We start from the raw sequence: 71,695 nt of genomic DNA, 5'->3' as shown, positions 1-71,695 counted from the left end.
GGGGATTTAGCTCAGTGGTAGGGCGCTTGCCTAGCATGCGCAAGGCCCTGGGTTCGGTCCCCAGCTCCAAAAAAAGAAAAGAAAAGAAAAAAAAAAAAAACGTATTCTTTGAACGTTGTATAGATGTATACAATGTATTTTGATCATATCCACCCCTCATTCTTCTCCCCTCTAACCCCTCCCAGATCCACCAATCAACCCCTTCACATTTTATTTTATCCACTGCATCCAATTAGTCCCGCCTCCATGGGCATGGGTGTGAGGAGTTCACTGGAGTTGTGCTACATCACCAGAAGAACTCTCCTTCCCTAGAACACATCAGCTGCCCATAGCTCTCCAACTAGGGGTGGAGCCTTGAGTGCCTACACACACACACACACACACACACACACACACACACACACACACACACACACACATTGGAGAATGTTGCGTGGCTTGATCCTGAGCCTCCATTCTCTTCCCTTTCCTTTAACTTGATGTATCCTCTGGTGTGTCAGTCCTTCACTGTTGTGTTTTTTATTGTTATCTGGGGCTTGAACCAGATAACATAACCATGCTTGGCAAATGTCTACCACTGAGCTAGATCCCCAGCTCCTGTCACCCCTTTGATGATGCCAAAGGGGTGATGATGTCACCCCCTTTCATGGTGGAGAAGTTAGCCAGCATTCTCTGTACCCTAGGCTGCAGTGAGACAGGGTCTCACCTCTCAGACCAGAAGGAGTCCACTGTCTGCAGAAGTAGATCCAAGTTCCCACTCTTCCATTCCCCAACTGCTTATTTCTTGTGCTTAGGCGTAGAAAACCAAGAAGGGCTTCCTTGTGGATCCAGTGAACTCAGGAGCCTTCTTCCACCAGGTTCTTTTCTTCAACTTCTATAAAAGTAACTTTCATTCTTCTCTGATGTCGTTTCCAAGGCTTGCCGCCTCTGTCTGCTAACCTAGGCCTGGTCACGGAAGGCTTCTAGCCTCTGTACAATCTTATCTAGGCCTAGAATGCTTTCAGCCTCTGAGACTTGCTGCTGAAGAAGCTCACCTTTTCTAGCTCTTTCTGAACTCTGGCTCGCTGGCCCTCTAAGCTGTTCTAGCTCAGACTCCTCTCCACACCCATCCAAACTAGCTTCTTTCAGCTTCTCCTGAATGCTCCACTTCGCCTCATACTACCCTTGACAATCCGTTCCAATCTTCTGGCCCCTTCTGATTCTCTGGCTTGTTCTGCCTTTACCTGTGTCTAGCTTGTTCTCTCTCTGCAACCTGTTTCTGTAAGATCATCCTGGTAAAACTACGCTCCCTCCTCCTCTCTCTTCAGTAGCCTCTCTTTTCTGTTCTCGTGAGAGTTGGGCTTATCCTCTTCAGTCAAATCTTTCTCTGACTCATCACTTTGTGTTCCTTTCAATTAGACATCACTTCCAAACATGGGTGCTTCCTTTTACAAACTAACTTTACCTTCATTGTTTGGGTTTAAAGGTGAGAGTACTGAGCGTGTGTCTATATTCCAGCCAGAGGAATTAAAGGCGTGTGTTTGGAGTGTGTCTGTATTCCAGCCAGAGTAGCCATGTTGCTGGATTAAAATCTTCTACAATCTCCCATTTTCTTTTGATCCTTCTGAAAGCCACCCTGCCCTCTGATACTAAGTGGTAAGTCCAGGTTTTCAACTATCCTCTAGCCCCACTCCCAGACACACATGCTACCACTATTGAACTTCATGAGCACACAAATAAGGGCTTCGTGATTCCCATGGTTGGACTCCACCATCTTGCATGACCTCACCCCCTCCCTCCAATGGAACAGTAAATAGAGTTCCCTACCTTCAAGCCTCCTTTGATGTCTGCTCCCAGCCTGCCCTCTAGTCCTCTCCACAGAGGGTTTTACGAGATCTAATTTCTAAACCTCATTCCCCGGAGCTCATCTGTCAGATAAGGTACCTCTCTGTCTAACTTCATCAGCAGGGCCACAAACACTCCACCTCTCTACACATAGCCTCCTTCCCTCCATATCTCTGTCCCCACAATCTCTCCCCCTTGACCTCTGAGGCCCTCCCTGTGCCCCATGCATGCCCCATGACCAAATGCTGACTAATCAATCCCTTTTCCTGTGCCACAAAAGGCGCCCCTGAGATCTGAAACTTATCCCCTCCTGGGCAACCTGCCACAACATGGTCTCTGATAGGGCAGGACCAGCCAGAGGCTCGAGGAGCATGCTGAAGTAGAAACGGAGAAGGCAGGAGCAGAACATAGGTTCTGTTAGCAAACTGTGAGTACAGCTCATGCAGAAGCCGGCCCTGAAAATGGGATTTGGCCCTCCCATTCGAAACTCAAACATGGCTATCTCAAAATATCCTCCAAACCCTGGTCCTGATCAAGCTAGCCATTGAACCTGTGACAAGAAAAGGAGAGAAAGGACAGCCCAATAGTAAAGTAAAGGCATTTCTCTCTTAAGGACAGCTAATGTGAAAACGATTTTCAGCACAGGTTACATGGAGACATCTGTAGTAAAGGCATCTAATGGGTTCTGGAGAGGACAGGGAGGACTTCCTTTCTATCAATAACTCCAATATGGGAGTTCTGGTGGGGCTTCCTTAGCTGCTTTCTAGAGGAGATTGTAAGCACGTCACTACATACATGGCTATCTTTATGATATTATTAGCCAAATGGGTGCTGCTTTGTATCTGATACATACAGTAGTTCAAAAGCATACTTATGACAGATGTGCTATACAAAGACTGCCTTGTGTTTCCTATAAGGCTGAACGGGGTACTTACGAAGCCTCATGCTTTAACAGCATGCACACAGATTAGGCTAGTGTTAAGTTATCTTAGGTGTGTAGTTTGGATTCGCTTCTGTTAAGGAGGTAGTGCACAGCACTGCCCTCTATCTAGGTCAGACGGCCATCATCACAAGACCAGCTGTGCCTGCTTATAAAAAGGTCATGACTGGTGGGTTTCTTGAGTGTAGGTGTTCCTTCAGAAAAGGAGGGAATGAAAAGGTCACTGGATCCTCATCTGAATAAGCAGCCTCTCTTTCCAGACAGTTGTATCTAATTCTGCCCATGTCGCACATTGCCTCACCATTTTCAGAAGAATATAAAATGGAAAAAAAAATATAGGGGCAGGGCACTCCACCTCTACAGCTGTGGACAGCCCTCATGCATACAGCGTGAAGACTTATAGGAAGACTTTCCAATGGAACTACTTTTGGGCCACCAAGGTCCCTGTCCGTTACCCTCATCCATGTCCCTGCAAGTAAACACAGAAAACTCGTTGCTTCTTAGGGTGAACTTCGAAAAACAAAGAGAGTGGCCATCTGTATTGAATCAGGGAGATGTGGGGATCCCGTGCGGACCCATGATAAGGGTGGTTTCACTTTACCATGAAGCTGAGCTCACCATGAACAGAGAGCAACCATGGATGTAGTTTGCCAGCATTTTGACTGGTGACCTCATTAAGGTGGAAGTAACTATGTGACTTGCCGCCATTTTGGCTAATAATACCACAGGGCTGTCCATTGGGGGAAAGGCTTTTAACTGCTGAGCCATCTCTCCAGCCCATGTTTTGTTTTAATTCTGCACAGATTTTGCATACTTACTGGCTCATAAGGGGAACCTGAGAGCTTCCCCAGACATATGATTCAGACACTGACTGAATAACAAAGGGAACGGACACTTGGAGATTTGTGGTGGCCTGGGGATGAATATTGTCGAAGTACAGATCCTAACAGATTCAGAAATAAACTACCAGGTGCCAGACAAGCAGCTGCCAGTGGGCATTTGCTTCAGCCAACACGGGAGCAGCTTGCCTGGACCAGAGGCTGGAGGGGTGGCCTTGCTGACTCTTTCTGCTGATGTCCCCAGGCCTTTGTTCCACACTCGTGTGTTTTGGTTCTTGCTCATGGCACCTTGGTATCCTGGCTTTTGAACTTACCTTTCAGTTACACCAGAGAGAGATTGAAGAAAAGAATAGCTCAATGCTATTCACCCTCTGATGCCTTTCTCTTTCTCTTTTTTATGTTTGGGGCTCTCTGGACTTTAAAGACTTAAGTCCTATTCACATGTGGTGAATTTCAAATAAGTCACCATAAGTATAATCTAGATCTGATTATATATATGCATATATTATATAATATATACCATATGCATGTATTATTATATATAATATGAACATTCATGAGATCATGAAGATGCTGAGGCAGAGGAATTGCCCTTTCTGTGTCTCCTGGAACAGGTTGTACCTTCCTCTCCCCTTCCATCTGTAGAAACTTGCAAAGCTTCTGCCTGGCCAAGGGCTCTCTACTTTCTTACTAGCTGAGATGCACGGGGTCCTACTCCCCTCTACATGACAGGACAGCTAACTCTAGTTTATATCAATGCATACAGCATGACCCAAAGTCGTTATTTAGGTTTTGGGAAAAGAGAAAAGGTTCTCTTTCTTCTGTTACAGGTGCCTTTCACCTGGATCTGCCCGTAGAACAGAACAGGGGCCACCCCTTCGAAGGTGGAGATTCTCACCTTGACCTGTCCTCCAACTAGGGTTAAAAGGATACTAAACATAGTCCCCACTGGCTTAGTCCCAGGATAACTGGCACAAATAAGGCCCCCAAAAGGAAACTTTAGTCCTTTTTTCTCAACCACAAAACTATTCTGTAAATAAGAGGGAAAGTCCAGTCAGATTCCTTTTGTAGTTTTTAAAGTCAAAGGTCAACAACCAGAAGAACTGGCTAAAATGTATGTCTAATCAAAGTTTATTTAAAAGTGCCTTGGTTTTGAAATACTACACAGTAGTTAAAAGAATCAGGGTGGTATCTTCTTTATGGTGCTTAATAACCATATTCAGACACCTGTTCTGATGTGATCAGAAGAATTAAAAGGAAAGACTTTTCCCCCCTTGCCTTCCCAAGTCATTTTTTAAAAGATTTATTTTATGTATTAAGTACTCAGTTGCTCTCTTCAGACATACCAGAAGAAGGCCTCAGATTCCATTACAGATAGTTGTGAGCCACCATGTTTTTTTCTGAGAATTGATCTCAGGACCTCTGGAAGACCAGTCATTGCGCTTAACCGCTGAGCCATCTCTCCAACCCTTCCAAAGTCATTTAAATCCCAGAAGATTGTAGAATATCTGTCAAAGTGTCCTGTAACTGTGGAGCGTCTTGTTCAGGGAGATCATGCGGACGTCACTGTGTGGTCCCTAACTAGCTTAATTAAGGTTTCTAATGCTATGGAAAGATGCCATAGCCATGGACCTCTGATAAAGGAAAACATTTCATTGGGGTTGACTTACAGTTCAGAGGTTCAGTCCATTATCATCATGGCAGGAATCATGAAAGCATGCAGGCAGACAAGGTGCTGGAGAGGTCCCTGGGAATTCTACATCTAGACAGACAGCAGGCAGCAGGAAGAGAAATTACACTATTCCTGACTTGAGCACTTGAAACCTTAAAGCCCGCCCTCAGTGAGACACTTCCTCCAACCAAGCCACACCCACTCCAACAAGACCACACCTGTCAATAGAGCCTCTGGGGGCCATTTTCATTCAAACCACCACACAACCATCTCCAGTCAACAAAGAGGAAGGTCAACACCGAGGGAAAATGCCATCCACATTTCCAACTGAAGCCATGGTCAAGCAAGGCGTTTGACTTAGCATCATCACGTCGATGGACAACTGATGGAAGAAAGACTAGTAGAACAGCAGCTCCTCCCAAGCCCAGGTGACCCTTGGGGAGCAGATCTTCAACTGCCCTTCACAGGAAAGCAAAGGTGATTAATTCTGGCCACGTACATGGTCTTAACCACCCCACGGAAAACTATAAGCAGAAGTGAAATGAGTAGTGTGTGTCTGTAATAGCTCAAAGGACTGCATTACTATCACTGTATCTCACTAAAGATTCTGTACTTGAAAAAAATAATTGCCCAAGTCTCAGACATGACCTTGGCTCATTTCAACACTGCAAAAGATGTCACCAATTATAACACACACTTCCCCTCTGGAAAGGTGTCCTTCTGCACATAACCACTCTATTCCCTAAGTAAATAAGATTACCAGATACCCTACCATCAAAATCACAGGATACCCAGAGGTATCCACGAACATTGCTGGACAATCCTGTAAAAAAAAAAGGTGACCAGTAGGATTGGATTTCTCCTCTAAACTGTCCATTAGATGCTGACTTCCGTTGACTTCTCTTACAAAGTTCCCGGGTCCTTGCTGCTTATTCAAGAGCCTAGTGTGACAAACAGCTGATTGCACAGTTACTTTATCCCCCTGCAGGCTCTGCTACATAGTCCTGCCATCTGTATGATTACATTTCACCTCACTAAACAAAACTTGGCCTAACCATGATGTTGAGAAACCTTCCTCATTAACTTCGTCTGTTAATGCTCCCCAGGGGTTGGAATAGAGGACAGCCCAATGCTGACCTCAAAATTGAAGCTGGCTGATAAAACACTTCTCAAACTCTCAAGCCAAACAAGCGGCCTCCCCCATGGTTCACATCTTACAGTGCACAAGGTGACAAGGGGAGGGGGGATCTTCAGACCTGCTCTTTCCTTTAACAAGGGCAATGCTGCCCTGACTATCACCTATCCTATCAATAGGAATTACAGCAGTACAAATTATCTCTTTTTTTGCACGTTACAGGTGCCACCTCATTCACATAACATGCTCCTAGTATGTCACTACAGGACGGCTTTATGGGTCTCTGTCATCTGTAAAGTTTTATCACGGTCTTTATACCAACCTTCCTCTGGTGGCTCTAACGGATTCCCCTTTTCCATCAACCCCTTTTCCAGGTTGGAAGCCGCTGGAAAGGTCTGTGCTTCCAAAACCCTTAACAGTAGTTAGGGTGACCTCTGAGAAGGGGGAACAAAGTAAGTAATAGACAGAGCCTCGATGAACATACAGATAGGGAGAGGGGCTACAACTAGGTAACAAGCATGGCAAACTTCCAAGATGGCCGGCTTCTTTCTCACCTAAGACAAAAGTCTGCAGCTAACAGCAAAGGCCCAGCAGGCCCCTCCCTGCCACCCCCCTCCCCCCACCCTCCTCCACCCCGCCTCCCTCCTCTGGCCAGTAGGTCTCCCTGCTGATGCCCATCACAATTGTGGGCCAATCGGCTCTCTTATCCTTGTTCAAACTGACCAATCCTAAACTAGGAGAAAAAGACCCTGTTCCCCTTTGGACCCATGGTGATAAGAGCTACAGTGTTCTTCATTGCACTGCCCACAACTTTCCCAGGATTGAAGCCTGGCACAAAGAATTATGTTAGCCCTGCTGTACCAAAGAAATTTAAGATCAGAGCAACACAATTCAAGATCCGCTTGACTCTTTAGCTGTCACACAGAACCAAACCTCCTGATCACTACCAACCGAGGGACTCGTGCCCTCCCCTAGCGAAAAACACTGCTTCCACACCTATAGTTCAAAACCGGTTTGCAATAGGATCCAAAGACCTAGAGGAGGAAAACCCTTCTCTTCTGCTGGGCTCTTGGTCCCCTCCTTCCGGCTCTTCCTCTCACTTACTTCCTTTCTCCTTACTGTGCACAAACTTACGTTTTTATCCCGTGTTTTGAACTTTTTACAGACATTCCCGCTGGACCACATCACCACGACCACCTGGTACACACACAAAATGGACTATAAAACTCGTAGAGTCTCTAGGCCCAAGAATCCCCAAAGGACATTGTCTCCCTGCCACCAGAAAGTAGCCAGACAGAAAACCAACACCCCCACTGCTTATTTGTAAAGGATCTGAAATAAAGAAAAATGCCCCCCCCCAAAAAAAACCCATTAAAACAAAACAAAACAGAAAAACAAGACCCAAAAACAAGACCAGGAAACCTGCCATCCACAGAACTCTGGGAAAGGAGCTGACCCCTACCGTATACCCAGAGCCCAGAAGCTGTAAAACCATGCAGTTTATCTTGTCTCCCACCCCCCAGGTTTGAAAAGCAGTTTGTCCAGAAGAACCCCTGGGTCTGGGGAAGTCATAGCCTCTCCTCTCCCAATTTAGGGTTATAAAAGCTGAACTCAGACTCTGAGCCATGCTTGGGGCAGGGGCTTGATACCTACCTCCCAGACCAATCAGCTCTCTCCATACAGGTAGATCTGAGTTCTCTCTCTCTCTCTCTCTCTCTCTCTCTCTCTCTCTCTCTCTCTCTCTCTCTCTCTCTCTCTCTCTCAACCTTGTTTGCTTGCTGCCTTTGCTATCTGCCAAGGTGAGCCCGAGAGAGCCAAGGGCTCATGATGCAGGTTTAGAGCAGCTGCTGAATTCCTCTCCTTGGGCAGGAGAGGCCAAGACATGGTCTTCCATGGCTAGTTCTTGTTTCTCCTTGTGTGCCTGTTTATTCATCTATAGGGCAGGAGGCTATGGGGGGGCGGGGGACCTGCATGCACAGACCTGGAACTGTTCCTAGCAGACCTTGAGCATAGTAATTTCCGCAGGAGTGCTGCCTATCACCACCCTCAGGGCCACACCACCAGCTGGAGTCGCCCGTGCCTGCCTCTGCTTCCCAGTTTCCACTTCTGTCCAGGAGGCGGACGCAGCTGTTGTGCAAACCCCAAAACTCAATGGGGTTGGCTCTGGGGGACAAGGATAAGCAGACTAATAGTCAAGGCAGAGTGTGGAAGAAGGCTGAACAGCCAAGTCACCCATCCAAGAGGCTGGGGTGACAACTCCGTACTAGGGATTCACGAAAGCTGAGCCTGCAGGAAGTGGGGAGCACCACGCCAACGTCCACGTCAGAACGTGCTCATCAAGCTCCCAGTCCCAACAAACGAGTGACTCTTTCTATACCAAATACTGTGGGATTGGGGATTTAGCTCAGCGGTAGAGCACTTGCCTAGCAAGCGCAAGGCCCCGGGTTCGGTCCCCAGCTCCGAAAAAACAAAAAAAAAAAAACAAATACTGTGGGTTCTCGTTAGAAAAGAACTGTTGGGCAAGATGGCTCGGAGGATAAAAGTGTTCCTGCCAAGCCCGACTAGGTGAGTTTGATCGAGACCCGCATGGAGGAGAAATAGCTCCTAAAAGCTGTTGCCAGGCCTCCACAGGAGCACACAAGAGAAAGGGGGTGGGGGGAGGAAGGCATTTTTAAAAGAAAGAACCCATGGACCAGTTTCTAGCCATTTCAAGCTGTCCAAGGCCCCAGGCAGAGACAGAGGCTGTGGTCTTGCTCCAGCCAGAGTTGCGGCCAGAGTGGCAGCCATGAGGTGGTCTGGCTTCCCCTCAGTGAGATCGAGGGGGTAATTTATACCTGTCCCTCCCAGTGTGTAACAAGGCCTTGCTGGACGTTGCTGGACACACACACAGGCACACACATACACGCACAAAACACACACTCAGAGCTCTCAGGAACAGGCCACCTCTGCTTCGGGAAACAGACCTTCTGAGAGTATCTAGTAGGAAAGGGACCTCTGAGGGAATCAGCATAAGTCTTCACCACACCTATATCAAGGTCCTGTAGTCCCCGATGCTGAAACAAGGGTAGACCTCAGAGTTTCTGAAAAGTCATCTACTGGGATCACTCCACTTTGAGGCCCTGAAACGGATCATCCTCCTAAACGTGTTCTGGGAGAGAAGACAGAGCAGCAGTAGCCTCGGGAAAGCCTGAAACACAGGAAAAGACTCATTACAGGTCACTTGCAGATGGAGGACAGAGGGATGTGTGGCCAGGAAGCAGAGGACCCTGGGGGTAATGGTTACAAGGACTGGTAGGGTCAGAGACAGGCTAGCCTAGTCATGGGGAGTGGGGCAGTTAAGACAAGCCAGAGGGAGGGAGGACAGAGAGAGAGAGAGGGGAGGGGAGGGAGGGAGGAGGGAGAGAGAGAGGGAGAGAGAGAGAGAGAGAGAGAGAGAGTCAGTACTCAGTCCTCTACCTAAAGATGAGAATGGTGTGTCTCCAGTCCCTCTCTCTGATGGTCTTAAACATCCACCAGAGATGACTCACCAGCGGAAAAGCTCCTGCTTCTAAGACTTCTGAGTTGCCCTCCTCTGACCAACCTCTCTCCCCTCAGAGTAACAATGTAACTTAAAACAGCAACAGAAACAACTGTGAGTTTACAAAGGATGCTGCCAGCGATTATAATTACCCAAACAACATCCTCTTAATCTAGAGTGGCTCTTGAGCAGGGTGGTAGTTCCCCAGATGGATCAAATGGGAAGATGGAGACAGTGACATTCCCATCTCTAATCCCAGGAGGGGCTTTGGGAACCAAGTGAGAGGGGGAGAGGGGACCCAAAGTACTCAGAGGATGGTCTGAGCCAAGTTCAGGATCTCCAGGGACTACTGCCCTAGGGAACCTGTCACTGTCCTGGGAGTAGGGTCTACCCATGAGAAAGCTAGCTTGGGGCCCAAGGCACTGCAGGCAGTTTTTGGGGAGTGGCAGGCCTTGAGCACCCCTCTTCCCATGAGTCTGGGTCTCCCAGCCCAACAGGCACCACCAGCCCAGACATGAATCACAGCCTTCCCCGTTTCCACAGAAAACACCAGAGGGCAAGCAGTTCAGAATTCCAGGAATTTATGAGAGCCTTGGGAAGTTCTGGGAGGGCTTTCTGAACTGGTCCCTCTGACCTTCCTTTGACTCTGACTGTCCCTGGGAGCCCCTGTAAGACTGAAGAGGGAAATATCCTCACTGGCTCCAAAAACTGACATATGCAGCATCCTCTGTCTCCTATGGCCCCCTCCCAATTCACAGACCCCTCCCAATTCACAGACCCCTCCCAATTCACAGACCCCTCCCAATTCACAGACCCCTCCCAATTCACCCTTATATTCAGCCCTTCATAGCCCCCCAAAGACTGCTCTACAACCCTCCATAAATTCCTCCACAGACTCTAACCCCATCTTCCTCACAACCAACTACATCCCCATAGTTCCCACAGCTAGGGAAGCTTCCTCAGCCTCCTGCTCCAGAGAAGGGCTCTGCCTTACCTGTATCAGCGGCCCAGTAAGAACTGAACAGGGGTAGGGTACTACACAGAGGCAGCCATGGTACTTCTTGGGGACAGAGGAAAGGATGGAAAAGAACCTGACAGACCGACATACCATACAGGTGGTCTAGGTTTCAGAAGATGAATGAGACTTGAAAGCACATGGTTATTTCAGCTTCAGGAAAACAGGAAAAGGGGGAAGTAAACACAAGTGAATACTGAGCGAAGACATGGAGAATGGATTCAGTAAGTCCACTGTCCACTAAGGAGTTCCTCAGGGAGATGGTGAAGGGACAGCAGTCAGCAATGGGAAAATAGAAAACACTCAGGACGGGTTGGAGATTTAGCTCAGTGGTAGAGCACTTGCCTAGCAAATGCAAGGCCCTGGGTTCCGTCCCCAGCTCCGAAAAAAAGAAAAAGAAGAAAAAGAAAAGAAAGAAACACTCAGGACTGCAGAGAGTCCTCAGATGGAGTTGCCCAAGGAATGCAGGTGAAGGAAGGACCATAGAGAGATATGTGTGCGAGCACAAAGCAACAGGAAGTGACTTCGTGACAGGTTTCAGAGATGGTGTGAATGTGCATTTGTTACACAGGCTGAGGACTCCCGGGCATCTGACTTCCGGTCTGTCGCAATGGATGTGCAAACACTGTCAAACCTCATTTTCTATCCTGGGCCAAGCTATCAGTTACGTATGAGACAGAATAAAGATAAACTAAAACAAATCATACCTCCTATGTATCCTTCTGACTACTGAAGAATGTAGTCTAGTGAAGTAAGAAAGAAAATGAAGAAAAAGGCATGGATTTGGGACTACTCACTTGGTGACCCACCAAAGCAGAGGGAGTCCCAGGCCCGCAGGGAGTAGTCAGATTAGGGTAGAAGGGGGAGGAAGGAGTAGGGCAGAAAAATGGTGGCGAGGGGGTACTGTCATGCTACTGACAAGAATGGGGGGTGGGATTCAAAGCTATGGAGACAAAAATATACGTAAGAAAATCATGCTTCAACTTGAAAGTAAAGAAAACGCCATTGCTTTTAGCTACTAGGTGGAAAGGTAGCCATCCAATCTTTTTAGAACAGATTGAGTGTGTGCGCGTGTGCGTGTGTATGTGCGTGCGTGCATGCGTGTGTGTGTGTGTGTGTGTGTGTGTGTGTGTGCACGCATGCATGTGTACACTGGCCCAAAAAGACCAGAAAATGACGTTGCATTCATTAGAGCTGTTACAGGAGGTTGTGAGGTGCTGAGAACTGACCTCTGGTCCTCTGAGGAAGCAAGTGTTCATCATAGCTAACTCATCTCTCCAGCCTCCGTTTTGTTTGTGTGTTTATTCTTCAGGGACAGGTATTTCCCACTGCATTTCCGAAGTCAGCAGAGAAGTCCCGAGTAGCTTGGACATCACACTTGGCTTTCGATTTTCTCTTGATGTCAGAAATATCTTCCTTGCATAGTATTAGGTAGTGCCACATTAGGCTCACAAAGAAGGGAATGTCCCTGGAACCTTTAGCTGCATAGTCTGTCCATTATTGTATGTAACATGGTTACCCTGAGTCCCTTCTGAACCATTGAAGTCCATCTTTATGAGAGCTAGGGGAAGAGTGAGAATGGTAGCTCACCTCTAATGCCAGGGCTGGAGCTAATACTAAGTGGCTAGGGGGCGTGGCTAAGGGGCGTGGTAAGGGGCGGGGTTAAGGGGTGGAGATAAGCAGATCCCTGGGGATCAGTGGCCAGACCCAGGCCAGTGAGTGAGGCCCTGTCTCAAAAACCAAGGTACATAAGGGTATACCCACAAATCTGCCTTTAGTTTACAAAAAGCAAACGACTGAGGAGGGCAGGTAAGAAAAGTAGAAAGGGCGATCAGCAAACGGGCGGGTTGGGGAGGGCACTGTATAACTTCAGAATGTCTGTCATGGAACAGTGAACCCCAGTGAACCCCAGGTCCAGGACTGGGAAGCTGAGAGGGAGAGTTAATTACCATATTCATTCTTTGAATCAGGAAGGAAAATCATTTTGTTTAAGAGAATGATTTGGGACTGGAGAGATGGCTCAGCAGCTAAGAGCATTTGTTGTAGACGACCCAATGTAGCTTTCCAGCCCCCACATAGTAGTTCACTGCAATCCTGCACCAGGGGGATGCAATACCTCTGGCCTCCATGGGTACCTGCACTTACATGCATACTCCCACACAGACACATATAATTAAAAATAATAAAAGCAAGCCTTTATTTATAAAGAAGGACAAACAAAATACTTAAGTGCTATAAAGATGTGGAATGCATTTTGGGGTCCAGCTATGGTTCTTCATCCTCCAATTCCCTTCTCTCTGGGTGCCCAGACGTCCACTACACACCAGGCTGGAAGGATGAAGTAGAGCCCGGTGGGGCCGGTGGGGTTCTGCAGGAACTCCCAGCCCCTGTCCAGCTAGGAATGAATACCGGGGGCAAGGCAGAGGAGGACTTCTCAAGGATCTTGAAGGCCTTCTCCAATGATCTTCAACAAAACAGCTCTCTGAGACAATCTTAGCTTGTTTATATTTCTTTATTTGGGTGGGATTGTATGCATAGGCTTTATCTGGGGTGAACCAAGGGTTGTACAGTTGTGGGGAAGGGGATGAGAATATTCAGGGTGGCAAAGGTACTGAGAAGCCTCATTAGCATGGGGAGGCATTCCAGGAATCTCCAGTGCAGGGCCAGTTGACATTCCTCACGTAGGTGGAGGGGTTTGAGATCCCCCAGGTAGAGAGAGGCCCTGCTGACAAAGGGAGTCTGACATTTTGTAGAGAGCTCAGGGCTTTTCGGTAATATCAGACTTGCACCTTAGCAGCTAGGTTTCAAAACAGTAAGAGACTCATCTTACTGGTATGTAGGGAGGCAAGAAGGAGAGAATCTTTACTATAAGATTTGGGGAGGGGCTCTTTTTAAAGTTTTGTTCCAATGTGTATCTCACACTAGCTTTAAAAACTGGAGCCCATGGGCTGGAGAGACGGCTCAGCAGTTAAGAGGTCCTTCCAGAGGTCCTGAGCTCAATTCCCAGCAACCACATGATGGCTCATAACCATCTCTCATGGGATCCAAGGCCCTCTTCTGGTTGGTCTGAAGACAGCTATCGTGTACTATTATACATAAAAGAAATCTTTAAAAAGTTTTCATTTAAAAAAAAAAAAAACTGGATCCCATGAACAAATTACTTCAAGACTCTAAATGCCTTGACTTAGCATGCTAAAATAAAACATTTGCTGCTTGGGCATTTTAAAGCATTTCCACTGGCATTTTCTCAATCAATTTTACAACCATTACCAAATGTAGATGGTACACTTGATCTTTTTCTCAAGTACATACATACAGGAAAACAAACTGTCTCCAATGGTTACCCAAGGACTGGATGCTAGCCTGGAAGAGCAGACAGCACCCATCACCCACCTTCAGATACCCGTGACCCCACCCACACCACAGCATCCTTCTCTGGGCTCAGATCAATGAAACCTGCTCTCCTTGAAGAAGCTTCCCACCAAGCCGCAGGCCTCTTCTCCCTACTGGAGACAGCTCATTCTATTTTTACTCTGTGTCACCGAATGGCTTGAGTCCAAGATGAGCAGTGATCTGGATGCCAGACTCCCTGGCAACATCCCGAGCACTGCTCTGCTCTGTGCAGAGAACAGACTGGTCACGGCCACCCCCATGCCCCGTGGTCCTCACACTGCAGGGATGGTGCGATGGTTTGTAAAGGCCTGGCCCAGGGAGTGGCACTATTAGAAGGTGTGACCCTGTTGGAGTAGGTGTGTCACTATGAGTGTGGGCTTTAAGACCCTCATCCTAACTGCCTGGAGGTCAGTCTTCCACTAGCAGCCTTCAGACGAAGATGTAGAACTCTCAGCTCTGCCTGCACCATGCCTACCTGGATGCTGCCCTGCTCCCACCTTGATGATAATGGACTGAACCTCTGAACCTGTGGGCCAGCCCCAATGAAATGTTGTCCTTTATAAGACTTGCTTTGGTCATGGTGTCTGTTCACAGCAGTAAAACCCTAACTAAGACAGATGGTCTTAGACCATGTTAGACATGCCCAGAATGCACACAAGAACTTGTACCCTATAAATTCAAACACATAAGGCACAAACAGTAGAGGGAGCATATGCCCCTCTAATAAACCTTAAATGTAACATGTGAGCATTGATGAACCCCTGGACCTTTGGAGTCATCTGATAGTGACTCTTTACCATGTGGTTTCATAGTCACAGTTTAGACTCAAGAGTCAGTTTAGGTTGCTAAAACAAACCGCCACATACCAGTAATATTTATTGCTCACAGACCTAGTGCCCCAGAAGATCAGGGTGGCCCCGATCCAGTGTCTGGAGAGGGCAGGCAGAGCGCCAACTTCTTCCCTGTGTCTTCAAATGTCCAGGAGAGATCATCTCTCTTGTCTTCTTATGAATGTACCAATCTCGGCATGAACATTGTGCAAACATGAGCACCTCCTGGGGTCTTAATTCCTTCTCTAGGGACTCAGCTGCAACATATGAAGGGGGGCAGGTGACATTCAGCCCACAGCAGGCAGTGTTGTGTGGGAGGCTGGCATGGCTGGGTGGTTCCCATTATTCTATAGCTCGATTTCTTGGGACAGCCAATTTGAGGTGTGACTCCAATGATCGGATATTCAGGGTATTTTTGTCCTTTCTTCATGCTGCTGTGCTGGGGGACAGGAAAAAGAGGCCTGGAGCACATCTGTCCTCCTATGGACTCCTGTTGGGGACATCTAAGGTGAGTCCCATCCTGTTCTAAGGGTAGGCCACGGTAGCTGGTGGGGTCCTTGGAAGTGTGGTGGTGGGGCTCATGTCATCAGCTGGCCTTTGGCAAGCCTTTACCTGAGAGAAGTATCCTTGTAGGTTTTCCTGACATAAACTCTACCTGAGCAGTTTCGAAATTTTAGAGAATAAAAGCAAGTAGACAAATGCCTTCTGTGTCTTTGGGTACCAAAGTTCGTGTCCCATGTATCTTTTGTCTATAAATGCATAATACAAACATCGAATAACTGGAGATAAAGTGTGTGTGTGTGTGTGTGTGTCTGTGTGTCTGTGTGTCTGTGTGTGTGTGTGCACATGTGCACATGGAGCAAGATATTGATGCTGAGCGTCTGCCTCACTCCCCACCTTATGATTTAAGGCAGGGTTTCTAGATGAATCTAGAACTCGCTGATTTTGCCAATCTGGTTGGTTATCAAGCCCCAGAAATCTTCCTGCTTGCTTCTCACAAAGACGGGATTGTTGACACATCCACACCCTCTTTTTTACAGGGGTGTTGGGGATCCAAGCCCAGGCCTATGTGCTCACACAGACAGTTCTCTGTAGCCATCTCCTGAGCACCTCCCCCGCCCCACACGCACACACAGAAATCCTGTTCTTACAGGATTTGTTTCCCTTAGAAATAAGCTTGGTGCCGTGTGATTCAGAGCTAACTCCTCATCTTGGATGTTAAGAATGTTTTAAATATTTTTGGCTTTCATATTTCATAATTTAATATCTGCTACATTTACAAAACCGTATGTGAGGGAAGTGTGAGTTCAGACGGACTCCTCCCACCAGCACCAGCCTGCTGGCAATTGCTGTGTGTGCCTCCCCTGGCCCTTCATCCCCACTGCAGAGGCGTTACCCGCCTGGATCTGGGGTTTGTAAGTCCATTGTTACACAGCTTCTGTGAACTGCCACCTGCTCCTGTCACAGTGAAGGTCTTCATAGGTAGGAAGCTCACTGGCCCACGATGGGAAAGACATTGCTGGGCTAAGGAACAAGGCCATCTTCTCACTCGGACAGTGTTAGGGCTACAGTGCAGGGACTGGTCTTGTAGACCTCTGTGACTAAAAGAGCAGGACACAGACGAGAGGTGGGGGTGGTCTGTTTGCTGTAAGCACGTGCTAACCTGTTTGCCAAGCACCGACAGCAGTCAATCAACAGCCTTGCCTCCACGGTGTCTGTGTCCAGAGGACTCAAGGGGGAAGCTAATCGCGAAAGCTTCGTTAACAAATAATACCGATTCTCTCTCTGCCTGGTGCTTCTGGAGAGCACACATAGAAATCATGCCCTGACTAGTAAGGTTGAAAATGGAGGACAGTAAGACTCAGACAGTCATAAAGAATGACTCTGGCATTATTAAAAAAAAAAACCCAAGCCAGCTGGGCATGGTGCTACACGCCGCATCCGCACTCCCGACACTCTAAAGGCTGAGACAGGAGGATTGAGAATTGTCTAGGCCAGCCGGAGCTAACCAGAAATTCAACAACAAAAACCAGACAAAACTACTACTGGCGAGGACGCTGTGAAAAGGGACCCCTTCTCACTCTGTATAATCAACGGGGATGAAAGTGACCCAGCACAGGAATTACGGAAACAGCAGCGAGGAGCCCGTACACACTAAGGAGTAGGACTCCCCTGTGAGCTGGTAATCTCACTGCTGGGTGTTTGTGCAAATGAAGTGAACCCAGTGTGTTGGAGAGATTCATGCATAACTGAAATTACTGGGGCACTACCTTTATGGCATCAACAACTGGGCAGAAGTACCCCCAGTTAGGTCATAATAACTTTTTACTTAACCCAAAGCTGTGCAAGCCTGGGAAGGCCACTTTACCTCTCTAACCTCATCCTCTCTGTGTTATAAATCAGAACGACTCATGCCTTGTGCAGACGGTGCTGACCAAGCAGCAGCTGCCCCTCGGTGTACAGTGATGTATCAGGCCGCAGTGGCAGTGGAGAAGCTGAGCTGGCTGCTGGTCCAGGCATCCAGGCAGGTGTGTCAGTGTGATCCAGACAACCCACACCCCAGGCTGGCCTTGGTCTCCATCCACAACAATCCTGCAGGGCCGCACGCCATTTCCCACAAGTGTCTGGGAATATAGGCCAGACCCTGGTTGGCCCGAAGGCTTGGCAGGGCTCCTGATCTGCTGCTGCAGCGCCTGGCCTCGGCTGCCTCACTGCGAACGTCACCCTCCATACGCCATGGCCAGGCCTACTTCCCAGGAGAGAACAAAAGCCTGAGCAGGCTCACTGTGGCTGCACAAGTCGTGCTCAGTGTGTTCAAGATGGAAGCTCATACGGGTATCAGTGGAGACCCAAGCCCTGTCCGGGACTGCAACGGTCACCACTGCGATGAAGGCTGAATCTGCTTGCAGGGCATGATGGTGTCCGTGTCCCAACGATCTGGAATCTTAGGTGAAGGAAAGGCTATGAAGGACCACATGAGCCCACAGCAATACTCAGATCTGGGAGACCTGGGGCCTTCCTTCCCAGCCCTTCTGTTCTTTAAGAGCAGCCCGGTGGGCCTGCATTACTAGATAGGTCGGATGCAATCACAGAGGCAGAGACACTAGAGAAGGTTCCCCTGACGGTTTGGAAGAATGATGGGGACACATGCCAAGGAACGTACACGGACTCTGAAAACGTTCAGAAGGAAGCAGTCATACTGACACCTTGACTACAACCCAGGAAAATTCAGTTTAGACTTTTTGACCTTCAGAGCTTTGACGAGAAAAAACAATATTAAATGCGTGTTGCCCTAAGTTGCTGTCTAGGGAAGTTTGTTAAAGCAGTGACATGAATGAGTCCAGGAGAGCCCTTGCAGTACTGCTAAAGCCTGCTGACCCCTCCTCCTATTGTCATGGAGTCAGTCACCCTTGTTGGTGCAGGACAGACAGACAAGGTGGCTGACAGTTTTACCCGATCACGCTGCTTTGCATGTAATACCTGAGGAGTGTTGCTCACAGTAAGTTTTCTATCACGGCACGTGTGAGATTTGACTGGGGAGATTGAGCCCACTGTGTCCTCAGCACAAATCACGCGCCTAACTTGTCATTTAAGGTCCTCCGAATGGCCGGCAGGCTACAAGGAGTGTTCCCTCCAAGGGTCTCCATGATCATGCCCTGTGAATCACCTACAGCAGACAGCCCACCCTGTGCATGGCGAGTGACTCTCCTAGGACACAGCTTTCTTCACCGTGCTCCTGCCAAGCAATGTTTACCATCTGCTTGAATGTCTCGTGCAGTGGGGGTGCTCAGAGTCTGCAAGCTGGTTCCAAGGGTGGTGCTGTGGTTTGGTTTTGGTTCCTTCCCAACAGGAAGGCACGCTGGAGTTAAACCATGGCGAGGGGTAAAAGAGGCACAAGCTTAACCCAACTGTGACGTTTAGAGCGAGAGACTTGGTCAGGAGCGAAGCCCCCGTGACTGACTGTTCCTGAGAATCCTGACGTGATACTTGCAGTGCACACATGCCCCTCTCTATGTGCTGCCTTGGGACTGTGATGGGGGGAAGGCTATCAGGTGTGGGCAACAGACCTTGCGTCTGTAGTTAAGACTGAGTCAAAACAAACCTTTTGTTTAATAGCTAACCCTGTGACACCACATTCCCAAAAGCAGAAGACAGACAAGGACACGTGGTAAGTCTACCCTTAGGAGAGGCAGATGTGGCTTGTGAACCTTGGCCACTCTGCTCTCTGGGATGATGGACGCCTGACACACTCCCATCGGCAGGCCTGGACTCGGACAGATATGGTACTCCACCAAATCGCCACCAACTGCAGAGGGGCCTTTCTCCGCCTTGTCCCAGGATGACACAAAGATGTGCTGCTTGGATGTCACGTGGACTAATGAATTCCACTTCCAAGTATCAGTAAAAGCTGACGCTGGCTTCTTACAGGATGTGTTTTGTTTCTTTTCCACGACTGGGGCCCCTTCAAGGTCTCTGGGGCAATCAACGCTGCTTCCCTCTTAGAGCTCTCAGCGGTGACGTCACGAGCGACGGGCATTTTCTTTTTCCTGTCAAGTATTTTTAAAGCCTCCAAGACCCTTTCCTTACACAACTGTTTATGGAAGCAGACCCACCCTACGGTTGCTGCTCTCTTCAGAAGTTCCTACACAATAAGGGAACACTGCCGAGGAGGTGAACTACACTGTCCTGGGGCAAGACTCCAACTGAGAACCGGCTACAAGGACCACGTGCCAACACATGCTTCAGGATGACGTGTTTATGGTTGTTAACATGTCTGGGTGCTTTCAACACACATGCCTCTCCTAATCTTAGTAAAGTGTCTACAGGGTATGTAGCTTCAGGAAAACCCATCATCAACTGCAATGCCTTATTTTTCAGTATTTAGAATCTCTTAGGGGGTTCTACTTACAGATACAGATTAAAACGGCTCACAGCATGGGTGCCACTGCATCCTCTTGGATCAAAAGGTGGATATGGGCCTCAACCGGTCTTCTCCCCACCACCCCCAACTCTGTCCATATGCTACTGTTGATACAGACCATGGGGGACAGACCCAGTCACATCCTGACCCTCCTGGCTGTTAGTTTCCACTGCTGGCATCCAGGAGCAGCCACAGACAATTAGATTTGGCCTCTGGTGTTGACAAATACCAGATCTCTTGCCTCTCCCCTAGGCGGTGAATTTTGGCCTGTAACCAGCCGGAGAACTTCTGTGGCTAGAAACAGACATTTTCTAGAATCCTAGACAAAGGGTGGCTGTATCCAAGGAGAGTGTAGGTGCTTATGGGAGTGCTGTCCCTTGGGTCGGAAGCATCCTCCAGGTGTCCATGTGGCAGTATTCATAGATGGCAGAGCCTAAGTCTTCAGGTCCTGGTGCTGTGCCCATCAAGGGCACAGTGGAAACCTGGCGTGCGCCCCCTCCCCTCCCACCCCCCTACCCCCTTCCTCCCTAGTTTATGAAAGAGGTGAATGGCAATGCTCCCCCCACTCCCTCTTGGTATGACATAGGCTTACAGCGAAGGAACTAACTGGCTATGGTTGACCCTATGAAACCATGAGCCAAGACCCCTTCTCTGAGCTGACTATTCTATTTGTTACAGTGACAGGTAAAATAAAGGAAGGCTGAAGGAAGCTTGTAACGCTCCAGAGACACAGGCATCACATCTGTGCACTGACCTTTAGTTAATGAGCTCAATGAAGCCACACAAGACAGGATAGAACACCCAGAAGAGAATCCACCCTTGTTCAAAGCCCCCAAGCTGAGATTCTGCCTCTCCCAATCAGTGGCTGCAGTTTCTCCAGATTTTAGCTTCTGCCCCTTTAACAGAACCTCTGCAGACCATGCCCCTCAATTGAATCACCTAGGCAAATAAAATAATGAATCATAAATTTTATTTCAAAATGTAAACGTCACTAAACATGCATACATGTTAAAACAATAAAATTTACAATTTCATTAATTTTTTCTTTTGCATAGGACATTACAATATAGAATCTATGCCTTACAAAATACATAACAAAGTTTTATCCGAGCAAGCCAAGGCCAGATTGGGAACTGTACAACTGTAATACTTCACTGTAGTGATCCAGGAAAGACGGAACATGGCCTTTGGAAGCATGTTGGGAGCTAGGTTTAAAAAAAAAAAAAGTTCCTATGGAAAAGGAAACTGGGAACTGGATGGAAATGGCCTTGGACCCTTGGATTTTGCCTTGGGATTTTGGCAAAGGATCCCACAGAAGTTCCACCGATGGCTTCGGGTGGGAAGCAGTCACCTGGGCCTGTCCAACAAAACCACAGCAAGGATTTCCAGTCACCAAGGAAGGACAGGAGCTCTGACCCCACAATGCATAGTGGCTCAGCAGGGAGCCTTGTGGTACTGTCCATGGGGTCCCCACACTGGGCACCCGGGGCCTCTCCAGTGTGCAATGGGGCAAGAGAAAGATCCTTTCACCCACGTACTAGGGTAGACATTGTGAGTCAGGTATGCCACTGGAGCAGATGACCAGGCAGTGTCTGAGTCACAAAGATGTAGCTACTCCTGGGGGAGGAATTCTCCTAAGTCTAGGCTCTCGGTCCTGAGCCGGGCAACCCGGCCCACAAGCATTTGGAATGAGCACAGGCAGCTGATCTGCAGTAAGTACTCTAGGGAAACGGTGGGGAGAAAACCCCGCCCTCACGCCTGACCTACGTTTCCTGCCCACCCCCAGGAATGCGGGGGAGGTGTCTTCTCTGCCATCCTGTTTGTTTCTAAATAAAAGTAGTGAAGTTTTAAAGCTGTGTGAGATGGGGGAGAGGGGGGGAGGGGAACGACACTATGACTGGACTGGGCTAAAGAGTTCCAGAGCAAGTCCACTAACCCTGTAGGGGTCAAGGAAACCAAGCAAGCTTCCCTTCCCTGGTGGTCTGGGGCCTCTCCCTCAGCAGTGCTCCGGCTTGTATCAGCAGTGCACTGGACTGTGCATCCATGGTCCGGTTCAAAATTCTCTGCACAGTGTCCAGGACAAACCTTCGAAGACTCGGAATCAGGAGAATTAGTCATAGGACCTGGCTTTTCCTAGTGCCATCCTGATTTCAAAACAGTGAGTCAAACATCTGGATTTTAGCTTTGAAAGATGCAGCCACCAGGACAGACAGACGGAAACTTTGGGCAGGAAAAAAAAAATGGGTGACCTACAAAGCATTTCTTACTGATCACAACATGGCTACACATAAACCTTCCAGCACTGTCTCTGACCAAATGACCTTCTGTGAAGGGGGAGGGGTGGGGGACAATCGGTAACACCTGTCAGAAGTCAAAATAGGTAGCCTTGTAAACAAAGCCACAGTCAGGAGCTGAGACGTGAGGCCAAGCTGCTGCTCAGTTTAGCCTCACAGGACGGTGCCCCTGCTTGGTGGAGATCCCAGACGAAGCCTCTAGGAAATGCCGTGACCCTGTGCAGTCCATCATAGCACCTGCTTCTGGCAAGAAAAGGGCCAGTCTTCTGGACGGAGCAGGCGGGGCGGGGAGGCATTAGTCTTGAAAGGTAGCCCCTCTGTTCTGCCACATTTCTCTTGGGACCACAGAATATCACCTTCCCTCATCCACCCCCCACATCTAACATCCTCACTGGGGTGGCCAGGGTGCAAGATTTTGCACCTCGAGGCTGCACTCTGGTGAATCCTTCCCTTGCCCCAATGCTGGCCTTGGAACAAGGTTGTGATGGTGTGGGTTGGAGGTGGGGAGCCTTTGCATCTCAGGTCCTGTGAGTGGGGGGCCGTGGCAGGACACAGGTAGGGCACCTCCAGGACCACACTCCCACAGAGGGCATCACTGTCCATCCCTACGTAGCACCCATCAAGAGAGAACCGAAGGCCCTCTTTGGAAAGGGCTATTTTCTGTATGGCTGTAGGATTCAGTAGGCATCTGGGGAACAGACAGTGGCCCCGTGATATGGCTGATACAAAGAGGGACTTTCTCATTTGGGACATGAGCTAAACTCCAGCCCCTTGATGGCTGAAGTCCAGAGCTCCTCTTAGACGCTGCTGTAGGGAACTCTCCCTTCACTCAGGCACTTTCATTGTGGGATCTCATCTTCCCATCCCGAAAATAAAGATTTGACTTTTCAGTATTATTCCTGGGCACCCTATGGGTTCCTCAAGTCAAATTGAAACCAGGAAATATGGCCATAAACCGCAAAAACTCAAAGATCCTGCAACAGACCCGGGCTGGGAAGACAGTGCATCTTATGACAAGATGGGAACCTAACGAGAAGCCACTGGAACTGAATCTAGTCACGTTCCTTCCTCCCTCCCACCCCTTGAGATGAGATGAACCGAAGCCCCAGATGATATAGGGGGGTCCACGAGGGGTGTCCTGGCCCCATGAAGGACCACACCCTGCCATTAAAGGAGAACCACTTTGGGAATGAAGACACGTTCATTTGCCAAAAATAGCCAACGCCTGCATATTTCTGTTTTAAGGCAACGTTACCCTTCCATCTATCAGATGGAACAGCCCTGGGTCATTCAGAGGAAAAATTAAATTAAGTGCTCTCTTTGGAAACAGCCTACGCCCACTTTCCCTCCCCCTCCCCCCAACCCGCTCTAAAACAAACCAGCTCTTTCTTTTATTCCAAGATGGTGGGGCTTAGAGTCCTTTTACCCTTCCTCTGGGCAGACAGTGGTGGAGTTAGAAAGTCTCCTGCGGTGACTCTGTGGGTAGGTTGGTCACAAGGAGACACCCGGCTCCTTCCAAGGAGACACCTTGGCTAGCCTTTGGGGCACACTGCTGCCTCTGTCTTCAGAACTGTGGATGTAGGTGCACCAAAGGACTTTGGAATAAAATTCCTGAATCTGGAATGTGAATTCCTGAGACATGAAATGTGTTCAGAGTGTGGCTTTCTCTGCCTCACACAAATGACTTTGGGAGGGACTACACTTTGGAACTCAGCATGAAGATCGCCACATCCCAAGCACCCAGGGTTCCCTTCAGTCAAGGCCCCACCACATACCCCATTCTCTTCCCCCAGATGAAATGCAAACATAGCTGTTACCAGCTTTGCACTGGACCAGGGCAGGGACCATCCCCACCCACTGTGCCTGCTTTGGGCAGCAACAATGCCACAGCCTAACTCAGCACCTACTGTGCCACCAGAAGCCACCATATGCCATTAGCCTCTCACAGCTGACACAGGTAGTTAAAAAGGGGTGCCCAAGATCCACATGGGAGCCATATGACAACAGCCACAGACTGCAGACTTGGCTGGGCATGGTCTCTGGGTTTTCCCTGTGCTGAACCCCACAACTGTGAGGGTTGGGGTGGAGGCAGAATGGCCACAACCAAGGCACACTGGGCCCAGGAAGCCCATCTCGACCCTCTGAGTCACAGGGCCGATCCTCCACATCAGAATGAAGAGAGGTCTCTGTAAGATAACACAAGTCCATCCCAAACCCACCCACCACCCAATACATACTCGAGCTACGCTCGCTCTCTCTCTCTCTCTCTCTCTCTCTCTCTCTCTCTCTCTCTCTCTCACACACACACACACACACACACACACACACACACACACACACACACACACACACACACACACACACACACACACACACACACAGAGTCCTGGGGCCTTGTGTTCCTAGGCCCCAGTTCTTGGGAGAAGGGAAGAAATGCCTGGGCCTCTGCTTGGGTGGGAGTAGATGACACTCAAGTATCTGCAAAGGAGCAACCAGAACATGGTCTTGCTGATGAGGCCCAGCACCTGAAGCCAATGCAGCCCAGGTCTGGACTCCAGAAGAAACAGGACAGGCTTCGACTCCTGCTGTCCTACCAGCAGGCCACCCACCCCTGCCCTAACCCACACTGCAGCCTGGGTGTGGTTTCGGTGCTCCCAGGCAGGGCAGGCAGAAGCAGGAGAGGAAAGTGGGTAATGCAACAGTGTGGAACTGTGGGTTTGCTAAGTCTGTACCCAAGGTTCAGAGAAAGCGGTTCCCGCAATTTTCATACGGCGCCTCCCAGAGCAGCAGAATCCTTGTCTCTCCAATAGCAACTCCTGCCGTGCTGCTCAGAGGAGGAGTCGGCTGGCGATGCCTTTGCCACCGCCAGTCCTGTGGGATATGTGAGTGCTGCCACACACACAGACGAAGAGGCAGAGGGGTCGTGGTGGTCCTGTCCAGGTGGCCCGGGGCACGAGAGCTTAGGGAGCTGATTAAACAACAGCGATTTGGGGGTGGGGGGAGCAGTTTCAGTACAATGTGCCCAGGGCACTGTTTCCCAGTCTGAGAACATGGCGTGATAGTGAAGGGTCCCAGGTGCCTTCGTGTAGGGCAGGCAGGGCCCAGCTGCCTCCGTGGGTTGTTGGCAACAATGATGTGCCAATCCAGGCAGGGTTTGCATCTGGCCTCCATTTCCCCAAGGGCTTCTGGAGGCAGGTAGGCAGGCAGACAGGCAGGACCAGCCTTAGAAGGCAGATGTCCTCCAGAGTTCCACAGGCAAAGGCTCCCATGGTCTGTCCTGGCTTACCACATCCCTGTGAGGTGGCCAGTCCCTCGGGCCCACCTGTGCTCTAAGCCAGGCCAAGGGGGCAGAGGACCACAACTGAGTGGTAGGCAGGAGAGGGTCACAGGCCTCTGGGGGTCTGCTTCACAAACACAATATCAGTGACCACATCTGTTTCCAGCTGTCCTGTTCTGCCCCAATGTAATCCTAAACCTCACAGAAAACTCCAGAGTGCAAATCTATGTACAAAGTAAGGCGGCAGAAAGGCATGCATGCCCTCACTGACCTCGTGGACCGCGTTCATCCCTGAGAAAGGGGGGAGGGGTTTCTAACACCACTGAATCTCAACTTCGTGGATAGCTGTATTGTGCAATTTGTGGGTGGTGTTTTTGTTTTGTTTTGTTTTGTTTTGAGAAAATTTTTTTTCCTTTTTTGTTAAAAATTGACACCTGAGGTGAAGAAAACTGTTTTGCTGTGGACTTCTCAAGTTCGCTCAGCTTTCCTATTACCAAAGGGGCGAGGAGGCGCGGTCCGGGTGCGGGTGCTCAGGGTGAGCTGGCCGGGCTGATGGTGGGGCTGCTGGCATCCGAGCGGCTGTAGTCGCTGAGCGAGCCGGTCCGCGAGCCCCCGCCACGCCGCTGCAGCATGCCCGGGTGGAAGTTGGTGTGGCGGCGTGCGTGCTTCGTCAGGTGGTCGCTCCGCATGAAGCGCTTCTCGCAGATGGGGCAGCTGAACTTCTTCTCGCCCGTGTGCGTGCGATAGTGTCGGGCCAGCTCGTCCGAGCGCGCGAACTTCTTGTTGCACTCCTGCCAGCTGCAGGCGAAGGGCCTCTCACCTGCGGGTGACAGAACAGAGGTAAGTCTGGGCCATGCCCCACCGCCTACAGGCCTATCTTCCCATCCTGCACCAAGCCCTCCGCCCACACCCGAGATGGAAGCAGATGATGTGTCTGAGGAAGGAAGGACGACACGGCCAAGTCTGGCCGCGGATCCCAGACGACGCATGGCGTGCCAACCAAAGCTCTCAGGGAGCCAGTGGTGCTCAGGCCTGGGCGAGGAGTAGGAAGGGTGCAAGCTCATGGGATACTCTTCCTCATCTTGTCTAGGAAGAAAGGGTCAAACACAGCCTGCTGCTTTTGCTCCAGAGACCCTATGATGGGCCAGGGATGTATCAAACTTCCGACAGGCTCTAGGAAACTCAAAGCAGGATGGTAGACAACGATGACGCAGAAAAGCCCAGGAGAGGCCTACACCGGTGTGAAAGAGGCAAACCAGTGTAGGACACGTAAAGATACTTGCTTCATCAAGCCCGATAACCTGAGTTCCAGCCCCAGAACCACATGGCAGAGGGAACCAATTCCCAAAAATCACCTTCTGGTCTTTACACGTGCCATGCCGTTCAGATGCATCACCATATCCCAATTTTTTTTTTTTCAAAAAAGAAAGGATGTTTAAATACAATTTTAAAAATACTTAACCCAACCACAGTCAAAGAAATGGGAATGTTGGATACACTGCTAACTGGTCCCAGAGGAGGGGTCTTGTCAACAGAAGAGTGAAAAATGTTACAAGCTGACTTCATCCTCAGACATTAACAAGGCCTATCAATCTCTGGCATTACACGGGTCAGGTTAGACCCAGTCTACACCAGGCAAGTTCCCAACTGCTTGCAGCAGGATGAGCAATGAAAAGATACAGTCAAACCCTAACTACCACCACCCCCACCCCCAACCTGTGAGGTGGCCTAATTAAGGAGGAGAAAAAAAAACAAAACAAACAAAAAAAAAACCTCTTTGTAGATATATTAGGGAAAGATCTTGAGATGAAACTACAAGTTACACAAGAGGGAAGCTAAGTGAAAGGGACATGGCAGTAGGAGACTGGACCATCTATAAGCTCTGGGTTGCTGGATCCAGCACTGGAAATGAGGAGAGAGGAGCAGGAAAGTGGATTCTCCATTGGAGCCTCCAGAAAGAACCACTCCTGCCAGTCAGTGTCTTGCTCTTAGATTTCTGGTTTCATTCAAGAAATCTGAAAAGTAAATTTCAGCTGCTTTTAGCTATCCACTTTGTGGTCACATGTTACAGCAGCTACAGGGAACGGCTATGCCAGCTCTCACAGAAAGGCCCCCGTGGTGATGCTGTACAGTCAGCTCTGGCACCAGGCCTGGCATGTCCCAAATGTCTTATTCTTACTTGTTATCCCACGCTTAGATTGGGGTGGGGATGGGAGTTGGGTTCAGGGTGAAGTCAGAAACCGCCGAGCTCAGATAGCCCTGGATCCCTATTCTTCTTGGGGTCTTTCTGCTTGCACCCCTGGAAGCCTGTGAAATGGTTACACATGGTCCAAGTGATGTAAGGGCTTCGAGTAAGGGAAGCCTCTAAGGAGACAGCTTGCTTACAGAGAGGAAGGCAGGAAGGTCTTTCCCCACTCTCACTGAGTACACGCTCAAGATAGGACCCTCAGGACATAGTCCTCACCCCAAGAGATGATTGGCTTCCACCTGCTCCACTCTCTCTTCCTGCATCAGACCCCCCCCCCCCCAAAAAAAAAAAAAAAACCCCTTAGGTCTGAACAGAAATTACAGGAGCTCAAGCTGGACGCTCACCCACAGTGGTAATATCCAAGGCTAGGAGACTGGCAGACACTACTATAAACAATGGAGAATGGAGGGGGGGGAGGCCAGGAGGGAGGGGGGAGGGAAGGAGAGGGGGGGCCATAACACTCCACACTTCAGAGCTTCTAGTACTGTAACAGCCCCTGATAGGAATTGTATTTGAGAAAAACACAACACAAAACAAAAGCCAAGCACACATTCCAGTAGCTGTCCAGAAGTGAGGCCATCAAATTATCCCACGGCCTCTGGAATTTTCCACTGAACTCTTTATGAAGGGCAAAGGTAGCAGAGGTTACTGTAGTTAACACAATTGTATCTCATGGCCCCATGAAAGGGTCTCAGGTGCCTACAGGAGGTAAAGCCCAGCATCACTCTGAAAGTGCTGTTCTGGAGACAGGCCTCAGGGTGGGGTGCCTGAATTGAAACAACACAGGACACACCACAGAGGCAAGGGCAGGTAGCCCAGCACCATAGCCGGTGACCTACCTCTTGTGGGGTGGGCTCATCAACAGCCCCAATATCCCCCACTGCGGGCTGGAATCCTGTATCTGCCCTCCAGTACAGCGCAGCTAGCTGGCAAGGTTACGAAGGCACTGGCCCTCCCAAGTAAGGTAGCTGGATTAGAGAAAATAGATCCCCATAGAAGTCTGGCCTTTTTGACGAATCCCAAAGCTCGCCTCCTCCACCCCAGGAGCACCCCATTCTCAGAAGCTACAAGGGACCAGGGGACAGGGTGTTGAGTGACCAATACAGGTGGATATATGTGCCTGGGAGTGGGGGAGGTGACTGGAGGCACAGGGCTAGATGGGGATTAGGCTTTGAAAAGGGAATCTCATGGGAAGAAAGGGGAGCTGAGGACTGAATTTGAGCTGGTGGGCAGGGAAGTAAAGGAAGGGAGACTGAAAGCCAACTGCTATAGGGATGCTGGGTCAAGGCTAGGCAGTGCTGGTGGCACAGGGTGGGGGAAGTGCCTACACTGGCACAAGGGGCAGAAGCTATAGGCCAAGGGAAGGCTGGGAGGGAGCTACCACAGAGAGACCCTATATGCAGGGTGCGGGGGAGGGGCGGGGAGGGACTTAAGCCTTGAGGGAGGAGAGGAGGTACAAGTGCCCTGGGGTTTAGTGGGAGGTGGGAATGGCCATGGGCATTTGGCGCACCAGAGACACGGTTACATAAATGTTCCTTGGCGCCGCCGCGAGGCCGCTGGTAGCAGCAAGCAGTGCATGGCGCGGGCTGAGCGTGATTGCCTCATCTTATCAGGGAACACAACGTCCCCATATGCTCTTGCCCAAGCCACAGGCTTGGGCGGGAACAGCATGTTCTCCGTGAGGCCAGCCAGAGGAGGGGAAGCGACCGCGGAGGCTCTCCTCCCGCCAAAGCCCTCACTGGGATTGGGCGCGCACTGTCACGCAGCAGAAGGGCACAAGTGCTGCTGGCTTCCCAGAGCCTTCTAGCTCAGAGCCTGGAGCTGGGTCCTTCGGTCCAAAGGGCATAGCTCCCATTACCTAGCACCAGCCAGAGAGCTAAGCCTTACTGCCACTCACTCCTTGCCACCACGTGGGTGGGCGTCTTCCTCGCTCCAGCAGCACCTGCACAAACCATACTGCCTTTCTGCTTTGTGTGGACCTCTCCAGAGTAGCATGTGTTTTTAGAGAGACTTTTCTGCTGTCCCACCCCTGCCTCATGTATGCAGTGATAGTTGTGGAGACGGGGTAGAGCAATCTCCTGTTTGATCTTGGTTTTTGGTTTACTGCCCAAGCCCCAGCATCCAACTGGAGCCTACCTTGCTCTCTTACTGTGGAGGAAGAAGAGGGGGCCTGCAGATGATGCTCCACTGACCTGAAACTGCAGCTAAGATCCACTGACCTTATGCAGTATTCCCAAATTATAAGATCCGCTCTCAGGAGGCATAAGGAATCTATGTGGGAGTCGGGAGGCAAATGGTCAGAGGCCTTTAAGAGACCCTACACCTTGCAGGCTCTCAGTCTTGGCTACTCCATACCAGAATGGGCTGCCATTCCTTAGTAAAGAGATTTGGTCTGTAGTCACTGGCCTGGGGCCACTTTAGCTTCAACCTCAAGAATGCCTTGAAGTAGTCTTCACTCCAGGAAGGCTTGCTTGCCCTCCTAACATAGCTTAGCCAACAGCAAAGCATTTGGGTTGATCAACTGGAGACCTCCAAGAATTTCAGGTATATGGCCCCAGTGGGCTAGAAAGAATTGTTTCTGAATGGTGCATGGACTTACCCATCCCTCCAGGCTACATTTGGTTGGTGTCTTGGTCACTACAAATGCTAGTGACCAAGTTGGCTAATCTGCAGGTGACTTGTCTCCCCTACCCATGGAACAGGTGAGAGACCTATATACCCCAGGAGAATCAGGCTAATGGCAAAGCCAAAGCCATGAGTAGGACCCGTGACTCAGTCTGCACCGGGAGAGATGCATGCAGCAAGGAAGCTGTCCCTCCCACCCCCATCACTGCTGCTAATGCCTTGAGTCGCCGCCATCTTACCTTTCTCAGTCACTGTGAGGGGCATGTGCGGGAACTTCCTGCAGGACACAAGTGGGGTATGCCTGAGCCAACTGGTGGTGGTGGTGCATGGAACAGTGAGAAGACCTGCTGGCTACAGATGGAGTTCGAGCCCCTGGCCCCACTGCAGGGCACGCTGGCCTGCTGTTGTTGTTGTGGGAGCCAATGATCATATATTCTTACACTTGATCTCAGCCAAGTGACTAAGAAGTGACGATCACACAGGAGCCGTCAGGAAGCAGAAGGGAGCTGCCATTTAACCTCAGAATGTACCCTGGACTGATTTGTGTCTTGACAATCTCTGCAGTGGAGGTCAGGGAGGTCCTGAAGTTGGCTCTTTGGTTGTTGTAATTTGGTATGGAATAACTTGTTACTAAAATGAGTGTGGAAAATTAAGTTAGAAAAGCTCTATGAAGGAACCACCGTGTTTGAGGATATAACTGTGGCAGCTAATAACTAGTTGCTGGGGTGAGCAGGAGGTCAGAGCTGGACCCAAACAGAGTGGCAATTTCATCAGACATCACTTGTCCCTCACCAGCTCTATTTTTGAGGTTGATTTTATTTTATTTTTAAATATGTGTATGTTTATGTGTCTGTGTCTTGGTGAGTTGCAAGTGTCACTAGTGACCAGAAACTCAGGGTGAGGGGTGTTCCACAAAAGGCATTAAAACAATTAGTGTCTGTAAGGGTTCACACCACGCTTCATGCATTAAACTAGAATCAATTATACACAGCATCAGTACAACACATGGCCCTCCATAAACAGACACAACTTTTATGCAGCAGTTCAAATTTCGAAAATTAAGAGAAAGTTTAAGTTGTCAAAAATTTGAACGTGAAAGATGAAACCGTGAATGTTGTGAGAACTATTTTATAAATCAAGGTCCAGAAGCCATGAAAGAAAAGACTGATTGATAACTGGACTACATAGAATGTCATGGACAAAGTCATTATAAACGAAGGTAAAAGGTAAGTGACAAACAGGAACACATGCATGTGAAGCTCGTTTCTTCAATACAGAGAGTTCATGGAAACTGGGAGAGCCAGTGGAAAGCCGGGCAGACACAGTTCATAAAGAGAACACAGTGGGTCTCTCAAACAACCCGAGGTTCCCCCCACCACGATGCCAAGGCAAAGGATTCCACTGAAATGTACTTTTTATTCACCAGATGGTCAGGCTACAGGGACACTGCCATTCTGTCTCTCTGCTCAGGACAACTGTGAAAAGCTCCTCTCTGGGAGACTGGCGACATTAGAAAGATATAAATGTGGCTGCTGAGACGATGGCAGCTCAGGATCGCCCATTACGGGAGAGGCCCAGCCCCCACGGTTGCATTTTTAAACACTGCATCATATTCTTCAACCCTCTACACCTTCCCGTGCCTAACCTACAAATTTGTACACACCTGTGCACGTAGAGAATGCATCCACACCCGACTGATCAGCACAACTGAAGCCCAGAAATAAGCAGCACTTTTTATGGAACACGTATACCACAGAAAGTGGGTGTTCTTTGTGGACTGCTACAGACAGGCTACCAAGTTTCACAGAAGTGAGACAGACCAGGCCCAGCACAAATGCCCGAAGCATTTGGATGAACAGTATGGAGTTGCAGAAGCACCTGCCTGGCTGTGCAGAAGTGAGCACCGGCTCTCTTGAACAGACAGAAGATAGGAAAGACAGAAAAACAACTTAACCCAAGCCAAGCTCCCCCACTCCTCAAATAATCCGTAAGGTAACTAACTACAGAATGATCTAATCGTGATGGGGTTGGCAAGATGCTACAGCACCTTCCCGTGCCAACCCGACAACATGAATCAGATTCTTGGACCCCACAATCAAAGGAGAGCCCAGTGGAAGGAGGGCCCCCACAAGCTGCCCTCTAACCTCCACATGCATGCTGTGGCATGAACGCTGCTGTGTACATGCACATACAATATACAATAAAAAATTAAAAATAGAAGATGCTACTCATGGGTGATGTAAACTTAAAAACTAGATGTCAGGGCTGTGAGAACAGCTCGTGTGCCTCTTGCCTAGCGCGTGGGCCCCGAGCTGCGCTTCCAGCATGACAAAATATAAGAATAAGAGTTAGGGGGCTGGGGATTTAGCTCAGCGGTAGAGCGCTTACCTAGGAAGCGCAAGGCCCTGGGTTCGGTCCCCAGCTCAAAAAAAACCAAAACCAAAAAAAAAAAAAAAAAAAAAGAGTTAGACTTTAAATACTTTTAGCAGGACGTGGTACCCTTGTGTCTTTGATTCCAGCATTTTGCGGGTAGGGAGGCTGAGACTCCATTTAAGCAGGCCTAAGCTATCCAGTGGGTTTCAGGCCAAGCTGGGCTCATGTAAAACACTGTACCAGTAATAAACAATAGTAATTTATCTGCACATTCTTGGCCAAGCTCCCATGTTGGTTCATTTGCATTCTAGTGTGTACAACATCTGTCCCTCACCAGCCTTCTCTGTTTTTAATTATGTGTATGTATGTTTGTGTGTCCGTGTCTATGCCGTGAGTGCAGGTGCCACTGGAGGCCGGAAACTCAGATGCTGGTTATTAACACGCTGCCTAACGTGTGTTCCAGGAAACCAACTTAGGTCCCCTGTTCTTAACCAGGGAGCCATCTCTCCTGACCAACCAGCTCTCTTAACATGAGTATCACTGAGGAGACTCTCTTAAAGCCATATGGGAGGTGGGGAGGGGAAGCGCTGCTTAGATTAGGAGAAACTCCAAAGGTCCACGAAGTACAACTCCTAATTATAGGAGCTGTTCTAAGGCAAGGCTCCATGCTTTAGAGACCCTGAATCATCCAGCAAGTGGTTCTGTTCAAGGGCATCCCTGGATAAAGGACTTGACAGGCAATCCAGAATAGGTCCCTTCAAGACAATGTTTGAAAACCTGCCTGTGTGTATGGGCAGGTGCTGGCAGCCTAGAGGCCAAGTCCTACCCACCACCATTATATACATCCCAACATCCATCAAAGCAGAACTGGCTTCTCTGTATCAGCCAGAGAATGGCGGGCACCACGGATACAGCAGACTTCTGGGAAACAGTTCACTCTTAGACCAAAAAGAAAAGGATAAATGGGAGGGCCACAGGCACAAAGAAGACCCTGGGTACTTCCTCTGGTAGAGTGGGCTAGGTTGTGATGTCTGGGACAGCCCCGGCTAATAGCAGCTGCTCTCAGAGATCTGTGGCGACTCCCAGAGAATCTCCTGCTGTTCATTACACGCAAGCCCTGTGCCTACCTGGGGATGAGGGTAGAGGACACACCTCCTGTGCAAAAGAAACTCTTCCATGGCGCCAAGGCCTCAGGACTGGGTGAGGCATAGTGATGGGGTGTGCCAGCTACACTGCTGGCAGCTCCACCTCCCCAGGACCCTGTAAGCAGCTGCGAGAAGGGTACCTCTGCGCTTTAGGTAATCAATGTGCCTCTTTCTCTTGCCTCTTCTTGTACACCCCGCCCGCACCCCTGGTGCCTCCTAGATGCTTTTGCTCTCAGATATCCCGCCCTAATGGAGGAGCCACCCACAGTGGGTCAGCTCTACCTTCACATCACTCGGGCTCAGCCTCCAACCCTGAGCGCCCACCTCAGATGGTGAGTCAATGCCCATCAGAGCTGGGCCTCAAAGCCCAGATTTTGCCTAGAAATGAATCTGCCTACCCTTCCTTACCACAGCAGTGCTGTCGACAGATGCTACAGCTTGCTGCCTGCACGGTCGGATCACAGGTGAAGAGAGGACCAGAGGAAACCAGTGGCCCTATCTGACCCACGAATGGGGGCTGAGCAGTACCAGTCTGAGGTACCTGGTTCTGAACCTTCCAGATCCAACCCACAGCACCCTGTCACTTCAGGCTTTGAAAGCAAGGCTGGCAGCTACTTCAGAAGCAGGTTGTAGCAGCTGGCTAATCAAAGTCAGCCTGCGAGGTAAGCGCCCCTGCAGGAACAATCCCAGGCCAGGGCCGCCAGTCACCAATGTGCCTGCTGCAGCAGACACCACCTAGCATCTGGGGAGGCTGAGAGGGATACCTCAAAGTCTTGAACCTGCCCTGCTCCAACTGACACAGAGGGTTCTAAATTAACCGGGAGGAGGGAGGGAGGTCCCATGAAATTGCTGGCAGGACACAATAAAACAATTTACCCAGAGTTGACTTCATAAAGCAAACACATCGGAACTGCCTTTTTTTTTTTTTTTTTTTAAATCATGGGGCCTGGCTATTTGGTTTTTTATTTTAAAGGAAAAAAAAGGGGGGGGCGCTCTGTCATTTCTGGAACGGCTGCTGAGTGGTAGGACTCCTGCTTCACACCCTCAAGGCCAGCCAGCCGATCTCTCCCTTACAGGACCACAGACCCACTGACCCACCAGATGTCTCCAGTTACTGGCAACTTACACCCAGCATTTTCTGGGAAAACCATTGTGTTCAAAGGTCTAGGCTGAGAACAGGCTTTCCTGCAAAATCTCCATACACAGGTACAGTCCGTCAGCTCTGCCTGCAGCTGCTCCCAAGTTTGGGAATTCTGCTCAGGAAGCCCTTTAAGAAATTCCAGGCCCAGCCAGCCCTGCCCAGTGTTTCCACACAGCCCCTTCCTCCTTGAACCCCGTCTTGCCCTCCACCCTATTTCCTATGCCCTTTGCCCCCCTGCCCTGGGGCAGGACCCTAAGGGAGCTGATTCAGGAGACTCCGCCCAGGGAGGAGGAAGGCAGGTGCCGCGGTCTGCACACCCAGGACTGGGAAGACCTTTCCACTGGAGCTTTGCAAGGGATTCTGACCCAGGCCTACCTGGGGCTGCTGCTGCTAAGGGAGGGTCGGGGACAGCAGGACAACTCCCAGAGCTGGAAGTTTGTCCCAAATCCTGCCCCTCCTCCAGTAAGTCTCTGGTTGGAGGTGGCACTCCATGCTCTGTGGCATCTACAGTTGCTTCATTCATCTGGAGGAGGGTAGGGTGTGTGGGGGTGGACGCTCATGGAACTGTCTAATGTTTTCACAAGCCACAGACAAGGTTTAAACACAGCAAAACTCTTGAAGCCATGTTTGGATGCAGGCAAGCTTCATACTCTAAGGAGTACCAAAGGGTATGTATGTACTCTATGAGCACAGCAAAGAAACATGGAGTATTCTGGGGTATAGATAAGGAGTAAGTATGATTGTCCCTTCTGAAATTCTTGAATTGTCAACTGAACTGGTTCAGGCAGTCATAAAGAATATAACAACACTCTACACAAAGCCACGTATATACCTGCACGTGTGTGCGTGCGTGCAAACACACACACACACACATACACAATCTCCTGCTCCCAAACAGGGCTGTTTCCACCAAACCGTCACCCCCAAACTAAACAAGGAAGTAACACTCATTTGCACACTGGCCTAGAGAGGCAAAAGGACCACATGCCAGACATTTCATAATAATGTTTCCCCTCCTTTAACTAAGGGTTACAAAACACATTTGAAAATTTCCGTTTCTATGAACCCCTATAAGACAGTAATAATCCAACACCCTTGGTTTCTGCCAGGAGATTCGCAACCATCACAGACAGGCTCTCCCAGGAGCTCTATCCTGTTACTCCCGGAGTTCTACACCGGGAGATAAGTGTCCACTCTAAAAGCTTTCCGATGCAGAATGCTGTGTCAAGGGTCTCCTCCAGGTGATCACGGCTACGAGGGGAGAGAGCTGAACCCAGAGAGCAGACATTTCCGTTCCTTCCCATTCAATTCTTAGGTCTTGGCTCTGCTTCCAAAGGGACAGCAGTGTATCTTCCTGGCTTCATCTTCCCCAAGCTGCAGAGAGCCACATGGGGGCCTGCTTTCTTTGTCATCCTGAACTGAAGGGACCATATCCCATTTCAGAGACCAACATCAACAGGCTCTCTCTGGGACATCCGTGGTGGCTGCTGCACAAGAACACGGTGCTCAGACAGTGGCCTGCAGCCCCGGGAGGATGCGCTCGCTCCTGTTTCAGACTTTCCAAGACGCCAACGACAGACAAGACACCTAGGTTTAATTATCTGACAAAAAAATCTAAAGGCTGATCTAAAGAAACGGTGACTTAGCCACGTATGGCAGTGCATGCCTTTAATCTCAGTTCTCCGCAGGCAGAGGCAGGAAGATCTCTTGAGAAGGCATCCTAGTCTACAGAGTGAGTTCCAGGACAGCCAGGACTGTTACACAGAGAAACAATGTCTCAAAAGGAAGTGGGGGGGGGGGCAGGGAGGGAGGTCTGGCAACTTGTAGCCACCCAGGAAGTCTAACATGAGCTCCCAGCTTCATCAATGAATGCATAATCTGAGCGTGACACTGAAGAGGATGGCTAACAGCTCGGGTCTTCTGACCTTATGACCACAAATGAGAACAGGCGAGGGCAGCACTAGACGCTCACGTTCACGACAATGCCGGAACAGAAAGCTGCCAGCACTGAGTGCTGCGAGACCAATTCACTGTCACACTAGGAAGAGAAGCAGCCACTGTGGAAGGTCACTCACGGACTCTTACGAATTTATACAGCCTTATGCACAACACCCTAATCCCACTCAGGTGAATTAAAAATGGATTCCATGGGCTGGAGAGACGGCTTGGTGGTTCAGAGCACTGACTGCTCTTCCAGAGATCCTGAGTTCAATTCCCAGCAACCACATGGTGGCTCACAACCATCTGTAATGGGATCTGATGCCCTCTTGTGGGTATCTGAAGACAGCTACAGTGGACTCATACTTAAAAAGAAGATAAATTATTAGTGAATTTTGTTAAGCTGAAGTAACCAGACATAAAAGGCTGCACTTCACATGACTCTTTTTATTTCATTCTGCAAAACACAAACCTATAGACAGAAAACCCATCAAGGATAGAGGGATTTCAGACGAGTTAGCTTCCATAAAGGGATAAACGGGGTGATTTCTACAGTGGTATCAGGACAATTGATAAAGACTGCATTTGTCAGCTCTCACAGAACCTTGGTGCAGTCTTGATTTCAATCCAACACCATAACAAACAAACAATAACCAAAACCCCCAGCACTTGGAACTGTACTCACAAACAAGGCATTTCAGGCTACACAAATACACACCAACCAGGAAGTTGGGGAATCCCAGGCTGGAACGCAGACTAAGTCACATGCCTTTGTGCAGGGTGGGAGAGCAGCTGACCTAAGTTACTGGGAACACAGTGTTGTGACTGGAAACTCTTTGGGGAGGCAAAAGGACCTGCACTGTAGTCAGCAAAACATAAACTCTCATCATGGTCTAACAATCTACACCTGCCTCCCAGGTGAGCTAAGGAAAGGGGACACTGCTGAGGGGTAGAGGTTAAGGGGTCACAACGAGAGGCAGTCTAGTCCCAGAGGCTGGCCCCAAATGAGACCTAGATGTGGATTTGTGCTTAACTCGGCGTGTAAGTGCAGGGACAGAGAGAAATGTGTCTTTCATCAATGTGTTAAACAATATATAAAAGGCAAACACCACACACACACACACACACACACACTCTCTCTCTCTCTCTCTCTCTCTCTCTCTCTCTCTCTCTCTCTCTCTCCCAGCTCTACCCACAGATTGGCATGGCAGCAGCCACACCCCAGTCACAAGGAGCACACCCTGATCCCGGATTCTGATACCGTTCTGCAGTGAGAGGAAACAGGGTCCTTTGGATTTGATTTGTGGGCTGGGACAGGAAAAGTCCGTAAACCCGAGTATCATGTAATGCCGGAAAGTCAGGAAACAGACAAAAACTCAAAACGAAGAGGCACGTCAAAGGGACACAGAGGAACAGGCCTGAAAGAGTCCCGGGCCGGAGCCGGGACATTTGAGTAACAACATAAATAGCACTAAATTCACATGAACTGCATGTCCACAGGCATGAAGTGGAGAAGACAGATTCTTCCTTTCTGTTGTGTTTATCTCCAAAAGTCACAAACCCAATCCAACTAAAAGAGAAAGACCAGACAGCTACAGGCCGAGGAACAGTCTACAGAACACTCGGCCAGTGCAGACTTACTAGTTCTGCTGCTGTGTCTAAGTACCTGACCCCAGCAATGTAAGGAAGAGTTTATTCTGGGCTCACGGTTTGGGGGGACAACAGTTCATTATGGCAGGAGGCAGGAGCATTGGGCAACTGAACTGGTCACAGCACTGCCTTCTCAGGTAGCAGAGAGATGAATGTTGGTGCTTGTCTGCTTTTCGTACAGTCTGGGACCCCAGATGGTCAGGAGTTATCACCCCCACACAACAGTTGGTCTTCCCTCTCACACCCAGAGAGGTGTCTCCTGGGTGGCTCTAAATCTAATCTGGTTGACAGTGATATCAAACATCACAGCCAGTACCCCTCAACATTCTACGGTAGAATGCTATGTTTTAGACACGGCATGGCTGCTGCACTAATGAACTCATTTCCTCTAAAGTTACCTGCACAAGATCAAGACAGTGAGCATTCTAGCATGGCCTGGGGAAGGGCTCCTGAGGTCCTACCCCTAGCTGACAAGCTATATGGTAATCAATGGTTTTTGGCTGCTACGGTGGTGGGACTGCCATTTTTTTTTAAAGGGTTGTGGCCACCGTTAAGTTGCCCATGCTCTGGTGGGAGAATGACCCCAAAACCCATATTCAGGAGGGCAGCATTAACTGGATTCATTGACTTGGTTTTTTTTTAAAAAAAGAATATAAGGGTTAAAGAAAGACAAGCTGAAGGGGTAAGGGGAAATGTGAGAGGTGAGTTGGGGGCTGATAATCAATCAAGATACAGGGTATGCATGTATGAAACTGTCAAAGAACGAATAAAAGTATTTATTTAAAAAGAACTGACAAAGCTGGGCACGACGGTGGTGCATGCCTTTAATCCACAGAGCCCAGGAGGGAGAGACAGACAGAACTCTGCGAGTTCGAGGCCAGTCCAGTTTACATAGCAAGTTCCAGGCAGCCAGGGCTTACAGAGAGACCATGTCTCAAAACAAAACAAAAACAAACACCCAACAACCAAAAACCAAAACCATAAAAACAAGCCAAATCTTAGATACCAGGTGGGACCCAGGAATCATGATAACTATAGTCCAGTCGCTGAGTGGCAATGATGTCCCTTGCCTTTTGTGATCCCAACAACAGGTCATATGGCTCTACTTGGCGTGACAAGCTAACACTGCTGAGCTAGTGCAAATGGCTAAATCAGATTCAACTGACAGAAAAAGATGAAGATGGATAAGCTAATTTCTCCCGCTCCTCAACTACATTGAGAGTAACCCCTGGTGGTCACTTCTGTCAAGCAGACACTTCCCTAATTAGTCATTTCCCACCTGGAAGGTAAGTGCACAGGAGCCACACAGCAGTGTGTCACAAACAGGTATCTACTGGTCCCGAAACCATTCTTCAGAGCGACTGACTTCAGTTTGAGAGGCAATACCCAAGGAAGACTGTCCTTTACAGACTCCCTTAGACCTGGCTTTATGAACTGCTTCTGACCAACCAACACTAGGCAAATTTCCTTGAGGAAAAAAAAAAAAAGAAGGGCATATTTTTCTTCATTCTCCCTTTCTTCACACCTGGGTTATGTTCCAGTGCTTCTAATACAATAGCTCTTCCTAGACTTCCTGTGCTAGACCTAAGGCCAACAGGGATTCTGGGTAAAGCTGGAAGCTTAGCTGTAGGCATGGGCCACCTTCTGATTTCCACTGACACAAATTAACAAAGCAGAGGATAAAGGGCAAGGGTAACACTCAGAAGCTGGACCCTAGACAACAGAGGCAGAGAAAGGGGGTTCTCCTTACTCTACACATTGTCCCTGACCCAGAAGCCTCTGGCAGCGTTAGGATCAAGAACATTATTAGAGGCAGTGCAAACACAGGGTTCCTCTCCTCACAGACGGCTGCCCGCCCTGCCCATACCTGCTACAGCGGAGACTAGCTGATGGAAGGCTTTAGACAGGAAGTCTTTGGCTCAGGGTGTGGCAGCTTTCTCAACAGAGCCAGGGGAACAGCTCACAGTGCCCCCCCCAATTGGTTCTGAACCCCCAGGCAGGGCAGAAGACGCCTTCCTGAGGCCTGAAGGAAATGTCCTAACAGACCTCTACCATCCGAGCAGCACCACCAAGCACCAGAAAACTCAGCTCCTGGTCCTGTAGGCCAAAGGACAGTGGAGAGCAGGGGACAAGGGATAAGAATGAGAAGCACACTTCCCAAGCTCCCACTACAATCCTGAGACTGAGCACAGCAGGAATGTTAGAGGAAGTGCACAAGGCTGCGGAAGCCTGAGGCAGAAAGCAATGGAAGAAAATGGGTCAGAAATGAAAAGGCCTGCACAGTTAGAACAAATGCTGAGGAAAACGAGGAGAAAACAGCAGAAGGGACAAATGGACGAGGAGGGGAAAGAAGAAGTGAAGGCCAACCCAAATAGTTTCGGTCCCTGACAATGGAACCCCAACGGGAACCCCACCCCCACCCCCACCCGAGGCTGGTCAGATAACTCATGAAGAAAGTATGTAAGGACGCCCTTCAGATGCCAAACGGCAGGGGAGAGGGGCCGCAATACGGGAAAGCTTACAGCAGGCATGCTCACAAATATACACCTCTCATAGAGATAGCTCAGTGGTTAAGAGCACACTCTGCTCTTATACAGGATCTGAGTTCAATTCCTAGCACCCACACTGGACAGCTCATAACTGCCTCTAACTCCAGGTCTAGGGTATCTGACAGCCCTCTGCAGACATCTGCACTCACATACACAAACCCACACAGACACACACACACACACACACACACACACACACACACACACACATAATCAAAAGTGAGAGGGGGTGGGAGGATAATACAAATACAGTATGTGTAAGAAGCTCTCAAAAAAAAAAGTATTTGGGTATCTTCAGAGAACCTGGATTAGATTCCCAGCACTTACACATGGCTCAGTTCCAGGAGATCTGTCCCAGGCACACATGTGGTGCACACATACATACACACAGGCAAACATCCACAGATACAAAACAAAAATAAACAAAATTTAGAAAGAGAGAGGAGGGAAGGGGAGGGGAGGGGCAGTCCAGAGAGGAGCCAAGCAGGGGAGACACAAAAGGCCAACAACAGAAGGGCTCTAGCCTTGGCAATGTGGGTTCCATAGTACCAACAAAACGGGCACAGCCAAATCTGAACTACCAAGACCAAGATGGAGCCACTTCCCATCCTCTGAGCCCTCCCCACACGAGCAAATGAGCCCCCCTCCACCCTCCTGGGCACGCACTGTAAAGACCAGACCCAGCAGGTACACAGGCCCAGGAAAGATCTGGTAACAGAAAACTATGCCCCAGGCAATTAGGCTGATTCCATGGAGCGGGTGGGAGGAGGCGCACACATGTGGTGCGCGGGTGCCCTGCAACTCCCATTCAGTCACCTATTACCACAGGAGAGGAGCCATGGTGCCATGGGCGGGTGGTAGGGGGGCCACAGCCTCATCTGCCATCATGTGAGTCAAGAGATAAAGCCAGATTCTTCTTAGAGGCCAAATGCCAAAGGAACAGCCATGGAAGTGGCGGTGTTGCCTTGGGGAGAGGCACGGTGGGAGGGACAATGAGGGAGCCATTTACTGTGATAAAACGTGTCCAGTCACCTGCTGCTTAAGCGTCACGGGTTTGCTGGATATGCACACTCACCATTCCCCCCAAAGAACAGTTTTTAAAATCCCATTGCAAAATGGGGTGGACACAAATTCTCAGCATCTCAGCCATTCCTGGGAGAATTAAGCCCTGGAGAGAGCTGGCCCTGCTGGGTCTCCTTGGGCCTGTGCAGGCAAAGCATGTCCCCTGCTCTGGGCAGCCATCCTGAAGGCACTGGGCCTCTCCCCGCTGCCTATGATTGCTTTGCTGCTAGCTTCAGGAACATCAATGGAGTAGCACAGCCCTGGTGGCAAACCGCTGCCCTTTCTCACTCACAGCTAACTAGGAGTTGAGGCTGAGGGTCAGTGTAGGTTTTTTTAAACTTCCTCTTTTCCAGTGTGGGGCCCCAATGCGTGCAAACACAGCACACACTCAACCACTGGGCTGCATCCCGACTCTACAGTTCTCCAGGTGGCTCCAACTGTGAGGTAAGGGGGACCAGGTTTTGGGTTTCTTCAGGCGTCAGAGTGCTATCCTTCATGAATTACACATGTTGGACTTTCGTGTCAAAAACAACAACAACAACAACAAACCAACCAAACAACCAAACAAACAAAAAACCACCTGACATTTAAATACTTAGGGTAAAGTAATGGGGTGTTCCAGAAAATCTTTCAAAACAACTGGGAGGGAGAGGTGGGGTGGGGCCTGTGGGATATTCTTCGCCATGGTAGTTTAGCAATCCCAAGCCACAGGCCCCACACTGGCCATACTTCCTCCCTAGCTGGAAGGCCTGTTCGAGGGTTTTGCCTGTCCTCCCCTCCCTGGGTGGGTCCATCCTGTAGCCTGAAGCCTTGGACCAAAAGTCATGGTCCCTTCACTAGAGTCTAGTGTGCCTTCCATGACGGAAAAGCAGTGCTAGGCTGTGCTTGGCACACATGACAAGCTAGGGCATGGGGCCACTGGGGTGAGGGGGTGACTGTAGCCAAGTGCTACACCTGACCCCTGACTATAAACCTGGGTGCTGTTGTCAGCAGTTCTTAGGGGTGAGGCAGGGCTGTGGGGGTATGCCACTTTCCTGGCACTAGACTGGTTTTGATATAAAAGGAGAAAGAAATGGACAGGCGCCCTCCTGTGCTCCAAGCGTGGGAGCACCTTGGGGTGCAGGGCCTAGGACTGGGGCTCTAGGCTTATGCCTACAGACAGCCCCTCCTCCAAGGCTAGGCAGCAGAAGCTGCCTCTCACAGGCTGATGGCTCACTGTGGGAACTGTGGCTGCAACCCCTGCAGCCCCCCTTCCCAGCAGCTATTCTTGGTCTGTGTCTCCCTTTGGGGGGGGGATAAGGGTGGAAATGATCAGAAGCTAAAGTTAGCAAACTACAAACAATTGAGGCCAGGAATCCGAGGTCAGCTGAGGACAACAGTTTGTTCTCTGCGGCCCTGAGGTGGTTTAGCAATAAAGGGAACTGAAAATGAAAACAGATCTGGAAGCTGCCCAAGCCCTGCTGGGACCAGGCATGCTGAGGGTGGCCCCAGGTGGGCCAGGCCAGATGGCCGAGCAGACCCCTCCTCCCACGGTACCCCACTTTGTGAGGAGATCCTCTGTGTTCTGGCAGACACATTCAAGGGCACCTACAGCTCTGACCACAGAGATCCTAGGACAAGCCTTCCCAGTCCTAAGCTAGCCGAGACATTATTGCTGGGTGGCCGGCACCATAGCTGTAAAGCCTACAATGACTGTACCTTATAACTAGGCTGACAAGTCTCCTGTTCTGGGCCTGTTGGCCAATTTCCTTTTGAACATGACCCACTGAAACTGCCTTGGTGGCAGACAAACCAAGCCAAAAGGGAATCTGAGGGGTGCCAGGAAGACTCACTCAAGCAGGAGGCTGCTTGAAGCCCAGTTCCCCGGGCAGGGCACTGCTTCCCTGTTACCTCCCCCCTGCAGCCCCTCCTCTCGAAGGCCCACCCAGGGTCTGAGGAGGCCACAGGCTGAAGGGAGGTGCCAGAGGAGCCTACAGTCAGGACAGCTGTGTCATGGCTGCAGACAGGCAGAGGGAGGACAGTCTAGCCTTGTCCTGTTCCATGCTGAAAAGCTTCCCTTCCCAACAACAGCTCCCAGTGACTACCCAGGAGGACCCACTGCTCAGTGTCCTGGATTTCTTCTATCTGGTGATATCCACCACTGGGGACTTAGAAATGATGCCCTCCCCGTTCCTTAGGAAATCTGGCTTTGGACATGTGATGAAAGAGACTGAATGCAACCTTTTATTAAGTTTCTTTTAATCCATTTGCGAATGTCGAAAGAAATGAATCAACCAGAAGGCACATCAGGGGGCTGGAGAAATGGCTCAGGGGTTAAGAGTACTGCCTGCACTTAAGAGACATTAAGTCTGTTAAGAGGTCCTGAGTTCAATTCCCAGCACCACGTGATTACAATCATCTGTAATGGGATCTGATGCCTTCTTCTGGTGTGTGAAGGCAGCGTACTCATATATAGAGAATAAATTAATAAATACACCTTAAAAAAGAAAAAGAGGTCCCATCCTCAAGGCCAGTGGTCTAGATTGAGAAAGAAGATGCCAGAGCCATCCCTGGGCATGAGGAAGGTATGTGGGTACACTATTTTCCTGGAAGCAGCCCTATTTCTATTTCAAAGGAGAAACAAACTCAGGAGGGGTTCTTCTTTCTCAAGAATTAGGAGTGTCTTGAGGGTGCACAATGGGGCACAGGGTATTCCGCCTGCAGTGCCTGGGTCAGAGTCAGACACCACCAAGAAACAGTGCACACAGGTGTAACTTTCAGCACACTGAGTCTGCTGCCTACTTGGGCCAGGCAGAGCAGCAGGGCCCACTTCACCACTGTGGCTACTAAGTCTACATCCCAAGCAGAAGCCAGAACTCCAACAGCACACGACAGAATTCATTCCAGGGTACCTTTCCTCTACACCCTGGAGCACATGGGGGGGACCTTTCCTGCGGACAGCTGAGAAGAGTAGAAAGTGGTGGTGTAGCCCACTGTAAGCATTCTGTGGGCTAGCCCCTTTCAGTGTTCAGACTTCTATTAGCAAACACCTTCCTTCAACTGCAACATCTGAGAATCCTGACCTTCAAGGCTGGATCGTAAGACTCTCGTCTCGTGTGTGAGGCAGGGCCACAGGGTGCACGGCTTTCCTGGAAGCAGTTTTATTTCCCTTTGAAAGGAGAGACTACAGTTCCTGGGTGAAGGGTGAGTCTGGGCCCCTCCTGTCACAAGCTTACTTAAACAGCACCTCTGTTCACTACGAAATCCTCTGGACAACATCTACGGAATGCATACTCCTTTCTCTGCTGAGGTATGGACCGCAGGAGTCCTGAGGCCTTCCTAAAAGTCTGCTTACTGACCCTGGAAAGGCGCATTCCTTAGCTGGTCCTGGGAATTCACACTGGAATTACTGAGGATAGCAGTCACAAGGCTGCCGCAGGAGAGCGCATCAGTACTGACGCTCACGCTTCTCTGACCTGGGGCTTGAGTGAGGAGGCAGAGAACTGCACAGGAGCAGTCCACTGAAGGCCAGGCTAGGGTTGTGGGACGAGTGAGTACAAGGCTCTGGGGGTCGTCTCTAGCGAGGCACACACACAAGACAGGCTAAAAAACATCACATAGTACCTTGTGGACACTCTCACAATCAAACGAGTAGCAGCGCACTTGACTAGGAGGCTAAGGCTCTGGGTTCAATTCCCAGCACCATCGATGATGACCATCTCAACAACAGGGATGACTGTGGGTGAAGTGCCTGATTTCCTTTCACGTTCTTTCCTCGACAGCTTCCTGTCACCTAAATCATTTTTAATGAGAACTTTAGGCATCAGAAGGTTAAGTGAAGAGAAGATGTCCAAGTCAGTGTTTCAACGAGGTAACTTCTTCCAAACAGCAGCACACCTCAGGCTGTCCCCAGAGCCCCAACAACGAGACTCAACTGTCACCTCAGGCTTTTCAGGCCTGACATAATTTGGAATCCCCCACCCCCACCCCGGGCCCTGGGGTGGTGGAGTGGGGTGTTCTTGCAAAGCGAGTTGTTCTGGAGACAGAGGAGTGCTCCACTTGGAAAATCTTGTCTGTCTTCCGGCATCTTTCACTGTGAGCACCTTGCTCTCACAGGACAGCCATGAAAACTAATCCATCCCATAAGGCCCTGGGCCAGTGGTGGCCAAGCCTGGGCTTTGGCTAAACTATGGGGGGTTCCTCAGAGCTCAGCGGACTTCACATTCTCTGCTAAAACTAAGAGGGATTCTCTGCTGACCTTGAACTCCCCGAGGCCCTTCTTAAGAGAACTGACTCTAGGCCTGACCAGCCTGGTATCCCTTGAGGTCTTTAGGCCAGGCCCCGTGTAGGTTACAAGTACTACCAGGACCAGGCGCAGGAACCCTAGACCACATTATGCACCGAAGAGCTTTCTCCAAATACTCGGTGAATGAACTCCAGGTTCATGTCCTTTACCGTGGTAAAAACTCTTTTGGGGAAACACAGAATGCCTCCTGGATGTTAAATATCTCAGGGAGACACAGTCAGACAAGCATCCTCACCTACAGCTACCCCTGTCTCCTCGGGGATCCACACTGAGATCCATTCACACGTCTACCTGTCCAGCCATAGACAGCCATTCTCATTCTACTGTGACAGACTATGTACCTATCTGTGGAGTGGGCACTAGGAGCCCTGTGTCTCAAGGGGCCTGATCTGTCACCCGTCTACTTTTTCTAGCCTCAAAGGACTCGTGTATCTGTCCAAGACTCCTGGGTCACAGATGCTTGATGTCCAGAGACCTTATGCCTTTCCCAGACCATTTATGCTTACATCATTAACAACTTAAGAGCTGAGGCTGCATGTAGTTAGTGTCCCTAAGTCCTAGGATGATTAAAGGTCAGAGCACCTGTCCCCAGGACATCACAGGGTAGAGATCACAGAATCTAGGAGATGGTCACAGCTCCCAAAGGCGGCTCTGACAATCCAGCAACTTTCAGAACGCTACGAGTACTTGCAATTCGGTCATGGCTGATCACATTCTACCATCTGCCTTCATGTAGGAGTCCAGGGAGTATCGAATTAATCTGCTTTTTTTGAACTCATACCAAGTTCACATTGGCAGGGGAGCACTGAATGACTGGTAGTTGTGACACCCCACCACCACCACCACCAATGGACCGTGTCTGCCCAGGAGAAACAGCCTTCAAGCAGCTCCAAGGACTTGGGCCACAGGCAGAACAGAGTAGGCCTGCCAACGCCCACTTGCAGAGCCCCACAGGCCCCTCTCTCCAGCCATCAGCATGTTTCCTCTCTCATGCTGTGGGGTCCAGAAGAGGCTCAACCTCCACACTTGAGCAGCAGAAACTCTAGGGCTGTGAGGGGTAAGGTAACATAAAGGAAAGGCCAGACCTGGAAGGGGACCAGCGTGAGACGCTCTACTATTCCCCAGGTCCCACTGCTACCACACAGGATTCTATATGGGTGAATGAAGGTGGCTGCGGGTCCATCTGGAGTTCTGGGAAAAGCGTCACAGCCCAGACAGTGATGCAATATTGTAACATATTACAAATCCAGTTTCCACTTCCTCTCCCTAAATGGGTGGCAGAAGCATTTCCCAAGGGGTCTGTCTGGGAATCCCAAGATGAACGGGGCTGTGGTCCTGCAGAGAGGCAGGGTGCAGGAAAAGTCCCATGAAGAGGAGCAACAGACCTGCAGAAGACACAGGATCTAGCCCTTACCCCCATCATCCATGCTACCTGATTCCACAAACACTTCACATCTAAATGTCTCCTTCAAAACTCCACACTGGGAGAGGAGAGTGCATCGGAAACCCCGGAGACACTGAACCTGAAGCTGACATGAACTTGGCCTTCCAGCCTCTTGAACTATGATAAAGTCCTTCTGTCCTCAAACCCTCTGGTCCACGGTGTATGACGGCTGCCCAAAAGGATGAAGTCCAGGAATGGTATGTTCCGAAATTAACTCAGTAAACTGAGGGTCCTGAATGAGGAGACAGAGGTCAGACAGAGATGCAGATGGTGGAGGTTTGAGTAAGAACGGTCCCCACAGCTCAGGTAACTGAATGCTTAGTCATCAGAGGGTGGCACCATTTGAAAAGGATGAAGAGGCGTGGCCTTCTAACAAGAACTGGGGGTGGGATCTGAGGTTTCAAAAGCCCACGTCAGGCCCAGAGTCCCTCTCTGCTTACGGAATCAAGATGCAGAACTCTCACCTACCTCTTTAGGGCTATGTCTGCCTGCGTGCCTTTACGCTCCTCACCACGGCGATAATGAACTGACCTCTGAAACTGTAAGTAAGGCCCCTGTTAAATGCTTCCTTTTCTAAGAGTTGCCGAGGTCACGACGTCTCTTCACAGCAATAGAACAGTGACTAAGACACAGACCGAGCCCCAGAATTCCTAACGCATGCAGTTCTCTGTGGAGAGCAGGCAGCTCACACGCCTGTGCAGTGACTGCCAGCCACACCTTGGCTGGCAGCAAAGGCTACCCGGGCCGTTTATTTCTAAGTCTTCAGCGAGAACAAGGCTAAGCAGCTCTCTCTCCTCCCTTGGGTGCATCTTTGGGGGGCGCTGAATTTCTTCCTTGAGGCATTTCTGTATCAACAAAATGGTCAGCAGTAATGTATCACTTTCTATAGAAAAATGTGTGTGTGTGCGTGTGTGTGTGTGTGTGTGTGTGCGCGTGCGTGTGTGTGTGTTTGTGTGCACACTCACATGCACCCACACGTGTTGCTGCTCTTGTCCGGAACACATGAGTTGAGCTGGCAGCATTCCCTGAGTTCCGCTGTCAAGTCAAAGTACAATCGGGGTAACTGGGGTGGTGCAAAGCACCTGCTGCCCCCCTGTGCTTCTGCTGTGAACGTTTGTTTGGACTTTATCCCATCCAGGTCATTTTGGCAAGAGAAGCAAGTGTCCGCCCCAGCTCCATGCTTGACTTGAATAAAGAGACAGGGATTGGCCTTCCCTGAGTTTTCCTCCACTAGTGAGAGAACTCTAGTGTGAGTCTTGTCTCCAGCTTCCTGACACTAATATGCCCAGAGAAAACAAGAAGGAGTCTCAGGGTGAGGGAGAACCACAGAATGGGGCAAAGGCCAGGCTAGAAGTATCCAGGGCATGACTGAGAATCATGACTTTTCCTTATGTTGAGAACTAATGCTATCCTTGGAGTCTGGTAACCAGGAAGAGCATATACATTCATACTCTACTAAAACTGTGTCGAAACATGTAGGTGGTACCACTCCACAACAGCCATACTGCACAGGGTTCCAGATGCCAGGAGGGAGCGCCCGGAGACTAAGTCCTTCAGGATACCCTTGGGTGGTGATCACAAATGCCTGTAGCTACTTTTTTCCCTTGGCCTCCCAAATCATGCTGTCATCTGCCTGCCCCACCTCGGTCTCTCATGCTGGGGTGGGAGTCTACTGGAGATCTCTCATCTCTCAGAAGTTACCACTTAACCCACAGGCCAGGATCACACACCACCAGGGTCATGGCCAGTCTCCTGAGGGTCCCTGTAGACCTACAAATGCACACCCTGTTATAAATGGCTTACCACTCCCTCCAAATTGTCACCCCTAACTGCAAATGATAAGGCAGTTCCCCTAGCCTCGTGCCCTCAGGCCATCTATCTCTGGGGGCTGAACCTTGTTTCTAACTCTAGCAAAACTCTCTCGTTCCACAGTCACAGATGCTGATGACAGCAATTCCCATAGTGCACTAGTCCAGTGGGTCTCACGAAAGAAGTAGGTAGCTAGTTCTGTTGACAGAGCTCTCTAAGGACACCTGCTGATCCCTAGAGACCATCCACATCCCAACAGAACTTCTAATTTCTCAAGTCCTTACACCTTCCTACCTGTTGAGCTTCTTGTATGCTGTCACAGGCCCAGGGGACAGGGACCAGGCTCCCACCCAGGCCTGCCTGGTGGCACAGCCTATTCCTACTGCAGCCTCCCTGAGTTCTGGACCCCAGGATGCCTCTTTCCTTGGAGCCTATATGGCCCTAAATGCACCTCCCAAGACCCTTTCTGAACTGCTGGCACACAGGGTGGGGTGATAGTGGCCACCAAGACGGCCACTGGGATGTAGTGGCCATACCACACAGAATCCTATACATGGCCTTAGAATACCTAGGACCCTCTATATAGAAACCGGAAGCTATCAAGGACAGGTAGCATCTTTAACCCTTCCTCCTGATGAAGGTGACAGCTATCCTTGAACAGGAAAAGATACGGAATTAAACTGTGGCCCTATACTAGAGTAAGCTTGCACCAAGAGTGCCCTGAACCTAATACAGAGGCCAGGATCACAGGTGGGCAGCAGGAGGCTTTGAAAGGTGGGGGCAGCAGTGACAGAGGGGAGGAGAGCGGCCTGCACAAGAAGCCAGGGTCTGGGGAGAATACAGATCATTAAGGGATAGAGGGAGGAGCCGAGGTAGGAAAAGCAAGTCTAGAATGGACAAGGCTACGTAAGATGCCTACTGTGGAGGGTAAACGTCTAGACGCTTAGGAGACAAGACCGGTCAGGAAAAAAACTTGTTTACTTCCGGGTGCATTTCTCAGAGCAGTGTGGGGACGCACCTTGGTGCTTATGGGGAACCATCGTGGGGTCTGGCCAGTATTGGGCATACAGGCCCAGTGGGTGCTCTGGATGAACTCCCACTCTCCTCCTTTAGAACAAGAATGCAGCATACATATCCAACCAGCAGTTGCTCACTGTACCCACAGGGCACTTCATGGTGGGCAGGAGTGTGACTAGAATCCTTTCCTGTGGGTTACCGCGTGTCTTCTTTGGACCATGGGACAAATATGATTTCATATGGTTGGAGTGCATGAAGTACTCATGCCAGGGTGCGCAGGTGCACATGAAGCAGAAGGCTACACAGTGGAGTGGTCAGTCCTACCACAGAGTGAGCGCAGCAGGCACAGCTGCCCTGGTCTCCTGACTCACAATGGTGATGGCTCTCACATGGGCCCAAAGCACATGCTTAACAGATGAGGTCTACCCATTTGGTCACATCAGAACCCAGTGTGGTAAGAAAGGGGCTATGGTGTGGGGCCAGGAGGCCCCAGAGCAGCTCACACCAGGATATAATCTGGTGACACATACCCCCCACACCCCACATCCCCTCCCCGCTGCTTGCCTCCAAGCACACCAAAGTCACTTGGGCCTAGATCTGCCCCACCCCAACAACACTTTAGCCAGGCACCTCCCTCCAGGAAGAGGGAGGCCCCTAGGAGGCTGGCCAAGAGGGCTGGGGAAGGAGCCAGAAGTGTCCTCAGGTATCCCAGTCCCCAGGACAGAAGAACCAGACAAGCCAGGGCCCTCACGTTCAGGGAACAAGAAGAACCCCACGTCACTTACCCAGCACTTCCCAGTCTACCCCACAAACTCACTTATGTAGTCAGGTTCAGCATGTGTCACTGGTCAGAATGGCACCTGACCACTCTCTCTACTTTATACCCTTGACCCTCCCCATCATCTTTCCCCCCAAAACCCAGGGCTTCTCCCAGGATGTAGGATGAACTAAGAAGGAACAGGAGTGAAAGCATGGGCCTCAGACCTCCACATTTCACACCAGCCCAGCCCAACAACCACCCTGCACTTCCCAATCATCCCAATCTTCATGGGCAGAAGAGGAGGGGCACTGAGAGGCCAGGGACCTCAGCCTCTACCTGGTTACCTAGGGCCTCTCCATCTCCACTCCTCTAGCTAGCTGGCTTCCCCTACATTATGAAGAACAAGCAGGCCCTGCAATACCTCACAATACCATAGCCACCTGACCATGGTTTTGTATGAGGAGAAGAGAACCAAGTAGAACAACAAAAAACACCCCCCAAAATTCCATGGACTCCATTTAGTGTTAGTCAACTACTCCTGAGCATGGGGCCTCCCTGGAGTGTGGGGGACACATCCCACTTGGGGGAGAGCGACCTCCTGATAATTTCCTTTGCCAACAAGTATCAATTGCAATGGCTTCTTCACTAGGGGTGGAATTTCGTATTCATTTGTATCCCGCTGGGATTCTGTCTGGTTTGAACCTGTGCAGGTCTTACCCATGCTAACAGTCTCTGTGAGTTTGTTTGGATTCCTTCTTGACAGAGAAAGAGGGGAAAAAAGAGAGACAGAGCGAGATAACATGAAGTTGGTGGGCAGGGAAGTAGGGAAGATCTGGGAGGAGTTGGGGAGGGGAAATATTATCAAGGTACGTAAAATTAAAAACACCTAAATAAAAAGCTAATTAAATAAATAAAGAAGAAGAGCCAGGCAGAGAGAGCCAAGGTTCAGCTCCTAAGTGAATAAGGCTTCCCTGCCCACAAGCAACAGGGCAAAAACAAGGCCGCTACCTGACAGGTACCAAGTGCCCATGAGGAGCTGTTGGGTGTGTGTGTCTTGAGGCTGAGGATTCTCCAGGCCAAAGGCATCCTTGAAAGCCAGGAGAGGGGAACTAGCCACACACAACCAACCCACAGGCTGAATGGCCTGGACAAGAGACCATTCCCAAGCTGATCAAGTCTACTGGAGCCCAGGGTACCCGCAAGCTACCCACTCAGGCCTTTCTAGGGAGGCCTAGAGGGCGCCTCTGGTGGGAGGTACAGGGTCATTCTGCTGTCCTACGTGGTCTGATAGCAGAGCCTGAGCCCGACTCTTAGCCGTTTAAGAACAAAGTTCCTGGGTCATTTTCTGTAGTTATAAACTGTGTCCTACCAGTGGGATACGGGCTGAGTCTACAGACCAGGGTGGAGGCTCCTGGGTAGGTATCTGGTCCTTACTGGGACAAATCAGCACCAGACTCCAGTGGTCTTCACAGAAATCCTTACTGGTCTCCATGTCTTCCCAACCTCCTCCTTACTGCTAGGAACAAAGATGGAGAACCTAGGGCAGCACACGGCCTAGGTACACATAGTGCGCGGGCAGATATGGGAGGCTTCCTGGGACGCAGAGTGCACCCTGTATACACCTACTCTAACGGCAGCCCCCGACCTTTGCTTTCCTACCTACTCCATGGTCTTCGTGACATCCAGATGTGCTTAATAAACCGCCTTGCTATTCGTTCTCCCAGGATGGTGCTGAGTAGGTGCCTAAGCCCTGAAGGGGCTCAGATCCCCCCACCCACCCAAAAGGGGAGAGGGACTGTTCCAAAGACCACAGGAACAGGAAATGCACGGCAGCATCATGCCCCGCCTAAGTAAAGGGCCCCGGCAGTACAGAAGGTCAAGGCCACCTCCTGTCCCCCAGCAAATAGGCTCACCAGAGTGGCAGCATTCTTAGGCATCCGCCGGAGCAATCAGATACAAGGAGAAAGGCAGGCCATGTTCTTATTTATAATCAGTCACCTCAGACCACACAGGAAGCGTTTTCATGCCAAATACACTAACTGGAAGGTGCCGAGAAGACAGGAAAGAGGTAAGAAAGGGTGGTTCACAGCTGAAAAGCCAACCTCAAAATGCTCCCAGGCTTCCCTTTAGGAAACAATTGTTGCATTTGCAAATAGAGTCACTGACACCCCCTCCCAAAGAAAATAAAACTCGGGGTGGGGAGCATGGGGGAGGGAGGCATGGGGGGTTGGTTGGTGGTTAAAGCTGGCAAAAGCAATTACTTCAGAAAGGATGAATGCCTGCTGGAACCAGAGCAGTCCAGGGAGGCCACGGATAGAGCAACCTGTCTTCGGTATCCTGATGGGCTCCCCATGCCCCTCATGTCCCTGCATGACAGCAGGCCTGCCCCAGGAGTCCACAGAAATACTGGGTGTGTTCTACAAACGCGCTTCTGCACCATCACACGGTGAAGGTACAGAACCGGCCATGACACCTGGAGCGCGCTTAGCTTCCCTGAAGAACAGAATAACACCCTTGCTCAAGACTTCTGGAAAGTATAGCCCAGAGCACACCTGGACTCAGGACTGTTTCTCTTTGGGTGGAGACACTTTGCAAGGCTGGCACTGCTGCCCCCTCCTATGAGACATGGTGTGGGCTACTGGCCTTCAGCCGCCCACCAAGCCTTATCCAAGCCTTGAGGTTTCAGTTCATCTGCTCCTGATAAACTAGTCCAACTGAATACAATTTACTGAACTTAGGAGATCTTGGTTACCTAGCAACAAATGAGTTGTACCTGGGATGGGGCTGCCACTCCTAATCTGAGCACAGCTCAATACCAGTAATGAGGTCTCCATAGCAATCCGAGGACGCTCATGGAAGCTTGAGGTTCTTACTGCTGTAGTTAAGTCCTTCAGGGGTGGTCATGGGATCTGGGGACATGACAAGCAGCAAAAAACATCTAGGCAACCATGAGCAAAACTGCAGGACTTGACTTGGGGCTGAAGAGAAGGTTCAGTAGTTAAAAACCACTTGCTGCTCTTACAGATGAGGGAGGTTCAGTTCCCAACACTGATAAGGTAGGTGGCTCTCAACTGTCTGTAGCTCCAGATCTAGGGGAATCTGAAGCCCTCTTTTGGTCTCCAAAGGTACTGCACTCCCATGGTGAACTTACAGGCAAAATACTTACACGCATTAAAAATTTCAGGACAATTCAGGGTGTGGTGGTGCACACCTTTAGTCCCAGCACTCCCAAAGCAGAGACAGATTACTGAGTTCAAGGCTAGCCAGGTCTACAAAGGAAGCCCTGGACAGCTACCGCTGATTACACTCAGAAACCCTGATTTGAAAACACACACACACACACACACACACACACACACACACACACACACACACACACCAAAAGCCAAAAAAACTCCTTCAGTACATGAAATTCTGTTTTATCAGGCTACACCCACACACAAAAGGGGGTGATGGAATGGGGGGAGGGAGGGTTTGCACAAACCCTCTTGGATGCTTGAGTCATTTTCTCTTCTGCTCTTCAGAGGTCATCTTGACCAGACAAACCAGAACTAAGGATGAGAATGCATGGTGGTGTGCTGCCCACTTGTACTTCAAGGCCAAGCCTCCTTACTAACAAGCTGTATTATCTTTGTTTACACAATAAGGCATTGCCAAATAGAATGCGTTCCTCAAAGCAAAATGGCACAATGGGTAAGGACACCCATTGCCAAGCCTGGTAAGTCGAGTTTGATTTCTGGAACCCACATGGTAGAGAGAACTGACTCCCCCAGGCTGTCCCCTGACCTTCATGTGTATGCTGTGAGACATGCAGTGTACACACACACACACACACACACACACACACACACAGGAGTATCCGTAAAAAAACAGCTTTTAAAAAAATGAAACACTGAGAGGTTTTTAAAGAAGGATGCTAAAACACACCATCTATGAAGCCAAACCTCACACAACTGGTCAAGGACAGAGACAGCAACACCACTGGGCCTTAAAGACAACACACAGGTCTCGGGCCCTTCGCCACCCCTCAACACAATGTTAAACACTCTACTATGAAATAAAATTCTGAAAAACAAAAGAAAGAAAGCCTCAATTCTGCAAACATCCTTGAAGAGGTGACCCTTGGTCGTATTAGGAGGATGGTGTCTAAGTTACACAGAGGAAGGATGGGAAGGCATTCAGTGATGGGGACACCAGACAGCCCTCTACTCAGGGGCTAGGCCAGGCCTCTTGCTGAGGACCAGCTGCTGCTCCCTAGTGAAAGCAGGCAGAGCTGGAATGTTTAGACTGAGAGAGGCAAAACCAGCCCTGAATGTGAAATCAGTACAGCAAATCTGGACATTCCTTTGGTGCTGGACTGGGGGCCTGCCACACACGGCAACTGTAGAGAGTTGCCTTCCTGGCAGGTCCACACTGAAAACAGAATAAACAGTCCATAAAACAATCCAGCCCCCTTGACATGCATAAACCACGAGACTGACCCTGCAGGACCATAAGGGGAGCCTCAGCGGATAAACTATCTACCAGGTGACCTAGACCAGCAGTACTGGTCAGAAAATGGATGAACCAGCTTCCCTGCTTACTCACCAGGCTCTCTGTTGGGGCAAGGATATATAAGGTGACCGACAGTGAGACAGAGTAGAGACCCTGGCAAACCAGGAGCCCCTGGGAATGTGCTGTTGTGTCCACTCATGGGCTGGCCATTCCCACAGGGACATTCCCATCAACAGCCAGGCGTATGGACAGGAGAGCCCGGCCAGGTGCGGCTGACCCAGGCTGCCTGCAAGAGCAGTCAGAGCTTAATAGCAGACATAATCCTCACTGGCATGGCTGAGGTGTAAAGCCAGTTCACACCCTAGACTCCTCCAGGAAGACTGGCTTTGGGCAGGAAGGTAGGTGGCCCCCGGGGCTCTGGAAGCTCCACTTATGGGCATCTGAGCACTCCAGGAGAAGAGAAGCAGCTCCCCAAAATTTTCCATGGAACTTAATCAGCCTCAAAGCCAATAAATCCTGGTGTGGTGTTTACGTAAGCGCTCCCAGTCTCTGGCCCTCAGCCAGTGCTCCAAAACCTACGCTGTGCCAGCTGTCGGCAGTGGGGTGCCCTCTGTGCTGCCCCCACCCTGCCTCACCAACCTAAAAGAAAAAGTCAATGAATCATAGAAATGTTCCTCCTATAAACGGAATATAAACGTTTATTAAGAAATTACGGGAACCAGGTCAGGCATTTTGCAATCTTAGTCATACTAGCTAATTAAAAAAAAAAAAATCAAAATAGAAACCCATCTTAGAAACTTGAGACAATGAAAGCTTCTCTAGCCAAGGAGCGCTTGGAGCCCAGACTCAGCTTGGTTGTCAAGGCAACTCAGTATTTACCTCCAGTTCTGCTGTGTAGGAGGATCCTGACTGGGACCAGGAACAGCCAACCAAGCCACCTCCTCCCCAACACCACGCAGGAGAGGTGCCAGGGTGTCCCCAGAGAGCAGAAGGAGGAAGCCACAGTTTCCCTCGGGGATGTGTGCTGTCTCCCCAGCATAGACACCTATAGCACAAGGGAGAGGCACCTACATTCTCCTTCCTTCAGCCCCCTGTGCCCCAGTTCCTTGAGGGCTGGAAACCACTGAAGGCAAGTTAGAACCAGCTTGAGTCCAAAGTACAAGGAGGAAAGAAATTAAGGGTGGATGTGCCCAGACTGCACCCTCAGCTGGACAGCCCATGCCCACACTCAGATCCTATCCAGGCTCCTAGTCTGTGGGGAGGCCTGAGGGAGAGCAAATTCCCTCCTGTTCAACTACGGGTCCCCTCTATACCCGGAGACCAGTCCTGTCTGCACAGGCGCCTCCAGACACGCTACTCCCTCCTTCTCTGCTCTTGCAGGACATCAGGCTTTCTAAAGGGGTCAAGTACCACAGGGACAACCGTTCCTGCTGCAGCCTGTATACCTACAGGGCGTCTTACGGCTGACTTCCATCCAAGGGAGCAACTGACCCATGTGCCGGCTGAACGGCTCATATATGTGTACAAAGTACACGCAAAGGCACATATGCATACATGTACATGTGGGCACACATCCATACACACCCACATAAACTCTTTCTTCTAAGCCAAGCTCCGCGGGTAACTGGACAAATGAGTTCGAAACACTGGATCATAATTCAGGCTAAGAGCCAGATGTAGGAGTGAAGACCTATAATTCTAGCTCTTTGAGAGGCTGGGGCAGGAGAACCCCAAGTTCCAGTACAGCCTAGGCAACTTAATGACATTACTGATAGAGAAAAACTGCTGGGGCTCAGTGGAAAAAGTACTTGCCTAGCATATATAAAACCGGGGATTCGATCTCTAGCAATGGAATACTGCTCATTATGATGACAAAGTAGAAGAATGGGGACAGGAAAATAAAGGCTGAAGTTTCTCAAAAGCTAAGAGTGTGAACTTAAGAGTGATACAATTATCCAAAGCACAAAGCCTCTCCATGGGACAGGCCGTACCAGAACCTTGTCTTGCAGGCCTGGCAGTTTAGGAAAACCAGCTTTCTGACTGCTAACATGGCAGAACCGTGCCAGTGCGGGTAACACCCTGACTGTTCTATTTGAGAGAGCCACATCCCTCCACGAAGTCTGGCAGGCACACAGCCTTGACATATGGACATTCTGCAGAGCCCCACGCTCGCACAGAAGACACAGTGGGTTGTGTCAGGCCAAGTAGCAAAGGGGGCACTCTAGAAAAGATGACAGCTCCAAGTCCCTTTGCGTCCCGGGTGCTGCCATGGGCTGATAGTCAAAAACAGCAGATCAGAGAAAATCTTCCTGAGAACCTCAGAGAGCCTGAGGCAATCTGAGGGTCCCAAAGGCCACTCAGGAAACCTGGTGGGAGAGGAGCATGGGAGAAACATGTAGGCACCATCACCACTAAGCAAACCAAGGTGGTGGGATGGGGTGCTGAGTGCAAGGACACTGGAGAGGCACGGGCAAGACAAGGAGAGCCTGCTAAGGACTAGACACCTCAGCCAACACATCTTCATGTGACTGCCGGCCACTATGTAATTAGCTTAAGCTCACCGTCCTTGTTCAAACAACATGTCTGGGGCTTGTGGTTGGAAAGAGGTCCAGGTTCACCCCGGGGTACCCACCTCCAGGTCCGAGGCCTGAGTGGAACAAGAGCCAGATAGTGCTTTGAGTGGCTCCCCAGCCAATAGCCAGGAGAGCGGCCTAACCGTTCCCACAACTCCAGGCCAATCTTCTGAGCACACACCGCTGTGCACCTTCACTAGCTCCCAGGAGTTTGGTCTATGAGTCCAAGTCCCCCCCATGATGTCCTCTTTCCCATCGCTTCTTTGTACAACCCTTTCCTACTTCCCAAGCCAAGCAAGCTCCCTTTGTTCTTTCTCTTCCCCAGTCCTGTGTGTGTGTGTGTGTGTGTGTGTGTGTGTGTGTGTGTGTGTGTGTGTGTGTGAGAGAGAGAGAGAGAGAGAGAGAGAGAGAGAGAGAGAGAGAGAGAGAGAGCAAAGTGCAAGTGCATGCTCATCTGTGGAGACCCAAGGTTGTTGACTCCAGTTGATACTTTCCACTTTTATTTTTTGAGACAGTCTCATTGATTCAGCTAGGCTGGCCAGCCAATGAGCTTCAGGGGTTCTTCCTGGCTCTGCTCCCATCCCCAACCCCACCCCCAGCTAGGAAGAGTTGGGGTTACAGGCCCAGGCTGCCTCCACAGCTTTTCACACAGGTTCTGTGTGGACTCCGGACCTCTTGCTTAGGATGGCAGGCCCTCAATCAAGTGAGCCATTTCCCAGGCCTGTTCTCTGTTTTTACAGTTAAGGACAAAAGGGGTCAGAGAAGGAATTCACAGCAGTAAGACGCTCCTGCTGTTACTGCAGGACTGACACACTCTGGTGTGTCTTGAAAACCGATTCTTAGGATTCCCTAAAGCTACCTGCACACCACAAGAACTTCCCAGAAGACTTGTTCCTTGTAGAGAGTGGACCCTTTCCAGCAAGGCTCCCAGGCCCCACAAGAAGAGCTCATCTGCCTTGGGATCCCACATATGAAACCCAAGGACTGCTCAGTCCCATAAACCTGAGGACTGTGCCGACTTCAAAGGTTCTCACCGTAAGAAAAGAGGTAGCCAGGAAAAGGACCACATACCCATAAAGGTTAACTACTGGCTCTCCAACTTGGTGTGTGCTGTCAATGTGGCTGGGGCAAGGTGATCCTCTAAGAAGTCTCTGGCTGCTGTCAAACTTCCTTCCACAGGAGACCAACCAGTGCCAAAGCGCTACCTTTAGAAGTCCCCTCAAGACCCAGGGACGTCACTGAGCCACTGACTCTCTGGCAAGTGGCTTCTTCTGTAACTTGGGGATCAAACAGAGCCTCATTCTTCTTCAAGCGTGAGCCGCACACCCGAGGCCTGATAAGTGTCTTTTAATTTGGGTCCCCATGTCTTGCTCTTCCATGATGCACCCTGGGTCTGGCTCTGAGGAGATAAGCCTGCCCTGCCCCCCACACCCCCGTGGCAGAAGTACAAGGACATTTAATCTAGGGTTTCAAGCCTCAGGGCTTTTCTAAGCAGGTCACCTTGGGACAGACTGGCCAATGGCCACGGAGTGTGGCCAAGTTCCTGGTTAGCAAGTGTTTTTGTGTTCAGAGAGAGAGAGAGAGAGAGAGAGAGAACACACACAAACAGATGCCCACCCCCACCCCCGGGAAAAAAAACCTCTGAAAGTATGTTCTTGGTTTGGTTTGTTTGAACCATGCTGCAAAGGAGGGGTTTGTCTAAACCATGATACCATGCCATGTTCCACCAAATGTGCGTGTATAAGGAATGTATATACACACATGTGCACACACTAGGGCATACACCCACAGTGCTCATACCCAGACCTTCATCAGGAGTAATAATGGAAAGATAGAAGACGTAACAGCCAGCTACAAGTCAGAGAGAGTTGGGCACGGACACCAGCACTCAGGAGCAGGGCAAGACCAAGCTAAATAGCAAGACCCCATATAGATAGATAGATAGAGAGAGAGAGAAAGGAAGAAAGAATGAATGAATGAATGGATTGATCTAGGCAAAGAAAAAAATCAAATGAGGACAGATTGGGCAGATGGACACCTCTTTACCACACAGTCCTATTTCCAAACAAGGGAACCCTGCACCTCTACCAAAAGCAAGACTCATAAAAAGCTCATCCACAGTTGTTGGGGCTGTGGGTGGACCCTAAAATACAACTCAGAAGTGAAAAGCAGAGTATCCACATAGCCGGCATACTCCAGCTCTGAATGCCTGGCTCAGACATTACATTTACGTGTGTCTTAGGGTTTCTATTGTAATAAAACAAGCAAGGCAGCTTCTAGAAGAATGAGTTTATTTGGGGTTATATTTCCAGAGGATTAGGGTCCATAATGGTGAGGTACAGAAGGTAGCAGACATGGTGGCTGAAGCTGAGCGGTAAGGGCTCAAACCTCAAACCACAAACAGGAAGCCAAGAAAGCAAACTCAAAATGGTGTCTGTCTTTTTAACTCTCGAGGCCCACCCCCCCAGTGACGTACTTCCCTAGCAAGGCCACACCCACTCGGCCTCTCCAAATGGCACTAAGTAGGGACCAAGTATTCAAATGGCAGAGAGTATGGAGGGGCATTTATCACTCAAATTTTCACAACATGAGTACATGTATGTGTGTTTACATGTATACAGACAGACAGTCAAGGGATAAAGGCAGGGCTTTTGCCTGAAGGATCACTATTCTGGCTCCCAGCCAGCACCTTATACCCAGTCTATCCCTGCTAGGAGGACTCGACAGTTGAGGTTCGGGTCCCCATTACACTGGCCTATGACAATGGCTGCATCCTTCTCCGCGCTGTGCCTAGGGAATGGGTGGCAGCTGCTTCATCACCCCAGTCCTGCTCAGAGGGCAGAGCCAACTTCTAAACTACCTAGCCTTTACTTTCTACTTTGAAGAGAAGCTGACTTCTTGAGAGAAATCCCATTCGAGCTATAAAAAGCAAGCAAAGCCACACAGACTCAGTGGGCACAGGAGAGCTCTGTCTTCTTGAATGTGGGTAGTGTCCCACCAGGTCCTATAGGTGCTGGTGACAACCACCATCCAGAGGAGCAAGCCAAGTGGGGTACAGGAGGTCGGGCCAAGAATGATACCAATCACCCTCTGACTGACTACAAATGCACCCGAACGCACTTTCACTATGAGTGATGCTCTGGAGCACTTGCTTAGGGAGGGCAATGCCCAACATTCCTTCAGGATACTCTGTTAACTTTAAGAAAAACATGTCCCTGTATAATAGGGATTCAACAAGTACCATCTTTTTGTTAAAAATGTTTAATAGATATATTTCTTTACTTACATTTCAAATGTTATTCCCCTTCCCGGTTTCCTGTCCATAAGCCCCCATTCCCTCCCCTCCCCGTCCCCCATAGGGGGTATTCCCCCTATACAGCCCCCTTATTGCCCCCCCATTCCCCTGAACTGGGGGTCCAACCTTGGCAGGACCAAGGGCTTCCCCTTCCACTGGTGCCCCAACAAGGCTATCCTCTGCTACGTACGCAGTTGGAGCCCAGGGTCAGTCTTTCGGAACAAGTACCATCTTAACCATGTGATCCGGCAAGGGAACTAGTTGGCATCTCTTCTCTAGAGTGGTTAAGAGCACTTGTAGCTCTTACAGCAGCCTGGGTTCAGTTCCCAGAACACACGTGACGGCTCACAACCAGTACCTCTAGTTCCAAAGGATCTGGTGCCCTCTTCTGACCTCCTTAGATGCCAGGCATGCAAAACACTTGTACACTTAAAGTAAATATATCTAAATAAACTTTTCTTAAATGTCAATTTCTCAAATGGTCAAAAGACATACTGTGCTAGACTCACGGAAGCCGAGGACGACCTGTACCGCCTAGATAGATCCTGGCTGGGAATTTGGGGACTCCTTACAGAAGCTGAATACAGACAGCACTTATAAGAAATAGCCTGGGAAGGGCAGAGCATGGCACAGTATCAGCTGCTCAGCCCCAGTCCCTAAGCACTCGCAGGAGTCATACCAATGTGTGTATGTGGGGGGTGAGTGCCTTTCTTACCTGTGTCACACAGAATGCTAGCCAAGGAGCACATGGTAGGTAGCACTTGTGCTGTGCCTCAAAAGCACACAGTCCACTGCAAACCCTTGATGCACCCTCGCCTACAGTGTGTGCATTTTTTAAAAGATTTTTTTTTTAAATTTATATGAGAACATACAATAGCTGTCTTCAGACACACCAGAAGAGGGCATCGGATCCCATGACAGATGGCTGTGAGCCACCATGTGGTTGCTGGGAATTGAACTCAGCACCTCTGGAAGAGTAGTCGGTGCTTTGAACCACTGAGCCATCCATCTCCACTCTTAACCCATCGGAGCCTTAATTTCCTTATTTAAAATGAGCTGTTCCGCTAGTTCTGTCAGATATGGCTGCATACTCCTGAAATCCCAGCCACCCATGCGGCTGACTAAAAGCTGAATGTCATCTTTGGCCACCTGGGAAGATCTTGCCTTGACATAAACTAAAAAGTATTGGGGATGCAGCTCAGTGATAGAATAGCTACCTACCATGCCTGCTTAGGTTTGCTCCCCAGTACCACAAGCACAAACCCTATATCCTAGGGTCCTCCTGAGAAAGTACAGAGATGCCTCACACCAAGCATGTGGTGTGGGAGTGTCAGAGATGTGGCTGAGAGCATACCCCTATCATCCTAAATCAGTGGTTCTCAATCTGTAGATCGTGACTCCCACAGGGGTTACACATCAGATACCTTACGTATCAGATATCTACACTGCAATTCATAACAGTAGCCAAAATACAGTTGTGAAGTAGTAAGGAAATAATTTCATGATTGGGGGTCACCACAAACATGAGGAACTGTATTTAAGGATTGGAACGGGAGAAGGTTGAGAACCACTGATCTAGATGTTCTCGTGAACCATTTAAAGTACAAACTGTATATATTTTAATGCACTGCTATCTGAAAATCTCTGTGAGGTCTCTGATGCAGGCCGAGAATTGCAGGACACAAGGATGGTGTGCCTCTCCACAGACACACGTACATCCCTCTGTGCTCCTTGGGTTTCTTTGGGTATATATTTAAATGCACACACATGCACGAGTGTGTTTATGAGCATCTTAACTGTGTGTTTCCTCATCTTTAACAGCTTTGGGATCTAATTCACCTTGTCCCTTTGCTTTGCTACAACTAAGAATCAAATAACCACAAGGTAAAAAGTTACATAGTTAGCAGGAACAAGCAGGACCTGAGGATAGAAAGGCTGTCACGAGTTCATTTTGGTGCCTGCCAACAAGGCCCTTCTCTGAGGGGCTCCCTAGCACTCTGTACCCCAGATCCAAGGCCTCTTCTGGAGCGACCTCTAGCCTATGACTTACCCTTGCCTGTCAGCACATCCCAGTCCCTGGTCGGGCAGGGGGCTTCTGTGCAGGGAAGCACAGTTGACTGTCATAGGGACTGAACACTAAGTGAGCATTTATTCCCAAGGATCTGGAAAAACCAGCGCCAAGGAAGCCAGGGGAGCAGGCACAGGGTCTGTGGGAGTAAGCCTGGTCTAAACCGTCTAATGTGGGTCTAGATTCTAAAGCTCTACGGCAGCAAAGAAGAACTAGAGATAAAAACTCTTTTGAAAGACAGCAGTGACACAGCAGGTCTCCTCCTCCACGCAGGGGAGACCAAGAAGTGCAGCTGGTTCCTTGTCTTTCAGGCCGACAGGCTCCACACGTACTGTAATCAGCTCACAGACAGTGTGAGCAATGCCACCGGGTCTCTACAGAAATCACCAGCTCCTCTGCACAGAGACAGTCACCTACAAGCTGGACACAGCAGAACCAAAGCCTGACGCACGACTACGCTTTCATCGGGAGACAGGAGGTCACGAAAGCCATGGCCTGGCCCTAGGGCCAACCATTCCACGGAAGGCTCACACCACAAAGAACAGTACTGTCTCCTTTAAGTAAACACACGGAGCAAACCCTGCAGAAGAGCCTACTCATGCACGTCTTAAATGTCAGTGTGGCTGCACAAGTATGCACACATGTAAACACACCGAGGAATCCAGAAAGAAATGCACAGCGCAGGTGGCAATGGGTATCTGTTTGGGAGACAGTTCTCTGTGCTACTTGTCCAGAAGAGACCATCTACAGGATGGCTGAGATAGGGCTAGAAGCCATTGGAATAGCAATGCTCTTGGACAAAGGGCTGCTCATCAAGGAGCTAGGCTCTGCCCTAGGTCCTACCCAAGCCATGCCCTGCCTTCTGGGCAGCTATGTCAGAGTACCTACCAGTGAGCAGAGAAGCCAGCAGTGTATTGGAAACGAGGCTCTGAGGTCAGTGTGCACACTGGGAAGAGGAGGCTGAACTATATGGCCCAGGAATCCCATCAAGAATCAAATCCCTGCTTAGTGGGGAAGGATAAATCTGCAGGCTAACCCCTCGGAAATGAATGCAGGGAACTGCTGAGGGCAATCTTATTCTACTTCCTAACCCCTGCCCCAAACACGAGCAGGCAACCACAAGCCCCGTTCCTGGCTGCAGTGGAAGGACTATGCCCAACGCTGCACTTACCTTCCTCGGGATGCCCCAAGATCCACAGGGAGCATACAAGGAAGTATTTCGGTTCTAGGTGCTAGAAAGGAGAGCAGCACAAAACCACTTTGAAGACAATTCTTTATGGGAACAAGGAGAGAGGAGGAATCTATTCAGGGTATCTGAAAACCAACCAAGTGACCCACCATTCCACTTCAGTCCTACCAGCCATGCAGGCCTCTCCAGATGTGTGTGTGTGTGTGTGTGTGTGTGTGTTTGGGGGGGGAGGGGGGTCGCTGCTCAAAGGAAGGAGTAGGCCTTCTGAAAATCCTCACATTTCCACCTCAAATCCCCCAGCCTCCAAAACAACCTGCTCTTCCAAAAGTAAGGTCAGCAACACCCCCCCCCGCCCCCAAATATGGGCTGAGAGGTTCCAATTAAATAAACAAGCGGCTTGGGTTGCTGCATTTCTTTGTTCTATCCATTTGCTGTAACACTGACTACTGAAATGTAGGCAACGGTCCACAGAACTACTAGGGAGGGGTCATCACCTTACAGCTAAGCAGAAGGGGCATCACTTTGCAAACAGCTGTTTAGGCAGAGGACACCCATACCAGAGGAGAGCCCTAGCTACGTACCCTTGTCCTTCTCAAGGGCACTAAACACACAGCACCCTACTCCCAGCTTTCTAGGTGGCCAGGGCACAAGCCACTAAACCACAGCAAAGCTTGAGAAAGTTGCCGGCTATCTTGTTAGCTAAGGGGGTGATAATAATCACTGCTGCCATGCAACTCTTATTCTGGGGGGGGGGGTGTTCGGGTGGAGTAGATGTGGCAAGGCGTTACTCAGCCACTGCGATCCACGAACCAAACTGCCCCAAAGCCAGAACCTGAAATCCGGAGAAGATTAAGTCACGCCCAGGGACCACCTTGCTGTGCCCAAGAAACGCCCTGTGTCTCTTACGAACATGAGGTATTTAAGCGCTACAGGATCTAGCAATGGCTTCCCAGAGCTTCCCGGATCAGAGGCAGAACCAGACTCCACCCAGGGGCAGGCGTTTGAAATGGGCAACTCTCATCATCAGACTCACCTGGGTACCAAATAAGATGCAGCCTAGACATCTACTGGAATTCCTAACCCTGCTCTCAAGAGGGCCTGGAACCTTACTTACAACTACCCCAGAGGTGCAGCCTTCCTCTATCTCAGCACATATGGAGGGCGGCACCGATTACAGACCGCAGAGCAACTCTTGGCACTAAAAAGAAGGCTGACTCTATCCTCTTCTACCTGCTGAGTTTCCTGGCGCTCCGAAGAGAATGGCTCCCTTTCCATTACGAAGATGCGGTCCCCAGCGCCCCCAAACGTTTTCTAAACGCCAACTGAGACTGAAAGGAGGAGCGAGCCAACAAGGAAAACATCTTGAACCCAACCCGCCCACGACGTCCAGCCCCTCCCCTCAGGCAAGTCCTCTGCCTTTCACCAGATCGGTTACGGAGTGCTGCAAGTGGGAAACCACGGTGAAATATTCTGCACCAAGATTTCTCAATCCGATAGCTGTTCGCCGAACCCACGCCCCAACTCAGCACTCTGGGTCCATCAAGTTATGAACCAAGCTCTCTGCTCCTCCCCCACAGCCACACCCACCCCGGCAGCGGCTTTCCCTTGCAGAACTGGGAACCCTACACAAATCCCACCCACCTCCTGGGCTCACACACCACGAATTTCGACTCCGAATGCCGGGGGATGACACAGGCTTCACTCAACCCCATCACCTGCCACGTGGTTTAAGGGACCACAGCAAAGGGCTGGGACTCCTCCTCATCCCCTGCCTTTATGGCCAAAGTTCTGAGTCGCCCCCCACCCACCCATCCCCGGCCTAGAGCTGGGGCTCGCTCCATTACAAATACACCGGCAGAAAGGCCTAGAGCTCTAGCCTCCACCGCTTCAGTGTCTTGAGCTTCTTGGTCTGCCACTTAACTGTTCTCAGCAAGAAAGAACAGCCCCTGGTAACAAAGTAACGGAATTGAGTATTTTTGCTATGAACTTGCCTCAAAGCTGTATAAAGAGTTAACTGTTACGAAAGAGTTTCCGTGAGCTCAAAGAAGAAAAAACAAAACCCTAAATGTTTGTGTTAACACCAAAAATGGAGGTGGGGGGGAACCTCCACATACGAATCAACTACCAAGAGTCGCGCTGCAAAGCAGTGCCCGGAAACCACAGAAGTGAGTGACCCCCAAGCCACCCCAGGTTTCAGGCTTAAGCCGGCCGCCCCCGTACAGGTGCCACCTGCCTGTACCCAGTCCAGGAGCAGGTGAGAGTTGGATCAGAAAGGGCAGTGAACGGAGCGCGCCTTTCTAGAGAAAGCGCAGCCCGACAGCGCAGCCCCCTGCGGCCGGGCGCGCCCCCGCCGGCCGGATGGGCTGGGGCTCCCACAAAGAGCCGCGGGGTGGGGAGCGAGGACTGGGACCGCCCCCCGCGTCGGCCAGCGCCGCCGCTGGGTCCGGTTGCGACAAATTAAACCTTAGAGCCCTGGAAAAATTACAGGAAGAAGAGAGCGAAGAATGTGCCGAGTGGCTGAAGAGAGCCCTGTCCCCGCGTGAACTTCGCCCGCCCCGGCCAGCCCCTCCCTCGCCAGAGCGCGCCCAGAGGCCTGGGGAGGGGGTGGCGAGACTCCAGCAACCGGAGCACCTACGCCCCAAAAGGGAGCGCCGCCCGTCCCCCCACCCCAACCACCTCCAGCGCACCTGCCCGCGCCGCCCGCAGCCCGGATGACGACATCTACCCCCGCGGCCCCGCCCCAAGAGCCCGGGAGGGGGCGTGCCCGATGGGGGCGCGGTCGCCGAGAGGGCGCCGGCTCGAAGCGCCACGGCCAGCGTCACGCGAGGCCGGAGCGCCAGGACAGGGGCGCGGCCGCGATCGCCCTCAGCTCACGGCTCCCCGCCCCCGGCCCCGGCCCCCTCTTGCGCTGAGCCCCGAGCTCTGGGGGCGTGGCCGGTCCCAAGCAGTCCCTAGTCCCCGCGTTCGCGGCGTCCCGGCCGCCCCACTGACCTGTGTGAGTTCTCAGGTGCGCCTTGAGGTGCGAAGATTTCCCGTAAACTTTCTCGCAGCCCGCGTAGTGGCACTTGTGCTTCCTCTGCGGGGACTCGAGGTCCGCGCGGCTCCGGCCCCGCCGACCCCTTTGTCTGAGGCCAGGCTCGCCGCTCCCCGCGGGGCCCGGCTCTGGCTCCAATGCCGCCTCGGGCTCGCTCCACGCGGGGCTGGGGGGCGCGGCCGGCGCGCCTGCTTGTCCGGGGGAGGCGGGCTCTGGGCCGGGCGGCGGCGCAGGGGGCGCGGGCGGCAGGCGGCAGGGGGTCCTCGCCTTGCGCGCAGCAGCCCCTTCTCTGCGTTCCGCGGGGGCGGGGGCCGGCGCCTGCTGGTTGAGGTCCGCTAGGATCCGAGCTACCACGAAAAGCGAGGCGCTGTCCTTGCCGTCGCGGCGCTCGTCAACGCGGGGCAGTGTGGGGGCGGCGGCGGCCGCGCCCTCGGGCCGGGGTTCAGGTCCTTCCCGCGGCTCGTGCACGACTGCGCGGCTGGACATGGACACGAGGCACTCGGCGGCAAAGTGATCCACATAGGCGGCGGCTGCCATGCTGCGGGCTCGGGCGCGCGGTGCTCTCGCAGGAGTCGTCAGCGGCGCATCCGCACCCACGGCCTCCGGAGAGCGGCGGGGGGCGGGGGCGCGGCGCGCCCTCTTCTCCGGCTGGGCTGGGCTAGGCTGGGCGCGTAGCCGCTTCTGCCGTCACCCGCGCGGCTCCGCGTCCGCCTGGCCGGGCACTGGAGGGTGAGCGCATGGGGGGCTCCAGTGAGGTGGGTCCGCGTGCGGCGTCAGAACCCGCCTGTCCTAGGGACGTCGAGCGGCGGCGACGTTAGGCACGACCCCTGCAAGTTGCGGTCGCAGTTCCACCGTGCATTGTGGCAGGCGGGACAGCCTCCGTGCGCGCCGCGGCTCGGTGTGGGCGGACCGGCCCCGGGGGTGGGCGGGGCCGGGGCCACATCTGGACCCGACGTCAGCCCCCAGCCACATCCTGGCGGCGCAGGTTACAGGCGGCAGCGGCCGCAGGGAGCAGCGCGCACGAAGGGGGCGGGGAGCCTGGAGCGCGCACCGTCCCTCCGGTGCGGTCGCGCGCCCGCGTCCTAGGAGGGGCGTGGCCAGTGGCAGACGCGAACTCCATTGGCTCTTGAGTACTTTATCCGGCCAATCCGGATCTCTAGAGGGCCCTACTGGCCGCGGGACCTGCGCGCGCCAGTGGGCGTGTCCCCTGGGCCTGCAAGAGGAGGGGCGGAAATCGGAGCCGGGCGCGGGGCGCGCAGACGCATGACGTCCGAGGGTGGCGGGCCGCTGTGTAGCGGCGCAGGGCTAGGGCGCGTGCCTCCCGCAGCGGGAACCTCGCCGGGCCTTTCCATGCCAGAGCTTTTGTGAGCAGGCAGCAGTGGGTGGCACGAGGATGGCAACGCTGGGGAGGGCACCCTGTGGTCGCTCGGCCGGCTGGGAGTGCGGGCAAGGTGGCGTATCTGTCCCGGCGGGACCTAGGCGGCCGACCTCGCCTTTAGGCGGCACATTTCCGAACCTCACCCCACCGCAGCGGAGTTCTCGGGTGGCCGGGCTTGCATTGCAGCCTCCAGCCACCTCCTCACCCTACTCCTACTGAGCTCAGGTCCTCGATGCAACCTTGGCCGGAGCCATGTCACTACTGGGGCCGCCCCGCCCCCGCGCGGCCGCACTGCCCTTGAGCCTATGTTAACCTGGCTGATGCAGGGCCCACCACTGCCAGTGCTGAGAGAGTGAGCTACGTGCTGGGGCTGCGGTCGCGGCTGTTCAGGGAACGCAGGGCCCCTTCCTCCCCCTTCCTGCCCCAGGCCTGCTGCCAACTTCTCCAGGCCGCCCCTCTCCCACCGCGGTCGTGGAGGCTTCAAACACCACCAGCTGCGAGGACCCCGCCCAGGGCGCCCCACCCATCCACTGTCTGGGCCTCTGAAGGAAATGCTCCGCTGCGCCCTGCCGGGGCCTTCCAACTAGGCCACCTTGCTCTAAAGTCTAGACACACATTCATGTTCTTTCTCTCTGAACACTAGGCCACCGTAAGAGAGACCATAGCTTCCTACTGCCTTTGAACCAATCTTAACACACTCAGGACTGGCCGCAACTGCCTCTGACCTGTGAGGATAGGATCAGCAGCCTCTGCTTTTCGTTGTGGATGATGCCTGGAAATAAGTCAGCCACTGGCAAGTCAGGGAGAGCGACTGCCGGTTGGTTGACCCCAGTGGGTTAAAGGGTCGGTCATCTTACTGGAGAAAAGTAAGAACTATGGCTCTGACTTTTAAGTTCTTCCCCAAATTAAATGGGAGCCTAAAATAGAAAAGACTTTGATTTCTGATAATCGGAGAAACATCGATTTGGTATTTTCAGTTTGGAAACTTGTTAATGTTTGAACACCCCTAAGTGTGAGCACACACCCTGAATTTCCTCACTGATGTCTTGTGGAGAAGCTGGATGAAGGCTTTGTAGGAGGGTCTCAACTTGGCAGAAAATAGTCATCTTTGTTCCAGGCAGATTGTGTTGATGACATTTAAGAGACTGTGTCCTGACCGAGGGATGACTCAGAAGGCTCCTCCATTCCCACCACATGCCACAGACAGTCATTTCATTGGGAAAGAGCTGGCCTCTACACTGCCTTTCTGTCCATGTATTCCTTCATGTCCCTCTGCGGCCAGGGGGGTTCGACAGTCTTTTTGGTGGTGCCCTCCTGGGCTCTGCCTACACTAGGACGAGGTGGACCTTCCTGGGACATGCATATTCACTGGACCTCCTTATAGGCTTCTAGGGTAGCCTGAGTCAATGTACCCTTCTGACATGCCCCATCCAATCTTTCTTCTTGATGGTCTCCCAAAGGGTTTTCCCCATTTAGATGTTATATACAAGAGGCATTACCTTGAATGATTTCTCACCATTTCACTTACCAAGTATGTAATGATCGAGCTCTCAAACTTAACCTTTCTTGTCCCAAGCCCAGATGGAAATACCCTAGGGGTTCAGTTCTGTTCTGCAGTTAATATCTCATAGCTCTGGGTCCATGTTTCTGTGCTAAGAGAATCTTGACAACAATAGTATAGGTAAGAGTAAGGATGTTTCCCTTTAGCTGGAAAGAAGAGGAAAACCAGAACAAAACAGACCAGGCTTGACCAAAGTGGGAGCAAGTGAGCCACAAGGGGACTAATGATGGGTGAGGTTTGGGGTGAAGGTGGTAGTTGTTCCTTTTGGAGCCTCTAAAGCAACCTCGGCTATAAGATACAAATCTCAACTATAAGACAAGAATGCACATGGACAGGAGTAGGAGAAGAAGCAGAAGCAGACAGTGAAGCTGAAACATGCCCAAGAAAACGAAAGCCTGAA

The 71,695-nt window shown here is 50.8% G+C and overlaps 1 protein-coding gene across 1 annotated transcript; it reads right to left on the bottom strand.

Annotated features, from left to right (window-relative positions):
- Nucleotides 1-26,029: 26,029 nt before the first annotated feature.
- Klf13 (Kruppel like factor 13) lies at nt 26,030-69,390 on the bottom strand. Its single transcript, XM_032893472.1, has 2 exons — nt 68,314-69,390; nt 26,030-26,477 (listed from the first exon to the last, which is right to left on the bottom strand). The coding sequence occupies exons 1-2, from the start codon at nt 68,891-68,893 to the stop codon at nt 26,188-26,190; spliced, it is 870 nt and encodes a 289-aa protein (XP_032749363.1). The 5' UTR covers nt 68,894-69,390; the 3' UTR covers nt 26,030-26,187.
- Nucleotides 69,391-71,695: the final 2,305 nt, after the last annotated feature.

This window comes from Rattus rattus, chromosome 2 (assembly GCF_011064425.1).
Source record: "Rattus rattus isolate New Zealand chromosome 2, Rrattus_CSIRO_v1, whole genome shotgun sequence".
In the NCBI taxonomy this organism is placed as follows: Eukaryota; Metazoa; Chordata; class Mammalia; order Rodentia; family Muridae; genus Rattus; species Rattus rattus.
Note: the sequence above shows the minus strand (reverse complement) of the source record. Positions and strands in the feature narration are given on the sequence as shown.

What these genes read in the sequence shown, in the direction of transcription:
- Klf13 (XM_032893472.1), bottom strand. Translation starts at nt 68,893, where the DNA reads ATGGCAGCCGCCGCCTATGTGGATCACTTTGCCGCCGAGTGCCTCGTG. An exon ending in GCACCTGAGAACTCACACAG is followed by an intron (nt 26,478 to 68,313) that starts GTCAGTGGGGCG and finishes TGTCACCCGCAG; the next exon opens with GTGAGAGGCCCTTCGCCTGC.